This window comes from Lygodium microphyllum, chromosome 21 (genome assembly GCF_053477565.2).
Source record: "Lygodium microphyllum isolate KBCC chromosome 21, Lygodium_microphyllum_v1.1.10, whole genome shotgun sequence".
NCBI lineage: Eukaryota > Viridiplantae > Streptophyta > Polypodiopsida > Schizaeales > Lygodiaceae > Lygodium > Lygodium microphyllum.
In genome coordinates this window covers 121,873,530-121,945,618 of record NC_141155.1, presented here as the reverse complement: position 1 = coordinate 121,945,618, position 72,089 = coordinate 121,873,530, and the positions used below count along the sequence as shown (strand labels likewise).

The 72,089-nt window shown below is 39.2% G+C and overlaps 1 protein-coding gene across 1 annotated transcript; it reads left to right on the top strand.

Annotated features, from left to right (window-relative positions):
- The first annotated feature begins 11,993 nt into the window (after positions 1–11,993).
- LOC148018498 (peroxisomal acyl-coenzyme A oxidase 1-like) lies at positions 11,994–45,051 on the top strand. Its single transcript, XM_087661472.1, has 14 exons — positions 11,994–12,324; positions 12,906–13,014; positions 13,367–13,428; positions 13,613–13,822; positions 13,919–14,006; positions 14,116–14,278; positions 14,421–14,619; positions 14,743–14,940; positions 15,214–15,345; positions 43,342–43,462; positions 43,755–43,865; positions 43,970–44,039; positions 44,245–44,428; positions 44,564–45,051. Exons 1-14 carry the CDS (start codon positions 12,184–12,186, stop codon positions 44,768–44,770), a joined length of 1,995 nt encoding a protein of 664 aa, XP_087517598.1. The 5' UTR covers positions 11,994–12,183; the 3' UTR covers positions 44,771–45,051.
- Positions 45,052–72,089: the final 27,038 nt, after the last annotated feature.

The window sequence follows — 72,089 nt, the reverse complement described above, 5'->3', positions numbered from 1 at the left end:
GCAAAGCAGCAATGCCAGATGATGTCGTTGCTAATGCTATATGACGATCACTGCGCAACCTAGCAAGCAAACACTTAAAAAGAAATGTCTTTCCAAACCCACTGGGACCATCCAAAAAAAAAAAACATCCCTAGAGTTTCCACCAATGGAACCTATAATTGCATTATATGCAACCCTCTATCCATCATTCAACATTGCCTCCATACAAACACAAACTCTACATTGCTCCATTATATTATATGCATATTCATCTTCTAAAAGAGGGTTAGCACACAACTGAGAATCTCGATGAGGTTCTAGCAATCCATCAAAGTCAAACAATCTTCGCCCATGTTGTCACAAAAGATCTTGAAGATGCAATAAAGCCCTCTTTGATGCCTCTTGTTGTAGAACTGCAGAAGATATATGCACATGCTCTAGCTATAACTTATACAAAATATCCTCCACCATCGGTGACATAAATCTATCCTAGAGCTGACTAGGCTGCGCAGGCTCACAGAAGACCAAAAGTGCAGCAAACAAAGCACGCAACTGGGCACCAATTTGTACAGATGCAGCCTCTTCCAAGCACACAACACACTCATCATCACCCTCTAACATGCCCTTTGCAATGCAGGCTTCCTTAAAGGTGTTGTACACCACGTTGCCAACAGTACGCAAATCATCAAAAGACATACATCCTCGAGACACTGTCAAGAGCATTTGCAAGTAATAACGCTCACCAAATGTGGGTAGCACAAAGTATATTCGACCACACGTATTTCCACGCTTTCTCTTCGTCCATACCTTTTGTTGTGCATTCCAATACCAATACACTGGGAAGTCTTGATACCGAATAGCTCAAGCCTCTGGATGAATACGATTGCACACAAACCATTCCGTAAGAGTAGTTTTCCTGATATCTTCATTCTGCATAACATCTGATATATTGTCTGTATCTTGAAACACCACATAATTCTCATCAGGCAAGTGCACCTGCAACCGCTATATATCAGGCTTCTCATTGTGCAATGCATAGTCATATATTCGCCAATACGCTTCCGACGCAGAAACATACCGTACATCTAAATAACTCTCGATCTCATCCACTTCACGAAAGGTCGTACCATTTAACCTTGAGTTTCCAACAAAAAATTTAATCGTTGCACGATCATATCCCTTGTATATATACTTATACAAATACTTAACAACTACCACCATTGAGCATACCTCAACATTTATATGTGCATTGTATTTTTTACTCAAGTACGGATTGTATGGAACAATCCATCGATTATCAATAGTATTACCCTTTATTGTGATTGTCTTTCCATCATCTCGTCTTCTATAAACAGGATAGCCAGATCTATCAACAGTTGTTACATTCACAAACCTCCGAGGGAATTTTTTAGTGCATCGACCATTGTGCATGCAAGGGCTCTTGGGATTCATTACACCGCAAGGACCATGGACATTGCATTTTGAGATTGTTTCAAACAAAGCTGAAAACTTTGCTCTATCAGGAAACTCAACACAAACAAATCTATCATAATGGCATGCCTCAGAGCGTTTAAAAGGGTGCTCCAAAAATTGCAAAGTATGAGAATGTGGTAGCCCCGGCTTTTGAAACTCATCACACTAACATAGCCTGCAACATTTCCAAACAGATTCCTTTTCAACAATGTATGCATCATATCAGCATGTTTTTTATGGAATACCCGAGCAATCAAATCAGGATGATCATAAGTAGTCTGTCCAGGCAACAAAGCATTAGTTATCTCTAACCACTTTGGATTACATGTCATCATTATAAACAGATCAGGTTTTCCCTTACTTCGCACTATAGCCATGGCATCCTGATAGAACTGATACATGTGTCTTGGCCCACCAGTAAAAGAAGACGGCAAAACCACCCTTTTACCAATAGAGGCACCAATAATCCCCATCGGCCCATCATCCATCACTCCCACCATATCTGCTAAGCCCTTATAAACTTTTGAGCGTAAAACTGATTGATTTTGATGACACCAAGCTAACCTACATTGCTCTATACTACAATAAGCATCAACAATAAATTGTTGCAACAATCGGCCACCCAGCAACATGCACACCTCAGTGTCCTCACGCACTTGTAGTCGAAATGCATAAAATTACATCTGAGTAACACAGTCCTTATTAGACAATCCATGTATATTAATTGGAACATTAACACCACTATAAGGTACCTTTATATGCCAACCATCATCACCCATAGGAAAAAGAAGAACGTATAGCATTGGCATATATACCCTATGCAAGTTTGAAATAGCAATACATCGTCCATCCCGACTATAAACATGTATGTCTCGACGATCAAGAGTATTCTCATCGCCTTGTCCTGGCATGATAGCTGCAACGTCAGTTGCCACTAGAGCTGTGTATTGTCTATTAGCATGTTGAACCCCAAAAATAGTCATTCTCAAATCATGCAAGGGATTGTTTTGCAATTGCATACCCACGGATCTAAAAGCTTGTGCATATGCATTGTGTTGATGTATCATAGACTGAAGCTCCCCAAGCAAGTTTGGCAATAAATTAGGCATAACATCCAACCGATTAGATAACTCATGCTCAATATCATAAACATAAAGTTGTGCAAATCTTGGTCTTTCTCGTCGTTGCACATTAGGAATCAAAGAGCCTATACGATGATAAATGGAGCCATGCACTCTAAAGGTATAAGAATTTCCCACAACAGACAAAAGCTAATCAACATTGGCACCAAGTGACACAAATGCAAGAGCACTATTATATGCTCATTCATTATTTTTAAATACTCTACTTTGAGGATGGATACCATGCAACAAATCATGTAATAGTTGTGGTGGATATTGCAACCGTGGCAACATTACTTTTCCATTTCGACAACAATATTTACCAAACAAAACTGACCCCTGCACTTGAGCCTCACATCTCCACAATTTAGCCGAACATCGCTCACACATCTTAGAAAGACTCCCCATGGAATGCACAATCGGGTCTTGAAATAGTAATATTGTAGTTGCATGATGAATATCCATTGCAGGCAAAGCGTGTAAAATGGAGCAAAAACCTCCATTTCGAGCACTAAAGGTTGGAGCATTATTGACACGTGACTCATTAATCACAGCATTTCCTAGGTTTTGGTGATTTTCAGCATCACAATTATAATCACTAGCAAATTGTTGCTCAATCAAACTGTGAAGTCCCTCATGAATCAAGCTATCATGATTTAGAGCCCCTCCTTGCAAAATGTTCCGGCACTCAACTATAGTAGAACACATCTCTTTATACTCCCTCCAGTCATGTCTTGCCATTTGAGCCCTAAGCCTAGCAATCTGTCGTCGTCTATATCGTGTAGAGTTGAGTCTATGCCTATGAATACACAACACATAATCCATGCTAGTTCTCTGATTATTTAATCCCATATTGTTTGGAAAAAGACTTAAAAGTAGAATCAATCTAGAATCACATAATCCAAAATACTACCACAATTTAAATCAGCACAATCCTCCTACGTGCAAGAAACAATAGTAGTCAAAATTAGAATCATCATATATTTTTATATATTCTATACAATTATATATATCTAATCCAAAGACAAAAAAAAAACTATATCCAACCGGCGTGCAATCCCCCAACCTATAACTCAAACCCAAACATCACTCTTCAACATGAATGCGCAATAAACTATAAAACGTTAGGATTCTTAAATCAATGAACTCTTCTCTGTAGATTGCAAGACATAATAAGTATTTCTATAGATCAAACCTCAAGAAAGAGGCAATATACTTAAAAATAAAAATGTATTTAATATTTACAAACTCTTGAAAAGAGAAAGAATACACAATCTTATTCCAATCCATAGCAAGTTCCTAGACATTGAAACATATTTTACAAAGAATATTACTCTTTGATACATGCTACATTGCAAAAATCAATGAAGTTTTCTCTCTATATTGCAAGACATAATAATTATATCTATAAATAAACTATAGATCAATGTTTACAAACTCTTTAAAAGAGAGAAGAATGCATCACCCCCAATAAATTGAACCAAACACTGGAGAAAGAGAGAGAGAGAGGGAGAGAGAGAGGGAGAGAGAGAGGGAGAGAGAGAGAGAGAGAGAGGGAGGGAGAGAGAGAATATTACAATTAGACCATAGAATTAGAAAATATTACTCACATGCATTACACCATAAAAATGAATAAAGTTATATATCCACATTGTTTGACATGATATCAAGTGTCAAGAAAGAGACATCACACCACATTGTAGATACCCAATACAGTTTACTCAATCCAGTCTCGTTACAAAAAAAGATGGCACATATTATCACAAAAAAAGTAGTTGCCCAAGCATTTCAATATCTTCATAAGAGAGACAATAATAGATCATAACCTTTATCCAAATGTTGAAGAGAGAGACTGAGAGAGAGAGAGTGAGTGAGTGAGTGAGAGAGAGGTGAATATTACTCTCGCGTGTGCTACACTACAAAAATAAAAAAAGTTGTATCCACATTGCAAGACATGATAATTCTTTATACAGATCAAACCTCAAGAAAGAGGTATCACATCGTTACATTAAAACCAATATAAGCTTCACAAAAAGGAAGCACACATCATCACAAAAAAAACATTGGTCCAAGCACTTTCAAGTAAGATATAAGCGAGACGATAATAGATCATAAGCCTCAGCCAAGCAAATCCTCCTCAATTGGGACCATTCATTTTACGAGTCAATTGTTGTAGCAAGGCATTGAACCTATTAACATTCATTTGGAACTACAAAAACGGTAGTCGACAACCCCTCTGGCAAATCATAGGCTCGCAATCATCTCCAAGCCCCCAAAATGATGCCCACATATCATTCAACAACAAATTCATCAACCTACTTGTCTTAGAGACAATTGCTGAAAGTTCCCTCACTTCACCACCCAAACCACTCGAGACTTGTTGAAGAACACTCTGGGTATGCTTTGTCTCGCACACAATACCATACAAACCCTTAGCTTGTTCATGCAACTCTGCAGAGTAAATAGCAAGTGCATGATCGACACGTGTGGATAAACTCGTCTACAATTCCATCAACTCATTCATCTTGGTCTCGAGGCGTTTAAACTCCAAAGAACTTGAAGCAACCTTTGTGTTTCTTCGGATCGTTGACGTCCTTGTGGATTTACTAACATGCCCTCCATGTTGCCTCGCCACTTCTTTCATCTTTCACACATTAACTTTATTCACTCTATTAAACTCCACAGTTTGGCTGCAACAAAATACACTAATGACTATCTCCCCAAAAAGAACACAATACCTTGGTGAAAATACAATTATTAGAATAACTATCTCCCATACCCATGCGAACGGCTCCAAGCAGGCATCGAAGAGATGATGTTGTCGCTGTTTTCTTTGATTCAACCAAATCAATTGCATTCAATGGAGTCGAATGCATTATGTCCGAAACATCGTCCATAGCTTTGTTTTGTTCCATGATGACTACATGAAACTTTCAATAGAGTATAAGAGTCCCAATAGAGGAATCTCAAAGCCATTGAAGACAAACACATTTCCAACTGAAAACCCTAAATCGAAAGTGTCTTGGACTCAAAGACAAAATAATAGTCATGCACGAATACGTGTAAATAATCATGCATAAGCACACACATACACGGTGCTCACCAAAATCCAATTAATGATTCCCCTCTTCAATGGATGTCCATTCATCCACATATGCACATGACACTCACTAAATATATAGCCATGCCTTACCTCCTCTCCTCTGACGCTTGCTCTCTCTCTCTCTCTCTCTCTCTCTCTCTCTCTCTCTCTCTCTCTCTCTCTCTCTCTCTCTCTCTCTCTCTCTCTCTCTCTCTCTCTCTCTCTCTCTCTCTCTTTGTGTGCAAGCCCTACTAATGGATGTTCATTCATCTAGATCCATACATAGGTCTTGCCAAAGGCTCGAATGTGTTAAAGATCCAAAGATGTTCGACACTCAAAGATGAATGAATACCAAGGTGAAAATATGGAAATATAAACTATTAAAATGAGATTAAAAAATCTTAATAATCTGGAAGAGATAGACAATGTGGCGATTAACAACTCATTTAAAAAGTCTTGCAAAGATTATATATATCAAGTATGTGGCAATTTTCAATTTGGAAGAGATAGACAATGTTTTTCAAAATGGAGATTTTCAAGGATATGCTTATGCAGCGGCGACTCATCTAAGTTAACATTGCCAAAAACCTATCTAGATAAACTTTGAAAGAAGCAAATTGCACATCAAGGGCAATGCTCTTGAGTAAAAGGGAATGAACCCACACGGTGATTCATCTGGGTTAACATTGCTAAAAACCTATTAAGAGAAACTTTCCAAGAAGTAAGTTGCACATCAAGGCAAACATTTTCATTCTTGTGAGCAAATAACTCACATACGCCATCCTCTATACGACCAGCACTATCAATAAGATATTTCATCTTCTCATCATGATTATCCAAGGATCCAATACGTAGCCAATACTTTCAGCATGGTCATATATCTCGCCTATGTAACCCTTGATTTCTTCCAACTCATCCTGTATCCTCACCCCATCACGAAGGTTTCCTTCATATTTCTCCTCCAAAATTCTCCCAATCCTCTGTAGATGGCTATCAATGCTCTCATCAAGAGAAATCGAAGCCCTTTGACATCGAAATAGTGCCTTTACTTGCTTCTCAAGCCCATCCAAGTGATAAATGAATCTCAAAAAACTAACAGAACTTTCATATCCTCCAACATGCCTGAGTGCACGACGAACTGGCTTCTTCTTTACAACCTCTTTCCCTTTGCACACATTCCTTTGCACACTGGGAGCGCACTGCACAACATTTGCTACAGATGCATTTTTTCCCTCCATGTTGCGCAAAACACATGCGTCAACATCAAGGTGCATATCAACTATTCTTATCTTATCTTAAAAATTAGAAACAGTGGAAAATCCTAGATGACATTAGATTAACTTCCAATGTATTAAATTTAAACATACGTGCATTAGACCATATGATTGACTACAATAGAATTTGCTATAGTAAGTAGCATCTAGAGTGAGGTTTCAATTTGTTTATCCCACACATAGGACTCAAGTGGATCTTCAAGATGCATTTGGATTATTTCAAGCAAATTCTCATGGCTCCCTAGTTGAGAGATTAGGCTTTTTGTCACAATGGATGTATCCATTATTATGATGCAAAACCCCCCTTGCATAATGAGAAAAGTCAAGGATCAAAGCCAACGCCACAATGACCAGTGAGTTGGTATTTTAGGTGGTGTACCTAACATTGCATGGTGCACACCACACAATATCCTTTCTTAGAAAATCATGCCCTAGGACAATGCAACATTCCCCATCCCTGCTAATAAAACAATAATTCACACACTAAACAATCTCCTAAGTTTAAAAACGTCAATAACGGATTTTTAATGCCATGAAGAGTTACTACATCCATGCCAACCCCACAAATCACAATGAGTTCTAAAGGATAGTTGTACCTCTCAATAATGAAAGTCACGACCACCAATAAGTAAATAGTAATATAATATAATTCAATACGTATATATATCTTATAAAGTTACTACAAAACCTTCAACTCCATAAAATACACGTGTATTAGACCTAAGTTTGTATGATGCCAATAAAAATATAGCTCACACACTAAATAACTTTCTAAGTTTAATAATGCCCCACGAATTGCAATCAATGAGGCAAAGGATAGTTCTATCCACATATCCTAAAACGTTTATCAGTAAGATAATAACAATAATAAAATAAGATAACAAAAACAATAAACTAATATCTATATCTATCTAATCTAATCTTCTATATCTATATCTATTTATCTATATATTATTATAATATAATTTAGCTCCACATGTCTTAAAGTTACCTTCCACTCCATGTCTTAAAACACATATCCTAAAACGTTTATTAGCAAGATAATAACAATAATAAAATAAGATAACAATAACAATAAACTAATATTTATATCTATTTATCCATATATCTATATACTAACAATAAAATAATAATAATAACAATAACAACTAAAGAAACTAATTAAAATAACAAAATAATAACACTAAGTAACTATTAACTAAGTAATTGTCAACTATTAATTACTATTTACTACAACTATAACTATTAACTATTAATTAACTATAACTATAACTATTATTTTTATTTTTATATTATTATTATTAGTTTTCTATATATATATTTATACTAATAAAATAATAATAAACTAAACCAATAATTAAAATAACAATAACAATACTATAATAAACTAATAATAAATATAATAGAATAACTAACAATAACAAAGTTAAAATAATAATAATAACAACCATTAACAAAACTGTATAGCTATATAAGAATACTAATAATAAAATAACACAATAAGAATGTAATAACAACAACAACAACAATATAAAACAATATCTAAATCTTAATCTAATCTAAATAAAACAATACCACAATAAATTATAAATAAACTAACAATAAACTAATAAACAATATGACAGCAATAATAATAATAATCATCATCATTCATCATCATCATCATTATCTTATATTATATTATATTATATATAAACTAATTAGATGTTATTATTTAAGTATTATTATTATTATTTATTAATTAACTATAACATTAATTATCTAAATCTTATCTTAATCTAATCTAAATAAAATAATACCACAATAAACTATAAACTAACAATAAACTAATAAAACAATATATAAACTAATAATATCTATCTAAATAATAATAATAATAAACTAATAATAATATCTAAATAAAAACAACAACAACAATAATATAGTCATAATCATAATTACTAATAAATAAACTTAAACTATAACTATTAACTATTAATTAATTAACTTTAACTATAACATTAATTATCTAAATCTTATCTTAATCTAGATAAAATAATACCACAACAAACTATTAAAACCCAATAAATATTATTATTTAGATATATATAAACTAATAATATCTATCTAAACAATAATAAATTAATGATATCTAAAAAAAAACAATAATAACAATAAACAACAATAATAATAAAATAATGATAATGATAATCATAATTACTAATAAATAAACTTAAACTCTAACTATAACAAATATTATTAATTAATTAATTAACTATAACATTAATGATCTAAATCTAAATTCTAAATCTTATCTTAATCACAATAAAATAATACCACAATAAACTATAAACTAACAATAAACTAATAAACAATCAACAGGAATCATCATCATCATCATCATTTTAGACAACAATAAACTAATTATAAACTAACAACAAACTAATAAACAATACAACAGCAATCATCATCATCATTTTAAATAACAATAAACTAATAAACTAATTAGATAACAATAAACTAATAAAACAATATCTGAATCTTATCTTAATCTAATCTAAATAAAATAATACCACAATAAATTATAAATTATAAACTAACAATAAATAAACTAATAAACAATACAACAACAATCATCATCATCATTATCATTATCATTATCATTATCATTATTATTATTATTATATTATATAAACTAATTAGTTAGATATATATAAACTAATAATATCTATCTAAACAATAATAAACTAATAATATCTAAATAAAAAACAACAATAATAACAATAAACAACAACAATAATAAAATAATCATCATAATTAAACTATAACTATAAACTATTAATTAATTAATTAACTATAACATTAAACTAATAAACAATACAACAGCAATCATCATTATCATTATTATTATTATTATTATTATTATTATTATATCTTAATCACAATAAAATAATACCACAACAATCAATTATAAACTAACAATAAACTAATAAACAACACAACAACAATCATCATCATCATCATCATTTTAGATAACAATAAACTAATAAACTAATTAGATAGATAACAATAAACTAATAAAACTAATTAGTTAGTTAGATAACAATAAACTAATAAACTAATAAACTAATAAAGCAATTTCATCATTATCATTAACATTAACAATAAACAAAAACAACAACAATAATAATAAAATCTAACAACAGCAATCATATTCATCATCATCATTATCATTTTAGAAACAATAAACTAAAACTAATAAGATAACAATAAACTAATAAACTAATAAACTAATTAGTAAACTAATAAACTAATTAAATAACAATAAATAAACTAATTAGATAGATAACAATAAACTAATAAAACTAATTAGTTAGTTAGATAACAATAAACTAATTAGATTAGATAACAATAAACAAACTAATTAGATAGATACCAATAAACTAATAAACTAATTAGTAATTAGTAAACTAATAAATTAATTAGATAGATAACAATAAACTAATAAAATAATTTCATCATTATCATTATCATTAACATTAACAATAATAACAATAAACAAAAACAACAACAATAATAATAAAATAGTCATAATCATAATTACTAATAAATAAACTTAAACTTAATTAATTAACTTTAACTATAACATTAACATTAACTATTTCATTAACATTAACATTAACTATTAACTCTTTTAACTAATTAACTAATTAGATAACAATAATAATAAAATAATCATCATAATTAGATAAATATTAACTAATAATTAGCGACTTGGCGGGCAGCGCCGCGAGCCAGGGGGGACAGGACTTGGCGGGCAGGATTTAGGCGCCGCGGCGGGGGGGGGGGGGGCAGTGACTTGGCAGGTAGGATTTCGAAGGCGCCGCAGGGGGGGGGGCAGTGACTCGGTGGGGGGGGGGGGTGTGCATTTCGAAGGCGTCGCAGGGGGGCAACGACCACGCCACATCACACACACACACACACACACACACATACACAGAGTTGCACCTTCTCAACCTCCTGAACCTCCAAGCGATGCACGCATGAAGTCTTAACCTCCTGAACCCCCAAGCGATGCATCTGGATCATCTAGATCAATATATCTATGAAGTAATCATCATGAGAGAGGGAGGGCGTGCAGACGTGGGGTATTAAAGCCACCTCAACCCCTCAACCATGCATGCATGTAGTTTGAATTCAAATGGAGGTCTGGGAAAAAGATGGAGGCCTGGGAGAAAAATGGAGGTTCGGGAAATACCAAACCTCCAGCCAAAATGATCATCATTTTAGATAACAATAAACTATAAACTAATAAGATAACAATAAACTAATAAACTAATTAGATAACAATAAAATCTAACAACAGCAATCATCATCATCATCATTTTAGATAACAATAAACTAATAAACTAATAAGATAACAATAAGCTAATAAACTAATTAGATAGATAACAATAAACTAATAAAACTAATTAGTTAGTTAGATAATAATAAACTAATTAGATAACAATAAACTAATAAACTAATTAGTAAACTAATAAACTAATTAGATTAGATAACAATAAACAAACTAATTAGATAGATAATAACAATAAACTAATTAGATAACAATAAACTAATAAAACAGTTTCATCATTATCATTAACATTAACAATAATAACAATAAACAAAAACAACAACAATAATAATAAAATAGTCACAATCATAATTACTAATAAATAAACTTAAACTTAATTAATTAACTTTAATTATAACATTAACTATTAACTATTTTAACTAATTAACTAATTAGATAATAATAATAAAAAAATAATCATCATAATTAGATAACTATTAACTAATAATTAGCGACTTGGCGGGCAGTGCCGCGAGCCGGGGGGGCAGCGCCGAGGGCGGGCGGGCGGGCAGGATACCGAACTTTGAGCCAAAATGATAAATAGATATAGATGGATTGTTGAACTCCCAACTAGAATGTGTACTGGTTGGGGAAGACTTGCCAATCAGGAACATACGTGGATGAATGATGGAGTGAGGTTGCAACACTTAAGAATTGACGTCGCCAAAAGCAAAAGCACCCCCTCGTCAGCTCCCCCCCCCCAATAACTATGCGCCCGCTGATGATGACGAAGCTCCAGCTGGGAGTTTGACAGGGCTTGATAGCGAGTGCACAATTCTGCTGCCGTCGCTGCTTCTCTCTCTAGACTGTGTCTGCTGTGTACAAGGCACAACCCCCCTCTCTCTTTCTTTCTCCGCCTCTTTCTTGTCCGCCATTGCCATGGCCTCCGAGAAGGAGCTCCTCGCTCGGGAGCGCGCCTCGGCACAGTTCGATGTGCAGGCGATGAAGATCGTCTGGGCCGGCGGCCCCCAGCAGCTCGAGTTGAACCAGCGAATGGCCAAGATGGTGGCGGATGATCCCGTAGGTTTTCTTCACTCCGAAACTTGCTCACGATCTTTAAAAAAACATTATTCATTTTTGGGCGTTGAGGCAGCTGGCCACGACAAGCTGGCATCACTACATCTCCAATTCTTTGCTATTCTGTCTAGTGCCAATGATTTTGTTATTCCGGGATTGCAAAATGTGTTTTTTTAAAAGCTGAGGCCTTCCACAAGAAGGGAGGGTTGGCCAAGCAACTCCCTGCCCCCAACCGCACCTAGCTGGGTTTGCAGTGCTTCCTGAGCATAAGCTCTAAATGTTGTTATAGTTCACAAATGTGGTAATCATGGTGGGAATTGGTGTAAAACTTCTTTCTTGTGTGCGTTTTACATGAAAAGAATCCAGTGTTAAGTATAATAGGATTGGCCTAGCTATGCTTGATTGATAATAGACAAACACCTTCTGATCTCCATCTATCAGCTTTCAATTTTAGTGCACCCAAGGATCATCCTCGAATCGAAAAGGAGACATTTTGTTAGTGTTTTCTGATTGTGGGTGGTGGTTTTTTCATTGAAATTGTTCTGCGGAGTAACATAAATTCAATGGCCATTGTTCCTGTTTAGGTTTTCTGCAAAACTGAAAGGGTAAGCCAAAGTCGACCAGAGCTTTTCAAAAATACTCTAAGAAAAGCAGCCCATGCTTGGAACCTGATACAAACTTTGCATCTCACAGGTTTGTAGATCATGTAATACGCATCACCATAAAAGAATTTTAAGATAGTAGTACTGGTGTTTCAACATTTTAGATAGTGGTTCTTGACAGCTAGCAGTTCTAGAAAGTTTGGGACCTAATACTGGGTTGGTGGGTTGCTCTTTTAGTTAACGAGGATGCTTTAGTCCAGTTCGTACATCTGTGGTCATAATTGCCGGTCTAGATGGCGATTGCTAGAGAACATCACATCTGTACATGATGTTCAATCCATTTCCTTTGTTGGTAATTTTAGATGTATAATGCTATAGTCTAATGTGGTCCATTGTCCACATGATTTTTGTATATTTTTTGAAGAGACCATTCGTTTTTGCAGAAGAAGAGGCAAAAAAACTTAGATATTTTATCGATGAACCAGCATACACAGACTTGCAATGGGTATGTTCACTAAGTTTCTGAACCAATATATACAGGCTTGCATTGGGTATGCTCATCGAGTTTCTGGTTGTTGGGTGAAAAGTTAATTTTGGTGGCTTCTATAGAAGCTATAGAGTCGGTTTGAGGTTTTGTATGAAATGTTAAGTCGATTTGTCCTGTAATGAAGCCTACTATCATGCTACAGGGTATGTTTATTCCTGCAATAAAGGGGCAGGCAACAGATGAGCAGCAAAAAAAGTGGTTGCCACTTGCATATACACAATCTATCATAGGATGCTATGCACAGACAGAACTTGGGCATGGATCAAATGTTCAAGGGTTGGAAACTACCGCAACATTTGACCCTTCAACAGATGAGTTTGTCATACATAGTCCAACTTTAACAGCTACCAAAGTAAGAACGGCTAGGACTAGGCTGCAGTTTTTGCTTGATGTGAACATCTTTCTGTTGAGTGGTTAATGGCCTCCCTTAATTTCTTACTGTTGGCAGTGGTGGCCAGGAGGCCTAGGGAAAGTCTCAACACATGCAATTGTTTATGCACGTCTGCTGACAGATGGCCGTGATTATGGTATTCATGGTCAGTACTGCATGTAGTTCACTGCCGTATTTTTGGTTCTTCCAGCATTTCTTAGTGATCTTGTGTCAATAAGAAGAAGCTGATTTTTGTACGGTCTCTCTATCAACAGCTTTTATTGTGCAAATTCGTAGCCTTGATGATCATCAGGCATTACCTGGAGTTACTGTTGGTGATATTGGAGTAAAGTTTGGAAATGGAGCATATAACACAATGGACAATGGTCTCCTTCGTTTTGATCATTGCCGAATACCTCGCGAAAACATGCTAATGAGGTTTCAAACTTTCTTTGTTCATAAGTCAAATTATATGAGCAGTTGGCACCATTTGGAGTTGATTTTGCTGCTCATGCTTTGTGAAATTTCAGGAATAAGGTAACATTTTTGTTGTCAATTGTTCTAAAGTCATGTCTTGTAGGTTGGCAGCAGTAACAAAAGAAGGGAAGTATGTACCGTCCAATGTACCAAGGCAACTGGGTTATGGGGCAATGGTTACTGTGCGTAAATCCATTGTTTTAGATGCATCCAGTTATCTATCAAGAGCAGTCACTGTAGCAGTGAGATATAGTGCAGTAAGACGACAGTTTGGAGCTCAGAAAGGGAAACCTGAAACGCAGGTAATATCAGCAGTTTTGCAATCTCAGTCAGCCTCTTCTGTGCCAACAAACTTTATAAAATGATGTGTTTTCTTCTTTCACTACAGAGAAACAACTAATTTGAAAAGTAATCTGTGCTTTCAGATCATTGACTACATGACACAACAGAGTAGGCTCTTCCCACTTCTTGCAACTACTTATGCATATCGGTTTTTGGGGGAGTGGATGTCATTGCTGTACTCTGATGTAATGGCTCGACTAGAAAATAAGGACTTCTCAACCTTACCTGAGGTGCATGCTTGCACGGCTGGATTGAAGTCAATCACCACATCTGCAACTGCTGTAAGTCGCCAGCCATTAGAAATTGCTAGTGAATGATTTGGGTGTGGAAAATGGGAAATTGGAAAAAGGATATAGGAGCGGCCATTACATTTTGAACTCTTCTTGTGAAATGAGAATAAGTCTTGCATTTGAGGTGTCCATAGCATCTGAGTAAGCAAAGGTTATGCATAAAATATGTGGCATGGTAAGTTGGAAGATTAAGAAAAGTTGATGACTAGTCAGTCAGGATGGTCATTTTAACTTTTGGCTTTACTTGAAAATCTGGTGATTTAGGATGGAATCGAGGAGTGCCGGAAGCTATGTGGGGGTCATGGCTATTTATGTGCAAGTGGACTTCCTGAGTTGTATGCTGGTTACGTGCCTGCTTGTACTTATGAAGGCGACAATAACATTTTGTTGCTACAAGTATGTGCTAAACTACTTTTTGATTGCATATTCACCATTGAAATCAAATGTATGTAGAGATTAAGTGTATTATTTGAGTTGGCAGGAACTTAATGGTTTGATAGATACTTATGCAACTATGAAAGTGTCAAGTGACTTGTCCTGGAGAATCTATTATAGTTGCTGAAACATTCATCTGTGTGTCTGAACTGGAGTAAGCTCAGGCTGAACACTGAGGTTCTGAGGTCAGCCTGACATAATGGCCATTTCAGGAGAAGTAATGGCCAAAAAGCAGGCCAACTGCTAAAAAAGTTCAAAAAAAAAAAAATGCACAATGCTTGTTTCACCCTCCACTGAAACTACAGTAGTCTCTGACTGTATTAAAGCTGAATTTGGAGTCTTCCAGTGGGAAGGAAATGGAATCTGCTGAAGTTAAAGGGAGCAGTTGAAGTGGAAGTTAATTACTCCTGCCTGATCTGTCAAGCTTAGCCTTAGCTTCTTCGATACTTCGTAAGTGTTTTCAAATATTTTTCTTTCAAGGTGCCCACTTAGCCACTTTGGCATAATCACTTTTCTAAGCTACGACGCTCAAAGAGATCCCAATGGCACTTTCTCATCAAGTGGTACAAAGTCGTCATTTGCCATCCATGAAAAGCCTTCACCATGACTCTTGATGGAACTGTTTCGGAAATTTTGGGCAAATCCTTTTACCAGATTCAAGAGAAATCTAGATTGAGTTGTATAGGACAAGTTACCTCTAGATCATGCCAGCAAGATTTTGTACTCAAAAAAATACGTGATATCCTTTCCATACAAGAATATAACAAGTATTCAAGTTTAACAAGTATTAGCTGATGAACATGAACAAAGGCACATTTTTTAATGCACAAGATAGTTACAATGTTTGGACAAGTTAAGATAAAAGCTTTATTGGCTGCCTCTGGTGAGCAGTCTGATTTTCTGGCCTCCTCTTCTTGTATCACTCAATTGTTACTGCTTGGGCTCAAGATAGAGTGCTACGCAAAGAACTGATAGGGTTTGCAGTGGAGGCAACAAAGTGTGTATGACAAACACTAAGAATGGGTGAACATAGAAAACAGTCTTAACAATGATGATACAATGACCTCAGGGTTTAGGCCTCCATGTTTTAGCATCGGGGCAGAGGAGAGCCAAGTCGGTAACATCAGAGTGGCTTAAGGTGATTGCACTGTCCCAGTTCATGAGGGGTGGCAATACCTATGAAAGGAGTGAAACACAGCCGACCAGGCAGTAGGATGTCAAAGAAAACTCCGCATAGATTTGGACAGCAATGAAGGGAGCAAAACACAATTCTCTATAGCTGATGGTGATGAAAAGTAACCTCCAAGGGCAGCAGCAAAATGCAAATGACAGCCTCTAGGATGAGGTGGGGACAGCACCAAGGATGGGCAACAGCCTCAAGGAGGGGGATAATTTGAAAAATGCAGTGGGCACTGGGCAGCAGCTCCTATGTGCTGGGCGGTAGTGTTCCAATGTGGGCAGGAGCCAACAAAAATATGCAGTAACTTGGGCAGTGTGGGTGGCAGCTCCAATATGAGTGGCAGCTACTCTAGGGCAGGCGTCAGCTCCAACAAATGGCAGCAATCACTAGGCTCTAGAGGGAAGAAGAGAATTAATCTAAGAGTGATTATTTAGAGATTTGAGCGGGGATTGAACACGCTAGTAGTCTAGGCAGCTCATGTGTGAGTTTGGGCTATGCCTGATATTAGTGGGTAATTTAGGCATTTTGTGGTGGTCATTTTAGTGATTATTTAGGCATTTATTGCTGGCTGACCAGCTGCCATATTTTGCATATTTTGGTCCTATTTATTCAGTGGCTCCTCCTTCTCTCATTTAGTCATCATCATACTTCAGATGGTCTTCTTGTTGGAGAGAGGAGCTAGTGCTGATGCCCACAGTGCTAGTGACTCACGGTTGTATGTGTCATGACTCGTTCTCGTGTTTGGTATATGGATTCCATTTCCCGTGCACATCTCAGAGTTCTCTTCCTTTGCAGTGTTCTTTTGTTCTTTTGTTTGCTTTCTCTTCTGTCTTGTGTTCAATAGTTTATTTCAGCACTTGTTTATGCTTCCATTGCTGTACCACTTTTGACATGGTATCAGAGCGCAGGATCTTGGTTCCTGAAGTGATTTTTCTGTTGATTACATGTCACAACTCTATAGAAACAGAATTTGTATCCTTTTTCATTAATTTGTCTATATAATGATTTATTAATTTTATTTCCTTTGTACTAATTAGATATAAAGAAAAGTGCATTGGAGCTGGCTACTGATGAGTGGTCACAGGTTATGGTGGACCCACGCGGTGGGTTAGAGAAAAGATAGTTCACACTTCCACCTATATGGCCCGATTGGGCGCCTGTGACCAGAACTCACGCATATCAGGGTTAGACTCGCATAAGAAAGGATTGATGCCTTGAAGTGTGGGCTAGATCCACCAGAACAGACAGTTACAATCAACAAGATGGCATGATCATGAAATGCTTGTATAATGTGTATGTGTGGGCTGAAAGCTTGAAATGCACATTTCTTTGCATAGGAAAGTCACATGAAGATTCTGATACCGTTTTTGCGATGTACACGGAAAAAGCTTTCATATGACACCCATATTGGGGGGGTCCCTAAATTTTAGGAGATCCCTAAAATTTAGGAGGTCCTAAATTTTAGGAGCCTCGAATTAGCCTAAAAATGCTAGTCTTAAAAAATAGGGATGTCATTCTAAAAATAGTAAGTTCTGTACTCTGACTGTGCTTACTAAATTTGGTTGTTTCTATTCTTGACAGTATTCAACCCAAAAAGGAAGGCCATAGAGAAGAGACAAGTGTCAAGACACTTGTCACACAAGTTTCCAAGTGTCCCACCACTTGTCACATCTCATGACATGTGGCTGGACACTTTTCTTGTGCTACTCCACTTTCCCCTTTTGTACTAGCTCTTCCCTCTCCTATAAATAAGAGCTCGTTTTTCTTCATTCAACATCATTTTTCTTTGCTGTAAACTCATGTACAGTACCTACAGATAGCCAGAAACTGGCCCATCCATCCCCATCATCATCCTCCACTTCTCCATTATCAAATTCTTCCATATTCCCTCTTCTATCACTGCTGTTTTACAGGACAACAAGCTTGTAAATTCATTACAGCACCTCCTTTTCAAGCTCTTTCTTCCATTTTAGCAACAAGAAACAAGCCCTATCCATGTACTACTATTCAATGATGGAGAAGGCCGATTTCCCTTTTTTTCTTCTCTCATACTGTAAAGAAATCAGTTCTTATCATTGCATAATAGATAATGCATGCGTGTTTGTACATCTTTGCATGATCTTGTGAGAGTGAGAATTAATTCTTCTCACTCTCAGGTTGATTGTAACTGAGCTCTTCCCTAAGGGACTTGGGTTGAGCAGAAATACATTCCTTCGGGGGGGGGGGGGGGGGAGTTGCCCATCTTCAACCCTCAATCTTGTCTCCATTACTTTTACATTTTCATGGCTGTAATTTTGTGAGTAATTTTCATTTTCAGCTTTAAGTGTTCATTCTCTTTTATATTAAATCTCGAAAACAAGCGAATATCATAATTGTTAAGCATACTACGTTGTTCGGGGCGTTTACAGTGGTATCAGAGCTTTGGCTCGGTCCTCACCCCAACACTGGTAGTGCTTACAATTATAAGTTTGTTTGTTTTCAGCCCTTGCATTGAGTGCTTGAGCATATTTTTTTCTTAAGAGTCTCAATGGATCAATCGAGTGCTATCCTTCAAGCCATTCAAAGTCTTAGAGAGGAGAATCAACAAATTCGTGAGCAACTTCTCAAACTAGAAAAAGTTGAGAATCCCAAAGAATTCAAGGTAAGAAGCCCATCTACTTCAAGGAGACAAAGCCATACCAATGAAAGGAGCCGATCAAGAAGTCCAACTACTTCTAAGGAGCCGATCAAGAAGTCCAACTACTTCTAAGGGGCAGTCCCATTCTACTTCAAGACAAAGAAAGAGATCGTGTCGAAGCTCATCCTCTTCTTCAAAGTCATTTGGCGCCTATTCTGATGGATCTTCTTCTAGTAACGAAGAGTCACACTCTTCTCGTGAAAGACCTCATCATCATCAAAGGCGTCGACATTCTTCACCCTCGTCTCCATCTTCATCCCCATCAAGCACTTCATCATCTTCAACCTCAAGATCCGAGCATGGACGAAGGCATAATAAGAAGAAGAAGACTAAGTCACTATCTCAACTTGAAAAGAAGATCAAGTTCAGTATGTATGATGGTTCCCGAAATCCTGATCTTCTTTTGAAGTTTATTCGTCAATTTCAAATTTTGTATGGTCGTGATAAGTATAAAGAAAAAGAAAAGATTAAGTTTGCAGCTTTACATTTAACCGACTTAGCTCATACTTGGTGGACGGGGTTGGAATATGATCATGCTGCCCCAAAATCATGGCGGTCCTTTGTTCACATGATACAAAGCCAATTTCTTCCTGTTCATTTCAAAAGAGATGTAAAAATGGAATGGGATCGGCTTTGGCAAAGGAAAAATGAGTCACTTGGTGACTATACCAAGAGATTTTGGGAGCTACTTTTCAAGGTCCAACATTTCAAGAAGATCAGCAGTTCGGAAAAGCTTAGGAAGTTTTAAGGAGGTTTGCATTTTAAACTTCGTACAGCTCTTAATCATTATCATTGTCCAGGGAACTCATTGACCATGCTGAGACATGGGAAATGGAGCACAATGGCAACAAATCATTCCAAAAGAATGATAAGAAGAGAGTAGCTGATGATGAGGAGTATTGTTAACCCTCAAACGAATGAAGGTGGAAAATCCGGAAAAGATAAATAAGAAGACAAAGACAGAGGCCAAGGCAAAGAGAAATGGAAGACAAAGACGCACAAGGAGAAGAGCCCTAAATAAGGGAGAAAGGCGCACAAGGAAAAGCGCAAGTCAAAACTTTTGTAAAAGAGCGCAAGCGCATCATGGTTTAATTCAAGGAGCGCCGGGCTCTCACCCGTGTAATTTGTAAATGTAGACGGGCGGTGGAAAGGAAGATAGAAGGACAATGGGAAAAAGGGCTTAGGCTACGGCCGGCCATGTAAAAAGGGGATGACCGCCCAAAAAGGGATTTAGGGTTTTGTATATAAAGTTGAAAAGTGAATGAGAAGCTGATTCTTGTGTGTGGCCAAAAGTAGCTCTCCTCTTCTTCTTCTTCTTCTTGTTCTTGCTTGCTTGAGCTTGTGCTTGGGAGAGGGAGTGTGAGAGTGTGAGGGAGTGAGTGTGTGAGGGTGAGAGACTGAGGAGGAGAAGCTCTCCATCTTCTCCTTTCTTCTTCTCTTCTCTTCTCTTCTCTTGTCTTGCTCGCGGCAATGGAGCTTGGAGCGTGGAGCTTGAGGATGGAGTTTGCTTGAAGCTTGCACTTGGGTCGTGGAGCTACCGAAGTGCGCGGGAGAGGAGGTAACTCGAACGGCATCAAGGTAAGCTCACTATACCCGTAGAAATGGATGGCGCGTCGGCTATGTGAGAGGTAGCCATTAGTGCTCGGCTTGGAACGCTTGAAACAATAAGCGGTCCGTGGGTCTTGGCGGTTGAGTGAAAGCTCCCACATTTTGGTTTTGTTGCCGGGACCAACGGATTCAAGCCTTGAGCGCTTGCGTGCTTCGAATCGAGCATTGGAGTAGGGTTTTTCCCGAACCGGTGCTTGAGGTAGATAGGTAGGAAGAGAGGTGGTTGAAGAGGATATTCGATCTCCTTGGCAAGTAGGTTTTTTGCTTTCTTGAGATTTATGTTGTGGAATGGAGTAGTATAGGTATTTATTTTGTGATTTGGATGCATTTAGGATAGGGAAAAAAAAACAAAGAAAAAAACAAGCAAACAGTAGGGTTTTCTGTTGCTGTATAACAAGCTAAAACAGGGAAACAGGGGACCAAATTTAAGCTTCTGGGTGAGACATGGACAGGGAACTAGCTGTAAGGTTCTGCAGCGCTGGGAAAGGACCTTAAGAGGCCTGGGAGGCCAGGATAGACCTCATTTCCTTGGTTGGCCTTGTGTGTGAGAGAGAGAGCTTCTGGTTCACAGGACGAGGAAGTGCTACCCCGATTTCTAGGCGACAGCGATTCGTGCTGCTCCAGGTGAGTTTGGTGCTTTCCAATAAGTGCTCTAATCAGATCTAGGAAGTCTGTGGTGATTGTGTGCAGCAGACAGTAAGGAGGGGTCAAACGCGTAGGAATCGTGCCCGCCACCGACGCAGTCGGACCAACTCGCAGTGGTCCGATTCCCAGAATCGGACCGTCCGACTGAGAGTGAGTCGAACCAGTCTGGTTCGATTCCCAGAATCGGACTAGCCCGATCGGACGTGCCACGTGGCACTCGGACCACTCAGATTCGAACCAACCCGTCCGATTTTGAGAATCGGACGCTCGGACCAACCTGTCCGACTCGGACCACTCGGACCAATCCATAATCGGACCACTCAGAATCGGACCTCCCAGAATCGGACCACCCTGTCCGATCCGATTCCCAGAATCGGACCACTTTGAAAATCAGACCACTTTTTGATCCGACTCCCAGAATTGGATGTGACCAAAATCGGACCACTAGACCGATCGGACCAACCCAAAATCGAACGTCCGATTCTGATAATCGGACTCCTGAAAATCAAACATCTTAGAATCGGACCAAAAACTGTCAAAATCGGACAGGTATCTTGAATACAAATTCTGACGCATCTAAACCCCAAAGTTGACCCAGGACCACGTAGAGCTAAAGGCACATCACAGATCCATCACTAGGCTGAAACTTAGAGCAAGTAGTTCAAAATTTGGCTATAAACGGTTCTCTAAATTGTGTATGGCTTTTACCATAACGGCCCTGCGGGCCGGGGGGGACTGTTCCCCCCCGGACCCCCGCAGAGGGGGCTCTGCCCCCCTCCGCACCTCCCCCAAGTAGGTTGGAGAGAAAACACGCGCTGTGACAGGTCCTCCAAATTAGACCCTAGTATAGCAATGGCTCTGTACCAGCATGGAGTCTCACTTGCAATAGAGCAACCAAAAGCCCATACCCGAACAGAGAGAAACAGAGACCCTAGAACATCAATTGGCCAATCTAGCCATCAAGGGCAAAAAGGCCACACCACGAGAACACAAAGACATTGTGTTCAAACTGCGTCTAGTCGAAATAGAGTGCGACATCAGCAAGCTACAAATGCCAAGATGACTAGACATGACACTCTTGACGAGAGATGTACCTTGAATAGCACTGCACTGACGATCCAAGACATCAGTGGGGAATCCACATCTGGTCGTGTAGTTGAGAACTCAAGGGCATTGGTCAGAAGGCTTAAATTTACAAGCCAAGACCCGGAAGATGAAGACATAGTACCACTTGCTTATCTTAGGGTCAAACTCACCGCGAAAAGAGAGCATACTATCGATGCTCTGATTGATGTAGAAGCAGATTTTAACATCTTGACCTATGAATCATGGACTCTAATAGGCCAACCAGAGCTCACACCGACTAGTGCAACTCTTAGCCCTTATGGGGGACACCCACAAGCCCTCATAGGGAAGTGCAAAATCCTTGCGACAATTGAAACGGAAAGCTTGCCTATCCTATTTTATGTTCCTCCAAAAAGTGCTAGCTGCAGGAAAGAAACCCTCCTAGGAAGACCCTTCAAAAGGGCGACCAAATGTGAGGCTGACTATGTAGCACAGAGGATACACCTGACACTACCGGGTGTGAGGATAGTCACAACCTTTAGCAAAGGTGACCTCATCGAACTTCGAGGGAAAGGCAAGGAAGGTGTTGACATAGCAGCCAAGCCTGCTGACGAGAGCAAGGACTTGTTGGAAGAGTTAATACAAGCACAGGTCGAACAACGAGAACCAGTGAGTGAGGCCATGCCCAAAACAAGAAGGTCAAGAGATAATGCCAAGGACGGGCTTTGGACTTACAAATATCGTAGAAGATCCCAAAAGAAGCCCAAGCCTTATAGACGCAGGCATCGATGGAGGGTCAGCACAACGCCGCGATGGATATCCAAAGCGTTGCTACGTGCTCAAGGGTACTACGCAGGTAACCAATGGATTTGGGTACCTGCTAAACCGTCTCCATCAGCTGAAGGCCAGAGTGCATCAAAAGCAGTGAAGCACAGGAGGAAATCTAAGAGAAACTCTAGGTCTCGAGGTAAGAAACCAGATATGAGTGTTCAAAAGAAAGAGCCTCAGCCTAGCATGCTTGACAAGCAGAAATTAGGTGTAATCGTTGAGGATATGCAAAAGTCACTAGTGCCCAAGGAGCCTTTGATTCCCCAAGAGAATATCAAGCATCATAGGCACAACATTGCTCATGGCAAGGGTAAATGCTCAACAGGGCAAATGGCAAAATCATCTAATAGCCACGAACAAATCATTCAGCCAGTGCCAAGTCCACCCAAGAGTCCTAGATCTTCTACATCCTCTTTTTCCAAACGGACACAGGAAGTACAACAGTAGTCGTCAATGACGGCTGCTCACTCCCAATCTCTATCTCCATCAAAGCTTCCAAATATCTAAGAGAGGGGACATGACACTAGCCGTAGCTCTCTGCCCAAGGATATGCATGTGCAACCCAAAGTGACCAGATCAACTCATGCTCGATCCACACAGATGAATGCTCAAAGGGCAACAAAAGACATGACCACTTCCAATCGACCTAAGGACTTAACACCGCAATCCACCAAGGGTAGCCAGCCCACTAAACTAGCTGCTACTACTTCCAATCAGGGATCACAGCAGGCACAGCCCTTGGCTGTGACAATGCCCCATGTGGAACGTGTCCTTAGTAGTTCACCTGTGGAGGAGGTGTTGCAACCAAATCCCTCGACAACTCCAGCACTTTCAAAGTGCCTAAAGCCTAGGCTAGAGGAGTTAAACACAAGGGAGTTGGTTGAAGGGCTAGACTCTCTGAAAAGGGAGGTAGTTGTGCTCTCACAACCTAGCGAGGCTATTCAGCAGGCCACGGCCATGTCCCGTAAGGACACACTAGAGAAAGAGAATGCTGAGGCCCAACCAAGCACATCAACGGTTGACCTAGTCCAGGGTCCGGAGTCGTTGAGAGATGCACCTTCATTGACCAAGAAAAAGAGGAGAAAACATCGAAAACAACAGTAGCTACAGGTGGTTGTGGACCCCAAGAGCATTGAGACCAAGAGCGAGGGAGAGCTGGGGAGTAAAGCATCAAATCCATCCACCAATGAACCCATTGATGTCTCTCCTAATAGCGGTGAAACCTCAGTCACATCTACGTGCTCTGAAAAATCAAAGCAGCCGTTGCCATCAACAGTTGCTTTCAACACTCAATCCATCGACAATAGAACTCACATCGACCAATCAAGAGTGGATACAACGTCGTCACAACAGGGTGACAAATCTATACCAGTCACATCCGAGAAGAACCACGACAAAATAGCAGCAAAACCTCAGGAAAAACGCACAATCCTTGAGAGCATAAGCAATCCTAGCGTTGACTAATCTTGCTCATCTAGACCTGAGCCCCCAGCTATGCTAAAGCCTAAGGAAACTCTTAGAACTTTGCATGAGATAGCAACTGAGCAAGCCCTCGTTGAACATAGAAGTGTCACAGAATGCTACTCGATGTGGCAAAATATCTATCGGTATTGAGTAAGCTGCCACGAATACTAGATGCATGTACCCGCTCCAGTACAATCCCGAGTTCTACAATTGGTTTCTATCCTCGTGAGGTGACACGGATTCATATATGTATATATATATATGTATATATAAACAATGATTTTTGTGTTACCCTGTATAGATACTATCAACACACACAAGCAATGATAGTCAAGCGCAGGGAGAAGAGTTGGGTTTGACAGGCTAAGCTCCTCAGGTCCTTCTCTCATCACACTTAAAAGTCGTGTGACCATTCCCACCTCCAAGTGAAGAGCATGCAACCCTCATTACCACCATAGGAAGCCTTGACCAATGACTCTGATGGTGTAGATGGGGTACCGTCCCTTTCTATACACCTTTCCCTCTTTCTGGTCTATCCTTCCGAGGAGGAGGCCTGCCTAAATCCATGACCGCCAGCCGATGTAACTCGGCGTGAACCAAGATCTGCTAATGGCAGGAGGCTAAATATACATCACGGGGGCCATCCCTCTACAACAAGCATTGCATGCCCTACCCCTCCCCTTCTCGTCCTATGCGCTTGATAACCTGCACTATAATCCCTTACATATGAATGGTCTTATCATGTAACAAATCCTAATCCTTGATTCGCATCTTACAGGCCCCCCGTGAGGAAAACATGGAGAACCAAGGGCAGCTAGCATGCAAAGACGCTCTTCACAGACGACGGGAGCACGTGGCACGCGCCCCTCCAGCGGAGCGCTATGCGCCCACGCTCAAGAGGTATGCCAAGAAGCGAGGCCCTAAGCGCCATTGTCCAGGGCGAAGGCCGAAGAATCCTGGAGTCAAGAAAGCCAAGACTCAAAACGCGGAACAGGTGGCAGCACTAGTGGCACGAACCCCTAGCTCACTCCCGGGCCCCAGATGCTCAAGGGCAGAAAGGGCAGCTCGGGAAAGGGAAGAATTCAATGAATTGTTTAAAGACATTCTGGAAACGGTAGCGGCCCGGGACTACACCATTCATGCCCCGGCCGACATGTTCCCTGCCCAGCCTCATGGGAGCCCCACACTAGCACCGTCCCGGTCGCCTAGCCAACCGGACTCACCTCGCCTCGTACCTATAGACTAAATCCCTATGATGTACAAGTACCTCGACAAGTCAGCATGCCAGAACATTTTGTTTTTTGATGAGTAAAGGGGCAAGATCCCCACTTGTACACATTCGCGTACCTCTCGTTAATGTATGTGACCTTAACATGCAATGAAATAGGCATCCCAATAGACATCATAGCATTCTGAAAAATTATGTCTTAACATAATTGCATTGGTCCGATGTACTTAACGCAAGCGAGCATGTACTCTCACGAAGTGACAAGTTGATGCAGAATGACACAGTCAATGTCTAGAAGCGTTTAACATCCAAGTCACCATAAGACCACCAACCCCACAAAGAACCATTATGGAGGAAGTGACAAGAATACCAAGAAACAAAAGCCATGACGAAAATGCCACTAGATGAGAACCCAAGGACACCTCTGCAGAAAAAGCACATATTGCGCGACTGAGCATGGCCAAAGCATAATCATCGATTACCTCCTCCTTCTTGGCCAAACTCTATGTTCGGGCAAGAGCCATGCTCTCAATAAGGGCGAACGTCTCTTCATCATTCAGGATTCAATTCGCAAGGTGCTCTGCCTTTGTTCATGCACAGCTCACTCCAAGTGCTACCTCAATTGTTCGATAGCTCACATGTTACAAAGAGGTTTGCAAAATCTCAAGTGTTTCTCTTCACCTCAACAATAGTTCCTCTAGCATCAAGGCTGGTGACACAATCATCTCTGTAATATCAATTCTTCATAGCCTTTGAATCCCAACATTTCTCAATCCAAATGGAAGGCTAACAGCCTCAATGAATGGCATTGATTGTATTCACTTTTTCCACAAAAAAAAAAAGGAAAAAAAAAAGCACACACGATCACAGCATCGCACCTAGGGGTCCTCAAATTAGGTACGTCTAGTGACCTTGGTCGGCTGGCTCCGTCCCTAATCCCCTAGCCCTTTGTACATCCCCCACGATTGTTCAGGGCACATTAAGGGCAGGACATACCTAGGGAGCTCGCCTCGCCTATGGTTAAACCTGTCACCCGGAACCACTTGCACAATTCTTTTGCACTCATCTCAATGCCATTACAATCCACATTGGTAAGCAAGGCATGAAAGACAATGGGAAAGTACACCATACCTTTCAAGCACTATAGGTAGTCAATAGCTACCAAGAGTTAGACATCAAGGAGCTCAATTATGCTACATGGCCTTGACGAGACCATAATGATGTCTCAAGCAATCTTCAAGTGTACTTTTCCCGTCTTCATCAACAAAATTTTCCATCAACTTAGCTCCTTGCTACACTAACCCGTTGCTATACAAGGAACCAAGTCGACAGTCTTGTAACTACGTAATATCTAAGTATGCACGACCACTCACATAATATCTGCACCGCAGTATATACACAGTTTGGGTCCTCAAGTGCATGACAATACTCTCAGCTTGCTTAGAGTTTGACCTGTCTCCCAAACTAATTGCACTCTATCTTGTGCACAATAGAGAAGACTAACACTACCCTTAGGAAGAGACCACAGGAGAGGTTTTCAATTGCAGGTGTTGGAGACTCCAACGAAAGTGTCGTTCACTCTTCATCAACACCCAACTCTGAATGCTTATCCCTTACCATCCGACAAGCCGGCAAAGGATCATCGTGTGCAGAATCCCCAACAAACCAACACTTGTGCTGGCCGTCAATGCAATCCCCAACACAAAATAGCCCTACCGCTAACTCCAACAATCTTCCACCAGCCACCTTGGCCACCAACAGGCCCCCAGGACCTTCTACCACACCACCACCAACACTCCTCCAGAGAAACCACAGGCGTCCTTGTCACCCACGTCTTCGGTGCATGCTACAGCCTGCTACCTATGACGGTGAGTGCCATGGGACTGGCACTCGTCTAGGAGGGGGGTAATGTTAACCCTCAAACGAATGAAGGTGGAAAATCCGGAAACGATAAATAAGAAGACAAAGACAGAGGCCAAGGCAAAGAGAAATGGAAGACAAAGACGCACAAGGAGAAGAGTCCTAAATAAGGGAGAAAGGCGCACAAGGAAAAGCGCAAGTCAAAACTTTTGTAAAAGAGCGCAAGCGCATCATGGTTTAATTCAAGGAGCGCTGGGCTCTCACCCGTGCAATTTATAAATGTAGACGGGCGGTGGAAAGGAAGATAGAAGGACAATGGGAAAAAGGGCCTAGGCTACGGCCGGCCATGTAAAAAGGGGAAAAGGGGATGACCGCCCAAAAAGGGATTTAGGGTTTTGTATATAAAGTTGAAAAGTGAATGAGAAGCTGATTCTTGTGTGTGGCCAAAAGTAGCTCTCCTCTTCTTCTTCTTCTTCTTCTTGTTCTTGCTTGCTTGAGCTTGTGCTTGAGAGAGGGAGTATGAGAGTGTGAGGGAGTGAGTGTGTGAGGGTGAGGGACCGAGGAGGAGAAGCTCTCCATCTTCTCCTCTCTTCTTCTCTTCTCTTCTCTTCTCTTGTTTTGCTCGCGGCAATGGAGCTTGGAGTGTGGAGCTTGAGGATGGAGTTTGCTTGAAGCTTGCACTTGGATCGTGGAGCTACCGGAGTGCGCGGGAGAGGAGGTAACTCGAACGGCATCAAGGTAAGCTCACTACACCCGTAGAAATGGATGGCGCGTCGGCTATGTGAGAGGTAGCCATTAGTGCTCGGCTTGGAACGCTTGAAACAATAAGCGGTCCGTGGGTCTTGGCGGTTGAGTGAAAGCTCCCACAAGTATTCAGCCCCAAATGAAGGACAAAAACAGCGGCAAAAGCAGCCATCAAATCAAAAGAAGATGAAGCCCTATGCACCTCCTAATGCTCCTCAATTTCGCTCCAATCTATACCCACAAGCAAAGCAACTTTCCGAAGAAGAAAAGCAACGCTTCATGAAAGAAGAGAAGTGCTTTAAATGTGGACAAACAGGCCACATAGCGAAGCAATGTCCAAACAAGGGACAAAGCAAGGTTTTTGACAACAAGCCTAAGTCGCCAGTGAAAATCAATGCTATCAGTGATGTAGTTGCAAACACAACTCACACTCCAGAGACGCGCAAATTATTAAAAGCTTGGGGACAGTTGCAAGGTAAGCAAACACTATTCTTGATAGATCTTGGGGCGAATGAAAATATCATTTCCTTGCAATTAGCTAAAGAGCTTGGATTAAAGAATGAAGAGATGGACACTCCGGCAGAAGTTCGCCAAGCTTTAAATGCTGATGAAGGTGACACAGTGAAGACTGTGATACCCTACATTGGCAAGCTTAAGTTTCAAATTCAAGGCTACAGTGACGAAGATACCTTCTGTATCGGAGACCTTGATGGTTGCGATGTGATTCTTGGCATGCCCTGGAATCATAGAGTAGATTCAACCATCTTCTCTCAGAAAAAGAAGAAGAAGGTAGAACTCACCAACAAAGGCAAGAAATACGAGATCCAAGCTGGAGTTTCTGGAGACACCATACCTATGGTAAGCCATATGCAAGTCTCTAGAGCAATTAAGGATTGTGTTCAATGTTGTCTGCTTTATGTCACTGATGTAAAAGATAATATGAATGCTGAAAACCAAGAGCAACTTCAGCTCTTGGAAAAGTATAAAGATTGTTTTTCGGAAGATCTTCCTTATCAGCTTCCCCCAGAAAGGCCAGAAGACCATCATATTGATATTATCCCGGGCAGTTCTCCTCCTAATATAGCACCATACCGTGTGAGCCGTCCTCAACAAGAAGAAATCAGAAAGTAAGTCGAAGATCTACTCAACCCTGGGCTAATTAGGCCAAGTAGCTCACCATTTTGTTCACCGGTTCTTCTTGTTCAAAAGAAAGATGGCACATTCAGGATGTGCATTGATTATCGAGCCCTCAACAAAATCACTGTGAAGAATCGGTTTCCTATTCCCAGAATTGACGACATTTTGGATTATCTAGGAGGCTCAAAGGTTTTCAGCCGCATTGATCTAAAGAGTGGTTATCATCAAATTAGGGTAATACCACAAGATGTACACAAAACTACTTTCCGCACTTCATACGGTCTTTATGAATTCTTGGTGGTTCCTTTCGGATTAACCAATGCACCAGCCACCTTTAATCGAATGATGGAGCGCATCTTTAGAGAGCATCGACAATATGTCGGTCCTTTCTTTGATGATATTCTTGTCTTTAGCAAGAATGAAGAGGAGCATCATCAACACTTGGAAATTGTTCTACAATTACTTCAACAAAATCAACTCTTGGTAAATGGTAAAAAGAGTGAATTTTTCATGCATAAAATAAATTACCTTGGGCATGTCATCTCTTCTGAAGGGATTCAGATGGATCCTGAAAAGATCAGGATAATCCAAGAATGGCCTCATCTTCATGATGTACATAAGGTGCGATCGTTTCTTGGCTTATGTTCTTATTACCGCCGCTTCATCAAGCATTTTGCACATATGGCTTCTCCACTTCATGACCTTACAAAGAAGAAGATCTCTTTCCAATGGAAGGAAAAAGAGAAGGCAACCTTTACAAGGCTGAAAACAGCTCTTACTTCTGGACCTGTTCTTATCATTCCAGATCTGGTAAAACCATTTGTGGTGGAAGCAGATGCTTGCGGTGATTGTATTGGTGCAGTGCTAAATCAAGAAGGCCATGCCGTAGCCTTTGAAAGCTGCCGTCTAAATGATGTGGAGAAAAGGTATGACATTTATGAAAAGGAGCTCTTAGCAGTGGTTCATGCTTTAAAGATATGGAAACATTATCTTTTAGGCAATGAATTCCTTATTAAAACCGATCATCAAAGCTTGAAGTATTTCAAGACTCAAAAGCATTTGCAGGAGAAACATGCAAGATGGAAAAATTTCTTGTCTATGTTTCATTTTCAAATTATGTACACTCCAGGGAAACAAAATGTAGTTGCTGATGCACTTTCTAGAGTGCCTCGCATTGCAACTATTACAGTGGCTCATCATGAAGATTTGCAAACGATGAAGAATACTTATGATGAAGATACTGATTTTGCAGCAATTTGGTCAAATTTACAGCAAGGAGGTTCTCATCCAGATTATTCCATCAAAGATGGTTACCTTCTCATGAACAATCGCCTTTGTGTCACTCTTCCTGTTCGACAAAAGGTGCTTAAAGAAAGTCATGAACCCCCTTATGCAGGGCATAGAGGGAGGGCAGCCTCTCTAAGTGCAATTGAGCGCTACTTTTATTGGCCAACATTACGAAGAGATACACATAACTTCATTGAGGCTTGTCTGGTATGCAAAAATCCAAATATGATAGGCAGAAGATTCCAGGATTGTTGCAACCTCTTCCAGTGCCCAAAGATCCATGGGAATCTATCACAATGGATTTCATCTCAGGTATTCCAAGAACACCTCAAGGTCATGATATGATTTGGGTCATAATTGATAGATTCAGCAAACAATCACATTTTATTCCATGTCATAAAACATTGAAATCCGCACAAGTTGCAAGACTTTTCATTCAACATATCTTCAGATTACATGGTATGCCTTCTGAGATCATTTCAAATAGAGACTCCAAATTCACAAGTAACTTTTGGCGTGCTTTATTTGAGAATTTGGGAACCACTTTAAAGTTCTCCTCAGCTTTTCATCCTCAAACTGACGGCCAAACAGAGGTGATAAATCTCACTCTTTTGGATATGTTGAAAGCTTATGTTAGTGAACATAAGTCACAATGGGAGAAATATCTTCCATTATTGGAGTTTGCTTATAACAATACAGTGCACTCATCCACAGGGAAAGCTCCAAATGAAATAGTATAGGGTAAAGTGATTCCTCCTCCAATTATTCGCACTAAAGATAAGATTTTTGCTGCTGATGAGTTTGCTTCAGATTTAAAAATAACAATGGATCAAGTTCGAGCCACTATCAAAGTTGCCCAAGAGCGACAAAAGAAGCAAGCAGATAAACGAAGAAGACCTTTGACTTTTGAAAAAGGTCAATATGTCTTGCTAAAGTTTGATAAAAGCAGGCTCAAACAAGGTTCTGGTCAAAATTCATCTTTTCCAAAGCTCTCCAGTAGATACTTTGGACCCTTCAAAGTGATTGAGAAAATAAATGAAGTTTCTTATCGACTTGAGCTTCCTACTCATTGGAAAATACACAATGCTTTTCATGTAAGTTTGCTAAAACCTTACATAGGACCAGAACCAAAGGAACCCATTACTGAAGACCCCCCAAAAGTTGAAGAAACAGAGCAACTCTTGGAACCTGAAAAGATTTTGTTTCTCAAGGATCGAACCACGAGAAGTGGCCTTGTGACACGAAAATTCTTGCTAAAATTCAAGAATCTACCCACAACAGATGCACAGTGGGTAGATGAAAAATTCATGAAGGATTACCCAAATATTCTACAGCAATATCACGAAGCTTTTCAGTTGAGGACAGCTAAATAAAAGCCAGAGGGCTGTCACAACTCTATAGAAACAGAATTTGTATCCTTTTTCATTAATTTGTCTATATAATGATTTATTAAATTTATTTCCTTTGCGCTAATTAGATATAAAGAAAAATGCATTGGAGCTGGCCACTGATGAGTGGTCACAGGTTATGGTGGACCCACGCGGTGGGTTAGAGAAAAGATAGTTCACACTTCCACCTATATGGCCCGATTAGGCGCCTGTGACCAGAACTCACGCATATCAGGGTTAGACTCACACACAGAAAGGATTGATGCCTTGAAGTGTGGGCTAGATCCACCAGAACAGACAGTTACTATCAACAAGATGGCATGATCATGAAATGCTTGTATAATGTGCATGTGTGGGCTGAAAGCTTGAAATGCACATTTCTTTGCATAGGAAAGTCACATGAAGATTCTGATACCGTTTTTGCGATGTACACGGAAAAAGCTTTCATATGACACCCATATTGGGGGGGTCCCTAAATTTTAGGAGATCCCTAAAATTTAGGAGGTCCCTAAATTTTAGGAGCCTCGAATTAGCCTAAAAATGCTAGTCCTAAAAAATAGGGATGTCATTCTAAAAATAGTAAGTTCTGTACTCTGACTGTGCTTACTAAATTTGGTTGTTTCTATTCTTGACAGTATTCAACCCAAAAAGGAAGGCCATAGAGAAGAGACAAGTGTCAAGACACTTGTCACACAAGTTTCCAAGTGTCCCACCACTTGTCACATCTCATGACATGTGGCTGGACACTTGTCTTGTGCTACTCCACTTTCCCCTTTTGTACTAGCTCTTCCCTCTCCTATAAATAAGAGCTCGTTTTTCTTCATTCAACATCATTTTTCTTTGCTGTAAACTCATGTACAGTACCCACAGATAGCCAGAAACTGGCCCATCCATCCCCATCATCATCCCCCACTTCTCCATTATCAAATTCCTCCATATTCCCTCTTCTATCACTGCTGTTTTACAGGACAACAAGCTTGTAAATTCATTACAGCACCTCCTTTTCAAGCTCTTTCTTCCATTTTAGCAACAAGAAGCAAGCCCTATCCATGTACTACTGTTCAATGATGGAGAAGGCTGATTTCTCTTTTTTTCTTCTCTCATACTGTAAAGAAATCAGTTCTTATCATTGCATAATAGATAATGCATGCGTGTTTGTACATCTTTGCATGATCTTGTGAGAGTGAGAATTACTTCTTCTCACTCTCAGGTTGATTGTAACTGAGCTCTTCCCTAAGGGACTTGGGTTGAGCAGAAATACATTCCTTCGGGGGGCCGGGGGGGGGGGAGAGGGGGGGTTTGCCCATCTTCAACCCTCAATCTTGTCTCCATTACTTTTACTTTTTCATGGCTGTAATTTTGTGAGTAATTTTCATTTTCAGCTTTAAGTGTTCATTCTCTTTTATATTAAATCTCGAAAACAAGCGAATATCATAATTGTTAAGCATACTACGTTGTTCGGGGCGTTTACATTACAGGTCTTTCTTCTCCCTGCTAATCAGGCTTGTGTTTTTCAGACCAACAAACCTGTGTTTTCAGCTTGCACTTGGATTTCAGCTTGCAATTGCCAGTTTGCTGCATTCAATGCTCCACCAGCCTGCGTTTTTGGTTTTCCACCCCTAACTGTGGCTGGGCAATTGTTTATACAAGACGTTTTTTGCTGTTGTTGACAATTTTTGACTGCCTTTTCTTCATTTTGCAGCAGCTGGCTTTTGTTTTTAATTAGATTTTTGGTTACACTGCATGTGAACTCTCATTTTGTGAAGTCTTTGTTGTTGGTTTGGTTATATTCCCTCTTTGTATACCCTCTATCCTCTGTCTTTTTTTTTCCTTCCAAATGGCTCCTCCGTGCACTTCTACAGATGATAAGTTACATGGACTTGACTATCTTACATGGAGTGTTATGATAAAAGCTTGGTTTGTGCAGAAGCGGATTTGGTACAGTGTATGTGGAGCTATTACTTGGCCTCAATGTCCTTTTCCTCTTCGCGAATATTTTGATGAGGATAACCATGAGGAAGTTGTGCTTACATGGGATTCGGGCGATGCCCGTGCATATTCAACACTGCTTCGGTGTATTTTCATAGAAGTTCTACCGGCAGTTACCTCTTGTAGAATATCCCTAGAGATATGGTTGAAGCTTTAGATGTATGAGGCACCTTTTCCTATGTGTGCTGTGACTCTTTATGGATAGCTTCAACGAATAAAGTTTGAGTCCAAGGACACCATTTAGTCATTTTTGCTCTATATTACATAGGTACACGACCAACTTCGACGCATGCAATCTGCCTTTCAAGAGGCACATCTAGTGGGCACGGTACTCTACAAGCTCCCCCTAGAGTATGATGGAGTGGCGAATGCTTTGAGAGTGCATACATACTCTACACCTGTGCTTTGGATGTTGTATGAGGCACCCTTTCCTATGTGTGCTGTAACTCTTTATGGATAGCTTCAATGAATGAAGTTTGAGTCCAAGGACACCATTTAGTCATTTTTGCTCTATATTACACAGGTACACGACTAACTTTGACGCATGCAATCTGCCTTTCGAGAGGCACATCTAGTGGGCATAGTACTCTACAAGCTCCCCCTGGAGTATAATGGAGTGGCGTATGCTTTGAGAGCACATACATTCTCTACACTTGTGAGCTTTACATATGTCCTCAATGCTGCTTGAGCATGAGACATCTCTGCATTTACAGGGGAGACTCATCTCATTATGGCGGTTCTAGTGAGACCTTTACAGCTTCACAGAGGGGTGAGAGGAAGAAGAAGTTGAAGGCCTAGTGTTGTCATTGTGTTAAGAAGGGTCACTTGTTGTGGAAGGACTGCAAGGAGTTAGCAGTCTCACGGAAGAAGGAAAAGTAGAAGAAGCGGGATGTGGACTACTCCGTGTCAAAAGATGACGTACCAGTGAGACAGTAGGATTAGCGGGGAGGAACACGGAGTGAACTCGGTAAACATGGAGAATTTGCTCTTTGCTCTCCAAACCAAGTGGAGCTAACTCCTCCCATAGAATAGTCTCAAACTCTAGAGGTGAGTAAACTAAGAAGAAATCATACTTCGGAGATGGGAGATGAGAATCATGATGATGTCTTCAAATGATATCGTCCTACCAAGGGATGCAAACTCAACTTGTAACTCCTCTATCCTGTTGATATGATCCTTCATGGAAGAAGAATCATCAACCAATAACATTTAGAGCTTTTTTTCAATGGTAATTCAGTTGGCAAAGGTCTTCTATTGATAGAGAGAAGAGAGCTCAATCCAAACCTTTGTTGTGCTTTGAGTATGTATACATGCACAGGGACAAAGTCTTGCAGACTTATAAAGAGAAAAAAATCAGGCTCTAGTGAAACGAGCCTTTCTTCTTGGAGAGGGTGGTAATAACTTGATTAATCAATAATTACAACATGCGATTAAAGCGCATAAATTGAAATGCACAATTCACCACTTAATCTTGGATAATGGATAGCATGTTGGTCCCAAAACTGGCACCTCTCGCACTATTTCTTTATCTTAAAATTGCAAATGGATTTAGTGCACTGTGATTCTTTAATCTCCTCCACTTATCCAAGTGCCTCTTGTTGTAATAAATGACCACTAAGCTTCAAATTGATTTGCCCCTTTGTTTGCTCAGGGATTGGCTTTCAATTGTGTTTCTTGGGTGGAAAATTCAGCCCTAGATGTTTGCTGGTTGAATGATCACTTGAATCTGCTGAAATTGCCCCTATTTCAGTGATCGAAATTCAAGTCTATAGGCCATTGATTTTTAAGCATGCTTATTGAGATGGTTGTCAAGTCCTAAATTTTGCTGTAGATTAGGGTTTACAATAGAGATTTATCAAAATCTCCACCTCCTGTGGTAGGAATTGCTGGAATTCATTGAGAAAGGATGAGAAGTGTCTGGAGCATGAGAGGGAAAGCTGTAGACAAAGAACATTCAGAATTTCATTGCCAAAAACTGGTTATGTTAGTTGCTGGCCTGTCTTGGAGTGCATTCCCGCCAGTTGAACATTGTTTGGAGGCCTAAAACGGTTGTCGCCAGCCCCAACTTGTAGTTTCATGCTGTCTGGCAGCCTCTCCAATTGTTGCTTGCTGTCCTAAGGTCTCATAGGGCTGTTTCTTGCTACTCCAGGGCTTGCTAATGATTGCCAAAGCATGTAACCACATGTACAACCTCTCTTTTAGAGTTCCCACAAACGAGAATGAGTTTCTTCTAGCCTTCCACCAGTCTTCTCTCCACTTGCATAGGTGAATTTTGCTAAGTGATAGCCTTTCTAATCCATTTTCTAGCATTTCTTGCATTATTAAATTAAAATTTAGAATACTATTTCTTGCTTAGAAAAATTAATTTAATAATTATTTCTTGCTTAGAAAAATAATTTGATAAGCTAATAATTAAATTGGGTAGGCTAAGTTATCACTCAAGTAATCCAGAGCACTCATTAGTCTCGAAATTGACATTGTCAGGAATAACTTATTCCAACTTTTGCCTTTGGCACCAATTGATATCTCGGGGTCTTAGGTCCCACATTGTGAAATAACTAACTTGCACCTCACATGTGCAAGCCACATTTGCACATTTGAATATCTCTTAATCAAATGCTAAGCAAAGCTTCAAAATTTCATATCCTTGTGACAAACCTTTCCCTTGAAATCCTTGTAATCGCCCTTGATTGCAATGCAATGTCTCAAAGCAAATTATACTACAACCATGCTTATGCCAAACGCTTGCTGAAAAATTCCAGCCAGTAAAACCATAATATGCAACTTATAAATAATTCAAATCTTTTGCGAGAAGCATCTCTCATTAGCATGCCTCAATTGTTCTGGCCAAGCAACCATAGAAAAGCATAAATTGAGCATAAGCCATGGCTAAACTTTCAAGGGCATTCAGAAAACACATTGTTGTCCAAAAATCAACTGAATACCATCATCAACTAATGATCATCTACTGAAAACTAGCAACAATTGATTATCAATCTTTGATGATCATACACTGATGTAAACTATTGCATACTAGTATCCTCTAATGCAAATATATAATTTTAGAGCTATGAGTGAAAAACCATACCATATGTATACAGAATTGTAGTGACTAGTGTGTTGAATATAGAATTGTATTTTGTAGTGACTAGTATATTGCATATAGAATTGTAGTGAAAAACCATAACATATGCACACATAACTATAGTGACTAGTATATTGAATAGTGACTTCATGGTAGACATAATGCTCATAGTACCTTGGATGCATGCTGAGTACATCCGAGACTCGCTATACACGAGAGCTATCCATGATTGGAGGCGTGGAAGTGCTATCTCCTGCTTGAGCATCAGGCAACGCTTCGGACCCCTATTTTGTTGCACTTGATTGACCCCGATCGAAAGTTGGCTCTAATTGAAAAGCCTCGAGGTAAAGTTGCAATAATTGAGGATAGTCTACTAGGTCATTCTTTTCTATCCACTTAGGATCCATTGGTGAATAGTTCTGAAGCTTTACCAAATATCTGTTGGAAACTTTACCTTAGATCTTTCTCCCTTTATGTGTCAAAATTTGCTCAAGTACCAATATCTCATCCAGCTCCTCGACCTCTGGCCGAATTTCAACACATATATCCTTTTGCATATCACCATGAAAAGGCCTTAACAAGCTCATGTAAGGCATTGTGTACCACTAGTGTGGAGACAGTTTCATCCTTTAGGCAACATTGTTGATCCCCTCTAACACCTGGAAGGGTCCATAGTATCTCCTAGTTAGCTTTGGATACAACCTCTTTCTACCTTTCATCTTTTCTAGCCTTGCCTTTTCAAATGCAGCAATACATTATTGCCCTTTGCAAATTGCAAAGTATCTTTATCGCAATTGGCTACCTTCTTTTGTTTCTCTTGAGACCTTTGAAGAGTATACTTAATCTTTCTATAGGTTGCATCCATGTTTTTCACATACAGTAGGTTTTAAAGATCTTGTTCTTTGTGTATAAAATAGAGGGACACTTTCTTGTCACTTTCTACAACCTCAAATGGAGCTTTGCCAAAGAAGTAGAATTTTTCTCTTTTGTCTGACCATCTATTTGTAGATGGAAGGATGAAGAAAATTTCAAGCGTGTTACCCACGTTTTCAACCAGACCCTTTCAAAACAAAGTGGTTATTTGAGAATCTCAGTCATCACTGATGATTGACTTTGGCATGCCATGATAACTTAAACACATTTTGTAAAAAATAAGCATGTCATATGATCAACCTTTATCTTTTTTCTCACCAGAATGAAATGGACTTATTGAATTTGCAAATGACGGTATATCCCATTGTTCCTTGTAGGTGTCCTAAGAAGCTCAAAGATAAAGTTCATAGCAATGCTCTGCTACTAACGCCTATTAGGAATAGGCAAGGGCTGTAGAAAAATGCATCATCGTTTGCCTCTTGCACTTCATGACATATGATGCGTATCCTAACAAAATGTTTTACATCGTGTCTCAAAGAAGGCCAATAAAAGAAGTGATCCACTGCTTTTAACTGTAGCATCAATATCTCTATGCCTTGCATAAAGAGGAGCATGACTCTTAGTGACTGATCATCTTAGGTCTCAACTACTTTGTGACACAAGTAGTTGAGACACATAGTCCTCCATGCATAATCAAAAAGCCATTTCTAAGTACAAAGTGCTTATGTCTTTGGCCATTGTTAAGCCGATCATATACATTTGCAAAATCCAAATCAATAGCATATTGATCTTTCATAGCATCTGATTTAGTGTGATATACCATAGTGATAGTTGAAATGTATCAACCACCATATTATTTTTTCCATCTATGTGCACAATATGAAAGTGAAACATAGATAAGAAGTTGGCCCATGTCATGTGCTTTTTAGACAACTTAGTTTGAGAAAAAAAATAGTGCAATGTTTGATGATTTGTTTGCACTGTGAAATCAACCCCTAAGAGATAGTGTTTCCATGTTGAAAGTGCATGAATTACAACAAGCAACTCTTTCTCATAAACCTACAAATTTCTTTTTACACTGTGGAGAATATGACTCTTATGTATCACAACTTCACTATCCTGCATTAAAATAGCCCCTATACTGTTTCAATATGCATCACACTAAACAACAAATGACTTCCTTAGATCAGACAACAGAAGCATAGGATTTGAAGTTATATTTTCTTTTAATTTTTCAAATATTGAAATTGTCACTGCTGGCCATTTAAAAGGCACCCTTCTTTGCAAAGCATGTAGTGGAGATATAATTTTAGCAAAGTTTCATATATACTTGTAATAGAAATGTAGACCCAAGAAACGAATCTGGTGCACATTCTTCAAAGGTAGCCATCAGTGTGTTATCCCAATCTTTGTAGGATCCCTAAGAATTCTATCAGTTGACATAACGTGTCCCAAAAAGCGAATCTCATGTAAGAAAACTCACTCTTCTTATCATTTATAATCAGCTTGTGCTTAACGTAACTTATTGAATACAATGGTGATATGCTGCCTATGCTTTGTCTTTCTTTGAATAGACAAGCATGTCATCAAAGAAAGTGTCCACAAATTCCCTATGTGGCCTAAAGATGTGATCCATCATCCAATTAATTAAGTCCTATAGGCATGACAAGAGACTCCTGTAATCCAAAAAATGACTTGAAAGTTGTCTTAGGTATATCCTTTAGTCTGATGTAAATATGATGATCCCCACTTTTCAAATCAATATGGTTGCCCCTTGCAATCTAACCATAACATAATTAATTCAAGGGATCAAAAGCAGATTCTTTATCACGCCACGATCCATCATTTTTCTGAACCAAAAGCATTGAGAATAAAAGGGAGATGAGCTTGGTTGAATGAACCCTTTTTCTAACAGCTCATTCACTTGATTCATCATCTTCTCTTGTTGAGCTACATTTACCTTGTAGGGTGGGTTATTAGGAGGGCTACTTCTGGAGATAAGATCTGTGCCATGATCTTTTGGCCTTTCAGGTAGTGGTTGCTCCGGAAGTGATTGAGAAAAGCAATTAGTATACATTTTCAGAAATGATAGGTAATCCTTTTCTAACTTAGACATGTTTCTAACATTTTCATTATCAACCTTATCCTTAGTGAAAACCAAGCACGTTGAAAGGTAAGTTTCCATTACTTTAGAAATAGCAACAATTGATACAACAAGGATAGATTCTTCTTTTAATTTTACATCAAAGTATGGGCCTTGCCCTTATGCTAAATAATGATCACTTTAGTACGTGAATCAATCACTACATGTGCACAGTGGCACCAAAGTGAAACACAATCCTCTTGGTAGTAGGATATTGAAGTAAACTCTAAATAGATGTGGATTGTAGTGAAGTGAGCAAAAGACAATCCTCTTTGTAGCTGATGGTGATGAAAAGTTATCTCCAAGGTCAGTGAGGACAAATGATAAATTGCAAATGACAGCCTCTCGAATGAGGTAGTGATAGCACCAAGGATGAGCAATGGCCTCTAGGAGGTGTGAAATTTGAAGAACTTAGGTGCATAGCAAGTCTTGTGTGCTGGATTGTAGCGTGCTAGTATATGTAGAAGCCAATTAGGATGGGTGGCAACTCAAGTGATGTGGGGAACAGCTTGATTGTGAAAGGTGGCTACTCCAAGACAGGAGACAGTTCCGGGAAAGGGAAGCAACCACCAAGTGCTAGGGGAGAGTACAAAGAACGAATTTGAGAGTGTGATCATTTGGAGATTTGAGTGGAGAAGTGCTAGAGGGGAGAAAAGAGAGAGAATCTGAAAGTGATCATTTGGATATTTGAATGCACATATCTCCTTCCATAGAGGTTTTTTGGGTATTTATCCTACTGATTGAAATAAAAGCCTTTCACACAAATGACTCTTTTTGGGGCTGTTTTTAATGGAACAAAATTAGGCATTAATGGATGATAACTTAGTATGAGTGCATGGCGTAGTTATGGTGGCTCAACACCCTAGTGTGTGTATCTCAAGCTGGAGGGATTTAGCTTAGCCGTCATCATCTATTGTGAGATTCTTTGATATGATAGGCCTTCTATCATAACTATGTGTGTTTGGATTTTCCTTGCAGTGATGTCTTTTGGGCTTAGAAGTTGATCCCTATGATGGGGCTTCTAAAGTCCATTTAGAAATTAGAGCCCTTCCATTGGAACGGGTATAACTGTGAATATGATTTTATGGAAACCAGGGTTTCTATTTGGATAAAGATTCACTGGGAGCTAATCTTAATACAATGGGTCTTGTATCATGATGAAAAATATGATTTGTGAATTTCAATCACATTTCAACGTTCTAGCTAGGTGGCAGATAGTTATCAGGAAGGTAGGTATATGATTTCATCTCACATTTATGACAATGAGATTGAGAGTGTATTTAGAAAATTCTAGCAAGTGGTAGACACTTATCACATTTCAGCATTCTAGCTATTTGGTAGTTAGTTATCAGGAAGGTAGGTACCCCACCCTCTTTTATTGCTGCTCACTCTCCTTGGTTGCTGTTGCTGTTTGCATCCCTCCTTGCAGATCTACTGTTGTCTACAGCCCTAAACCCTAAATCCCTCATCCTTACACTGCCTAATCCTTCTCCTTTCCCCATCCACACTGTTCAAAGCTGTTTTCTCTCAGATTTGCAGTCGTTTTCCCCCAAATTTGGATGATGTGGAGTGACTCTTTAGAACATAGATGATCCTTACACTGCCTAATCCTTCTCCTTTCATATCCACACTGTTCAAAGCTTTTCTCTCAGATTTGTAGTGGTTTTCCCCCAAATTTGGATGATGTGGAGTGACTCTTTAGAACATAGATGATAGTGGATACATCATGTTTCATACTAGATAGATTTGAGAATCAAGATCATGATCATTTTGGTAATACATTCTACACTACACTTTGTAGACTTATTGATCATGTTTGTGGATCATTTGGCATTTGAATGATGTTGCATGCATTTATTTTTTGTGTCACTTGTTTAATTAGTACTCTCCTTTTTGAGTCTATATGACATAAATGAAAATACGAGTCTACAACTGTTCACTGTTGACATCATCACTCATGGCATATTGCAGTCTTTTATACTGAGTTCTAAATCCTAATCTTCAAAGTTTTCGAAACTCATGGATTGTGATTTTACAGACTTTGGTAGAATCATGTGTACTCCTCAAATCTCTTCTGATGTTACTTGTATACTCTATATTGTTGAGGAATTTAAGTATTTTTGTGTAAAGATTCAAGTTACAAATGGTATAACCCCCCCCATATATGTCTGATATTAAAATATTCCTAGAAATAGACATAAAATCTATTTCCCTGTTTTGCTCTATTTCGCAATTGCGAAACTTGTTTCTGTTTTGCCATTTCTGAAACTCCAGGCAACTATGGTTGCAAAAGGGAAGAAACATCCCTGCTCTAGACAGGAAGAAAACATCTTTGCTCTAGATAGGGGGAAAAGAAGAAAGAAAGAGATGTCCCTTTTTTCTCCCAAACAAGGGGATGGGATAGGGCATGGGGGAATGAGAGTGAGGAATGGGGCATGGTATGCAGCCCTTCCAGACTTAATTATGGAAATGGTGTTCCTTTCTCCTTAAGCCCTCCTGCCAGTTACTTGTGACTGTGGTCTACCTCATTGCTAGATTCTTGATACAGAATCCAATTCAAATGTTTGTCCAGGTTACTTTTCATGTGCTGTGGCAATACCACCGGATTTGGCCCTCTTCACTATCACCATCTTCACCATTTATGTGCTTTTCCCAGAATCTGCACAAATGTTCCATCACTATATCACCATTCACCTAGAAGCTGCACAGTTTTTCATAGTTTTATCAGTCGAACAGCTATTCGTGCATTTTGACAGGTAGCAAGGTTTTTAATGAAGTGCGTCTCACAGTTAGGCTCTGGGAAAATGCCATCTGGAACTGCAGCATATTTGGGAAATGTAGAAGGCCTTATGCAAGAGAATTGTCAGGTTGAAAAAGGTAATATTTTTAAAGACCCTTTAAGAAGTTGGTGGGATCACGCTTAGCGATTGGCTGGGGTGGGATGCATGAATGATGTGTCACTAGCAATCAGTATACATGATATGGCCTGAATATTTTGTGTTTTTTCTTAGACTGACATTACACATTAATGTTCCTATGCCTGGCATAGTATCACTTTCAGATTCCAGATTGTAATTGTACACAAGCTTATTGCATAGCATCTAGAAATGTTTGGTTGGTCTTTGTATGACATGGAATGTTTTGGCTTTGCTGTGATTTTGTGAGGTAGGAATCGATTGGTTGGATCCTAGAGTCTTGCAGCATGCTTTTGAAGCCAGGTCTTTGCGACTTTCTGTCGTTTGTGGGACTCAGATTGCTAGAGCAGGCAACCAGGAAACAGGTAGCAATATCACTTCCTTCGTCTCATTCTTTCATCCGCAAGTTTTGATAATAGAAGACTGTTCTTCATCAATTGAAGAGTTTCTTGTATGTTGTGGATCCTAGGATTTGCTGAGATGTCTCAGGAGTTGGTTGAAGCTGCACGTGCCCATTGTGAGCTTATTGTTGTCACAAAGTATGTCTTGCTCTTCTCAGGGGTTGCCATATATTCTTAGCTCCATATGTTCCGTTTTTGCAATCCAATGTGAAGTGTTATTGTTATCTCCTCTTTTTTCATTTGTTTTGTTTTATTTTTTATTTTTATTTTTTTGGGGGGTCTGGTGGTGTGTTCCTGGAGTGCTCTAACATTGTTGTTTGCTTTTTTTTTTCTTTTGAAAAAGATTCATTGAGGCATTGAAGAAAGAGTTCCCAGGGAGAGGGGTAAAGAAACAGCTTCAGAATTTGTGCAATATCTATGCTTTGTCATTGATTACCTTGCGCACTGGGGAGTTCTTATCCACTGGATATCTAAAAGCTGAGCAGGTTGCTCTTGCAAGAGAACAGCTCCGCATCTTGTTCGGTCAGGTGTGTGTGTAGCATAATACTGCAATTTAAAATAAGATGCGATTTCCATCTTTTGCTTTCTTTCTAAGGCTTTGGTATATCAAAGCTGGTTCTCTCTAAGAAAAAGACTGAAGCTGGCTGGCTTCATTTTTTCAGGTTAGACCAAATGCAGTTGCTTTGGTTGATGCCTTTGACCATACTGATCATTATCTAGGGTCTACATTAGGGCGCTATGATGGTGATGTGTACACTAACCTTTATAATGATGCCTGGAAGGACCCTTTGAATGCGTCACCTGTGACTGAGGGCTATGAGGAGTTCATTCGCCCTGTTTTAAAAGGATTATCTGGAGCCAAATTGTAACTTAGTTACTTGTGCATATTAAAGGCTGGCAGACATCTCTCCATCAAGAGTTCATCTCCCCTCAGCTTTGTTCTGATTATATAGAAATTAAGAGACGCTATGGGGCGCTGTGAGGGTATCAAATAAACTGCCAGAAATGGCATTGCATTGGAAAAAAAAACAAACCATTTGAACCTGTACATCTGGGTTGTAAATCTACAGGGACATGCATCTAAGTGCCTTGCCTCCAGGTTTTCATGTATGTAAGTGAATTTGGGAAGATTGTGCCTTCTCTTCGTAAAGACGCCATAGTTAGTCTCATGTGCTTTATGCAGTGCTTTGGACTTACGTGCTTTATGTAGTGTTTGGGTTTATGTGCGAGTTTGCAAAGTATGTTGAATTTCCACTTATGAGTGATGGAATAGTACATGAAGAGGCCATCGCGGAGAAGCTCACTAGAGGGTTTTGCCTTTGAGCTTGACTGGGCACCCGGCTCAATAAACAAAAATCAAAGTGCGGATAAGTTAAGTGCAAGCAAGGCTTGTAAAAAGTCACTATATAAGGCACCCAACAAGGATAAGGGGGAGTGGGGATTGCTTAGTCCTGCACTACCCATGCTGGCCCCAGGCAAATACTGTCTAATGATTGATTAGTAGCGCTAATGATTGAGAGCGCTTTCTGTATGTCAGCTAACTTCGTGGAGTAGATCACTGGCCATTGACATTAAAGGCTCTATGTAGCTCTCTCGTTAGCTGTGGTGCAATGGGGCTCTTACTGTGTAGTGTGCAAGGTTAGGGTCCAGGTTCACTTAAACAGAAACCAAATGCCCATGTGGGAGCTGCGGGCTAATAAGGTTGCTAGCAGCCCAGATACCAGCAATAGTTATGAAATCAAAGGCGTATGTGGCAATGCCGCTTTGAACTGAGTCATGGGAGAATGTGTAGATGAACAGCAGCACAGACGAGAAGGCACGAACACTGTTTGTGCAGTACACAATACTAGCAAGGTACCAATACCACGATGACGAGTAGCAGTGCCTCCAGTTTCCCTCTTTCCAAGGTCACGAGACGATGCGATGCAATTACCGGGAGTGGAGGGGAGTGTGTGGAGAAGCCCCGAGATGAGATTGGCGACAATTGAAGAGACCTCCGATTTTGCCGCTGCCTTTGTCAAGCGTCCAAATTCTGTGCCTGAAACCTATGATGTGCGCCAAACTAATAACCTTTCTTAACATAATAATAAGAACGTGCTCTCCTATGAAGCAGGGTGCAAGGGAAGTGAGCTTATCGCACGGCAGCTTCACTTTCCTATCGCACAATGGGTAATGCTATCACAAAAACATCACATGCTTTACTCTTCTCTATTCACAACCCTTTTATCTCTCACCCTTTTTACACCTCCCTTTGTATCCACACTTACTCAATCACACACACACACACACACACACACTCTCTCTCTCTCTTACACATGTATAGAAGGCCAAATATGTATTTGTATCAAGGAGTACATAGACTCATATATACATGCAATGACCATGCATCAAACTTGTAAACTTGTGTTCATACTTGCTTTGCACAACAATTAGAAGTAGCTCTAGATGATCCTTGGATGTTTCAATGAGAAATAACATTGCTACGGTGAAACGAACCACAAATGAAAGATGTATGAACCATACCACAAAAGTTTGTCTAAGTATTACATGTAAACTCTCAGTATTAATAACCTACATAGGTGAAGCAAAGCTTGAAACCAAAGTTTCTTCTAGAGACTGCGTCAATAACCTTGCATCACAAATTCAAGTATCAACAAATCACAAAGTGTCACTTCTTGATTGTGCCTATGCATCTACATTCAAATGTTACAAAGTTTTTAAAACTTCCCATAGGATCTAACCAAAATAAAGTTTTTTTTTTTTGAGAAATAATTGGAAAAAATTTCACTTTTCAATATAGCATGGCTAGGTGAAGCAAGCCCGATTGCCACTCTTCGTCTTGTTGATGGTACAGGGGACATGATAGTATTTTCTCTCTTTCTTGTACCTAAAATTTTAGAAGTCCATAACGTAAATATAAGCACATCTAACAATCAACAAAGACTACTTATTATTAAAACAACAATACCTGGCCTAACATTCGCAAACCACTTGGTAGGCTTTGTCATAGCTTGATGCAACGTCACAAAACAATCGAGGTCTTTAGATTTATACATTGCTCACTCTCTTGGTACTCTTAGTGTGAGATCGTCAAAAGCTCTTAACCTGTTTAGCTTTATCCATATGCACTTGAAAACGTAGAGTATATCCACAATGTATTCCTTCCTCCCCTAGTCTATATCTCTCCTTTGTTTGTGATCCATCTCTCACACAATTTTTACATCTCTCCCTATCTTTTCACACACACACACACACACACACACACTCTCTCTCTCTCTCTCTCTCTCTCTCTCTCTCTCTCTCTCTCTCTCTCTCTCTCTCTCTCTCGTGTACACTGCGTAAAAGGATAGATATGCATTTGCATCTAGATGTATAGAGACTCAGATATGTATATAATGCATTTTATGCACCAAACCCATAAACTTTACCCAACGGACTTTGTATGATATCTAGAAGTAGCTCTATACGATCCTTGGATGTTGCAATTGGAAATAACATTGCATCAAACCATAAACAAGAGATATACAAAATGATATTTTGTATCCTTGAGTACAAGAAACCATATGCTTGCTTACCATATTCTCTCTATCCCGAATCTCTCTCACTATTTTTTGTCTCTTCCTTCCTCTCCCTACCTGTCTTCACCCCCCCTCCATTTGTGACTCTTCTCTCGTATATTTGTTACCCATCTCTCTTTCTCACATCTATCATCCTCATTCTCTCCCTCCTTGTTATCTTTCTTCTCTCTTCACAACCTCTATCTCTTCCTCCCTCCCCCCTTGTCACCTCTCCCTTCCTTCTCTCTTTTATCTCTCTCCTCTACTCTATCTCTCACCCCTTTTACACCTCTCCCCTCCTCAATTCACACTCACTCACGCTCTCCCTCCCTCTCTTCCTCTCTCTCTCTCTTACACGCATGTACAAAAGACCAAACATGCATCTAGGAGTACAGACTTATATATACATACAATGACCATGTACCAGTATTGCAGTTGCATCCATATTTACTCTGCGCAATAGCTAGAAGTAGCTATACATGATCATTCGATGTTACAATCAGAAATAACATTGCTATGCTGAAATGAACCACAAAGTTTAAGCATATCGAAGCATCAAATACAGACTCTCAGCAGTATTAACAATCCACACAGGTGAAGCAAATCCCAAAACCAAAGTTTGCTCCAGAGCCGATAACTTTGTACCCTAAATCTAAGTATCAACAAACCACAAAGTGTCACTTCTTGATTATACCTATGCATCTACATCCAAACGCTACAAAAATATTGAAACTTCCCATGGTGCCTAACCAAAATGAAGCTTTCTTTTCTTTGAGGAATCATTGGGAAAAATTATATTCTCTAACACAGCATGCCCATGTGAAGCAAGTCCCATTGCCACTCTTCATCCCGGTGATGGTACAGGGGACATGATAGTCTTTCCTCTCTTTTTTGTACCTAAAATTTTAAAAGCCCACAACGTAAACGTGAACACATCTAACAATTGACAAAGATTACTTAACATTGGAATAATAATACTTGGCGGCTTAACATTTGCAAACCACTCGGCAGGCATTGTCACAGCTTGATGTAGCGTCACAAAACAATCGAGGTTCTTAAATTCATATGTCGGCTAACCCCTCGATATTCTATCAGTGTGAGATCGTCGAAACCTCTTTTCCTACTCAACTTCACCCATATGCACTTGAAAACATTGAGTATACCCACAATGCACCACCTCAATAAAAACTGGAAGTAAAATCTCTATATTGACATCATCATATAAACGCTCAATGACCCTTGCAAGCATTCTTCTTATAATATCATGCGTTGTCACTGCACGCAAGATACACTGTAGTTCCTTCTGATACTCAGAAGCTGGATAATAACCCCAACTTGGAGTAGACATCTACAAAAGTCAAGCAAACAATTATATACAGTGTATAAAATATATACTCAATTACTACCGAGTATATACCAATCGAATATTGCACAAAGGCCATTTCACATATACGTAAAGCAGAGACTACAAAGCCATCAAAATTCAGTAGATACGTCTCTGTAAAAATGCAAGCATATAATTCCACCCTCCAAAAAATTCATATCTGTATGTATTTTTGCAAAAAAGCAATGCACTTTATTGCATCTTCTAAAGTACATCCTTGTACACAATGTTTGTCGTGACATTCATAATGCTTCCATCCTCATCCAATAAGACCCTCACACCGCATGAGGATTTCGCCCTTGAAAATGCAACATACAACTGTCCATATGTAAATACAGGTGTCTTTAAGTAAAGACCAATAACAGACAACCTCTGGCCTTGCAACTTATTGATCGTCATAGCAAACGCCAATCGAACAGGAAATTGTCTCCACCTCATAGTAAATGGAAATTGCAAGGTGCTAGGAATAAAAGCGATCTTGGGAATAAAAACTCGTTTCCCTACATTTGTCCCTGTTATTATCTTAGTATCTATCACCTTTTTATTGAATGCCTTACATATCAAATGTGTACCAATACACAAAAATTTTCCTGGATTTAAGTTCCTAAGTAGAATAATAGGCGCATTCATCTTTAGCAGCAATAGATGGGGAGGAAATCCACCTCCAAGATCTAGTGTATTTAAATACTCTACAGAGTATAAAAATGAGCTATCACCCATCTCTGTAATTGAATCCATACTATAGTACTGTATAACTTCTCTTGGCATCAATTGCAATGCATAATGATTCAAAGAAGCCACCTCTGTATCTCCTACTGCAAGTATAGCACGCTTGCTGAAATATGCTCCAAAGTCTCTCATCGTGGACACTTCACCATACACAATATTAACCAAGGTTTCAATAGAGAGCCCTTTCAATACCATGCTAGATGAAATATGTAACTTATCATAATTCTCTGTAATACCCACTCCATCCCCTATCCCTTGAATTCAACTAATAAATCCATTATCCATTATACCACCAGCGGTTGACATCCTCATATTCCTAGACAACCTTAGCACCTTAACATACTGCCACAAATGAGAGTAACATAGTGCCGCATTAACAATATCTTTACGGGAGCCCTTCATCATGACGGACAGGATTTGCCTAAAATCACCTCCAAGCAAAGTGACCTTTCCACCGAATAGTTTATCACAACTCATAACATCTCTTAAAGCTCTATCAACAGCTTTAAATGCAAACTTGTGTATCATGGAAGCCTCATCCCATAAAATAAGACTCGACTGTCTGAAGAGTTGAGCAAGATCGCTCTGAATAGGAATATTACAGATGGATCGATTACATAGATTCAATGGAATTTTAAACCTCGAGTGAGTAGTACGACCGCCCTGTAGAAGCAAAGTAGCAATGCTAGATGATGTTTTTGCTAATGCCATATGATGAACAATGCGCAACCTAGCAAGCAAACACTTGTAAAGAAATGTCTTTCAGACCCACTTGGACCATCCAAAAAAAAAACATCCTCAGAGTTTCCACCAATAGCACCTATAATTGCATTATATGCAACTCTTTGTCCGTCATTCAACATTGCCTCCATAGAAACACAAACTCTATGTTGCTCTAGTATATCATATGCATATTCATATTCTAAAAGAGGATTAGCACACAACTAAAAATTTGTTCGTCGAGGTTTTGGCAATCCATCAAAGTCAAACAATCTTCGCCCATGCTGTCGACGTAGAAGATCTTGAAGATGCAATAAAGCCCTCTTTGATGCCTCTTGTTGTAGAATTGTAGAAGATATATGCACATGCTCTAGCTGTAACTTATACAAAATATCCTCCACCATTGGTGACATAAACCTATCCCAAAGCTGATCAGGCTTTGTACAGGCTCACAAAAGACAAAAATTGTAGCAAACAAAGTACGCAACTGGGCACCAATTTGTACAGATGCAGCTTCTTCCAAGCACACATCACACTCATCATCACCCTCTACCATGCCCTTTGCAATGCAGGCTTCCTTAAAGGTGTTGTATACCACGGTGCCAATAGTACACAAATCATCAAAAGACATACATCCTCGAGACACTGTCAAGAGCATTTACAAGTAATAACGCTCACCAGATGTGGACGACACAAAGTATATTTGACCACACGTATTTCCACACTTTCTCTTCGTCCATACCTTTCGTTGTGCATTCCACACCCAATACACCAGAAAGTCTTGATAGCGAATAGCTCGAGCCTCTGGATGAATACGATTGCACACAAACCATTCCGTAAGAGTAGTTTTCTTGATATCTTCATTCTGCATAACATCTAATATATTGTTTGTATCTCGAAACACCACATAATTCTCATAAGGAAAGTGCACCTACAATGCTATATATCAGGCTTCTCAATGTGCAATGCATAGTCATATATTCACCAACATGCTTCTGAAGCAGAAACATACCATGCATCTAAATAACTCTCGATCTCATCCACTTTACAAAAGGTCGTACCATTTAACCTTGAGTTTCCAACAGAAAATTTAATGGTTGCACGATCATGTCCCTTGTATATATACTTATACAAATACTTAATAGCTACCACTATTGAGCATACCTCAACATTTATATGTGTATTGCATTTTTTACTCAAGTAAGGATTGTATGGAATAATCCATCAATTATCAATAGTATTACCCTTTATTGTGACTGTCTTTTCATCATCTCGTCTTCTATAAACAGGATTGCTAGAGCTATCAATAGTTGTTACATTCACAAATCTCCGAGGGAATTTTTTAGTGCATCGACCATTGCGCATGCAAGGGCTCTTGGGATTCATTGCACTGCAAGGACCATGGACATTGCATTTTGAGATAGGTCCAAACAAAGCTGAAAACTTTGCTTTATCAAGAAACTCATCACAAACAAATCTATCATAATGGCATGCTTCAGAGGGTTTAAAAGGGTGCTCCAAAATTAGCAAAGTATGAGAATGCGGTAGCCCCCGCTTTTGAAACTCAATCACACTAACATAGCTTGCAACATTCCCAAACAGATTCCTTTTCAACAATGTATGCATCATATTAGCATGTTTTTTTATGGAAGACTTGATCAATCAAATCAGGACGATCATAAGCAGTCTGTCTAGGCAACAAAGTATTAGTTATCTCTAACCACTTTGAATTACATGTCATCGTTATAAACAGATTAGGTTTTCCCTTACTCCGCACTATAGGTGGTCCATCACTCCCACCATATTTGCTAAGCCCTTATAAACTTCTGAGCGTAAAACTGATTGATTTTGATGACACCAAGCTAACCTACATTGCTCTATACTACAATAAGCATCAACAATAAATTGTTGCAACAATCAGCCACCCGGCAACATGCACACCTCAGTGTCCTCACGCACTTGTAGTCGAAATGCATAAAATTGCATCTGAGTAACACAGTCCTTATTAGACAATCCATGTATATTAATTAGAACATTAACACCACTATAAGGTACCTTTACATGCAAACCATCATCACCCATAGGAAAAAGAAGAACGTATAGTATTGGCATATATACCCTATGCAAGTTGAAATAGCAATACATCGTCCATCCCGACTATAAACATGTATGTCTCAACGATTAAGAGTATTCTCATCGCCTTGTCCTGGCATGATAGCCGCAACCTCAGTTGGAGCTGAGTATTGTCTATTTGCATGTTGAACCCCAAAAATAGTCATTCTCAAATCATGCAAGGGATTGTTTTGCAATTGCATATCCACAGATCTAAAAGCTTGTGCATATGCATTGTTTGATGTATCATAGACTGAAGCTTCCCAAGCAAATTTGGCAATAAATTACGCATAACATCCAACTGATTAGATAACTCATGCTTAGTATCATAAACATAAAGTTGTGCAAATCTTGGCCTTTCCTGTCGTTGCACATTAGGAATCAAAGGGCCTATATGATGATAAATGGAGCCATGCACTCTAAAGGTATAAGAATTTCCCACAACATAAAAAAGCTCATCAACATTGGCATCAAGTGACACAAATGCAAGAGCACTATTATATGCTCGTATAGTATTTTTAAACACTCTACTTTGAGGATGCATACCATGCAACAAATCATGCAATAGCTGTGGTGGATATTGCAACTGTGACAACATTACTTTTCCATTTTGACAACAATGTTTACCAAACAAAACTGACCCTTGCACTTGAGCCTCACATCTCCGCAATTTAGCCGAACATCGCTCACACATCTTAGAAAGACTCCCCATGGAATGCACAATCGGGTCTTGAAATAGTAATATTGTAGTTGCAGGATGAATATCCATTGCAGGCAAAGCATGTAAAATGGAGCAAAAACCTCAATTTCGAGGACTAAAGGTTAGAGCAGTATTGACATGTGACTCATTAATCACAGGATTTCCTAGGTTTTGGCGATTTTCAACATCACAATTATAATAATTAGCAAATTACTACTCAATCAAATTGTGAAGTCCCTCACGAATCAAGCTACCATGATTTAGAGCCCCTCCTTGCAAAATGTTGTGACACTCAACTATAGTAGAACACATCTCTTTGTGCCCCCTCCGGTCATGTTTTGCCATTTGAGCCCTAAGCCTAGTAGGCCCCGTCGTCATCTATGCCATGTAGAGTTGAGTCTATGCCTATGAATACGTAACACATAATCCATGCTAGCTCAATATGCGAAAATCCCATATTGTTTGGGTTCTCACAAAGCCTGCACATAAAGAGAAACCATGCATTCTTTCAAGGAGAGACTTGATTGGGATTATTATTTTCAAAAAGACTTAAAAGTAAAATCAATCTAGAATCACATAATCCAAAATACCATAGCAATTTAAATCAGCACAATCCTCCTACGTGCAAGGAACAATAGTAGTCAAAATCAGAATCATCATATATTTTTATATGTTCTATACAATTAGATATCTAATCCATAGACAGACGAAAAAAAAAATATCTAATCGACAAGCAATCCCCCAAAGCCTATAACTCAAACCCAAAAATCACTCTTTAACATAAATACAATATACCTAAAACGTTAGGATTCTTAAATCAATGAAATCTTCTCTATAGATTGCAAGACATAATAAGTGTTTATATAGATCAAACCTCAAGAAAGAGGCAGTATACTTAAAAATAAAAATGTATTTAATATTTACAAACTCTTCAAAAGAGAAAGAATACACAATATTCCAATCCATAGCAAGTTCCTAGACATTGAAACTAATATTGGAGAGAGAGAGAGAGAGAGAGAGAGAGAGAGAGAGAGAGAGAGAGAGAGAGAGAGAGAGAGAGAGAGAGAGAGAGAGAGAGAGAGAGAGAGAGAGAGAGAGAGAGAGAGAGAGAGAGAGAGAGAGAGAGAGAGATGTCCATATCCAAGTATTTTACAAAGAATATTACTCTTTGATACCTACTACATTTAAAAATCAATGAAGTTTTCTCTCTAGATTGCAAGACATAATAATTCTATCTATAGACTATAGATCAACCTTCAACAAAGAGACAATGGACACATACACAAAATTATAAATGTGATCAATGTTTACAAACTCTTTAAAAGAGAGAAAAATGCATCATAGACTAAAGCTTCCCAATAAATTGAACCAAATGTTATATAAATAAATAAATAAATAAATAAATATATATATATTCAAACATTGCAATTAGTCCATACAATTAGAGAATATTACTCACATACATTACATCGCAAAAATGAATAGTTATATCCACATTGTTTGACATGATAATGATAATTCTTTGTACAAATCAAACGTCAAGAAAGAGACATCACACCACATTGTAGATACCCAATACATTTTACTCAATTTAGTCTCGTTACAAAAAAAGAAAGTACACATTATCACAAAAAAAGAAGTGTCCCAAGCACTTCAAAATAACATAAGTGAGACAACAATAGATCATAATTTTCATCCAAATGTTGAAAAGAGAGAGAGAGAGAGAGAGAGAGAGAGAGAGAGAGAGAGGTGAATATTCAGACATTACAATTACAATTAGACCATACAATTAGAGAATATTACTCTCGCATGCATTACACTACAAAAATAAAAAAAGTTGTATCCACATTGCAAGACATGATAATTCTTTATATAGACCAAACCTCAAGAAAGAGGTATCACATCATTACATCAAAACCAATATAAGCTTCACAAAAAGGAAGCACACATCATCACAAAAAAATCATTGGCCCAAGCACTTTAAAATAAGATATAAGCGAGACAATAATCATAAGCATCATCCAAGAAACTCCTCCTCAATTGGGGCCGTTCATTTGACGACTCAAATGTTGTAGCAAGGCATTAAACCTATTAACATTCATTTGAAACTGCAAGAACGATAGTCGACAATCCCTCTGGCAAATCACAAGCTCGTGGTCATCTCCAAGCCCCCAAAACGATGCCCACATATCATTCAACAACAAATTCATCAACCTGCTTGTCTTAGAGACAATTGATGAAAGTTCCCTCACTTGACCACCCAAACCACTCGAGACTTGTTGAAGAACACTTTGGGTGTGCTTTGTCCCACACACAACACCGTACAAATCTTTAGCTTGTTCACGCAGCTCTGTAGAGTAAATGGCAAACACATGATCGACACATGTGGATAAACTCATATGCAATTCCATCAACTCATTCATCTTGGTCTTGAGGCGTTTAAACTCCAAAGAAATTGAAGCAGCCTTTGTGTTTCTTCGAATCGTTGATGTCCTTGTGGATTTAGTAACATGCCATCCCTGTTGCCTTGCCACTTCTTTCATTTTTCACACATTAACTTTATTCACTCTATTAAACTTCACATTTTGGCTGCAACAAAATACACAAATGATTATCTCCACAAAAAGAACACAATACCTTGACGAAAATACAATTAGAATAACTATCTCCCATACCCATGTGAACGGCTTCAAGTAGGCAAGCGTCGAAGAGATGATGTTGTGGCTGTTTTTTTTTTAATTCAACCGAATCAATTGCATTCAATGGATTCGAATGCACTATGTCTGGAACATCATCCATAGCTTTGCTTTGTTCCATGATGATTACACGAAACTTTCAATAGAGTATAAGAGTCCCAATAGAGAAATCTCAAAGCCATTGAAGACAAACACATTTCCAACTGAAAACCCTAAATCGAAAGTGTCTTGGACTCAAAGACAAAAGAATAGTCATGTATGAACACATGCGTAAATAATCATGCATGAGCACATACATACACAGTGCTCACCAAAAGCCAATTAATGATTCCCCTTACCAATGGATGTCCATTTATCCACATGTGCACATGACATTCGCTAAAGGCCCATTAAGCATCACTCAAACTTGAAGATATGCTAGTCTCAAGGATATCCTAGACTTGAAAGTGAAAGAATGCACATGTATTAGGCCCAACATGTTGAAATATCAAGCTCCACTCGTGATATGCTAGGGTGACCATTGTGCATTTATGTCATCGACTTGTTAGCTGCAGCAGATGCAGTTGGTACACTGCCCATGAATAATAGCTAGATGACAGCTATCCTTATCTACTCTAGTTCGTGGCTCAATTTTAGTATGCCACCTTAGTTAGTTGAGTTTGGTTTGAGACCCATATATAGGGTTCTTCTATTTCTATGTACGAGAGTTCTTTTTGGCTTACACAACTAAGAAGAGGAAAACTGTTTTCAGCCTCCACCTTTGTGTGTATTCCCCCATTGTGCAAGTGAGAGAGCTACAAGTGAGACTCCTTCCTTCTCTCCCACAATCTTGACATGGTATCAGAGCCTTGTTCGTGGTAAGGAGCTCAAGAAAGCAAACCAAGTTCGCAGTGTTCTGGTAAGAGGACCAGTGTTGCTTTCATTTTTCTGTTTTGGGAGCAAGTCTCTGCAAGTAGCACAGCCGGAAAGAGCAAGAGTGCATTGTCTCAGATTGAGACGCCCTTCGCGGTGTAGCAAGAGGGCAGTATATGCTGTGAAAAGGGCTTTAGCCCTTTGGTTGCTTTGTTTTTTTGATTTGAGGCCATATCGGGGCCTGTTTTGGAGGCGAAAGTTTTCTGCACGCACTTAGGAAAAGGCCCTGTTTTATGCTATGCGACCACTGTTCTACAGGTCGGTGAAAAGTTACTGTAGAAATTGCATCGTATGCCTGTGCGCAGAGATATTGGGAGTTACAGAATCATCCTTATTGCCTGTTGATGCAAAATCGTCACTAGGAAGTGACTGTGTGGTCAAATACCACTTTCGTTAGTTTTGCAGATTTGCCCTTGTGAGGTTGAAGCTGTGTTTTTTACAGTGACAGAATTTTTTGCAGTGTTCTGTAATGGCGTCTGATTCTCTTTCACAGATTGTCACTGAAAAGCTTGACAAGAACAACTTTCAAGCATGGAAGTTTAGAATGATGAATTTCCTTATGGGAAAAGGATATTGTAAATTTGTTGCAGGAAATGAAGAAGAACCAGTTCTTCCTGATGTTCCCAATCAACAGCAAATGCAAGCATTTAAAGGATGGTATGAGAGAGCCAGAAAAGTTATGTACTCTGGCTGTCTATTAGTATTTCAGACTCTATGATTGTGCATATTCAGGATGCAAGTACGCCAAAGGAGGCATGAGATACTTTGTCAAAAATGTATAGCACAAATACGCAAGCTAGGAAAATGCAGCTCAAGCAAGAGTTGCACAATGTGCAAAGAGAAAGTATGAGCATCAATGACTACCACATGAAGGTGAAGAAGATTGCAGATGCACTTGCGTCCATTGGGTCACCAGTGGAAGATGATGATTTAGTTTCCGTGACCTTGAATGGTCTAGGAAAGGATTATGCACAGTTTCAAACATCCATTTCCATCCGTGAAAGATTTCTTGATTTTGAGGAGTTGATTGCTCTTTTAATTTCTGAGAAGCAGAGAAATGGTGGTACATCTTCTTCAGGAGGAACTTCAAAAGAAGCTGTCTTCTACTCAAATGCTGGAAGAGGTAGAGGCAGAGGTAGAGGAGGCCAATCTGGAGGCCGTGGTAGAAATCAGAATATGCAGGAAACTCAAGAAAACCAGTCCTATGGAGGAGGATGTGGTAACTCTAGAGGCAGGGGGAGCCAAAGAGGACGTGGTGGATGGCAAAGAGGCCAAAATGCAAACAGCAATGTTGAATGCTACTACTGTGGTAAAATGGGTCATATGGCTAAAGACTGCTATAAAAAGCAGAACGACATCATGAATGGAAAATTGCAATAAGGGAATTATGCATCTACGGGAAAATGTCACAAATGTCACATATGGATCCTACCTGTATGCTTTCTTGACATACTCAGGCTTAAAGAAGGGTATGCTACCACCTCCTCTATCTGATCCAGTACCTCCTCCACCACCTTCAGAAGAGTCAGAACCTATTGATATAGAGGATCTGGATTCTCCTCCTCCCCTGGTCATTCAACGAAAACGCTTGAAGCGTATAGCAGATAAAGTTCCTTCAGTTCTTCCTTCAGTTATACAATTCCTGCTACATCTGGCAGTGACCTCCCTGCTTATCTCACCTGTAACAACCTGTTCAAGGCACATAGAGAGGATTCCTTGCACATATCAGTCCCTTCACTGAATAGTTTAGTATCGGAAGATGCCATTCCATTCCTCTGTAAAGACATCTAGAGTTCACTTGAACTTTCAGTGATAGCCTGTGTTCAACAGCTGTATGTTTCCTTTTATGAAAAACTGATGCAGTCCAAAGACCAGTTGCATAAGGCAACATCAGAGTTAGCCTCCGCTAAAGACACACTAGCAGATCTGTTTAAGCAGATGGAGCAACAAACCCACATGATTGAGACCCAAAGAGAAGAGATGTCTTCCTTGCAGATTCAGTTAACAAAAGCTCAATCAGAGGTCACTAAAATCTCAGAGGAGAAAGAGAGGATGTCCAAAGAAGCTCAAGAGTTTTAGACTCTTTTAGATGCAAAGCTCTTAGCCTTACAGACTGCTCATAACACAGTGGAATCACAAGCCTCCCAAATCAAGCAGTTGTAAGACCAACTCGCCCAATCACGGTCTGTTCCTCCAAGCCCCAATGTTCCTCTGATCCCTTCTCTCTCAACGCAGGACTTGGCAGTTCTCCAGAGATAGGCTACCTTGTGTCCTTTATTCCAAGATAAAGTGGAAAGATTGCAATCTAGGATGGATATGCTATGGTCTATATTTGAGCATTTCCAGGAATATGTTCCTCCGGACCATTCTTTCTTTGTCCACTATCAATTGTAGAAGTTGGCCTTTTACATGAAGCTTTCAACGATGGATCTTCCTCTTCTAGAGGATGGTTGGAGTGGGGCTTGGTCTTCTAAGTTACTGATAGAAGTGGTCCGTATGGTATTTGAAGATTCTGTGCCGACGAATACCATGTTACTATCATATATGTATCTACGGGGAGATTTGTTGATTCTAGATGAAGTAGATATGGCCTGGTATGTGGGAGATGTGGTTTTACAAGCTGTTTTGTATGTCCACTATTTGGAGTTGCGAATAGATGACATGTTTCAGAGTTACTCCTCAAAAGTGGCTACTTGCCTTGATAATTCCTGGCACTCAATGATTGATTCTGTGGTCTTGAATCAATGTTAGAACACAACTTCTACCTATGTACAGAGCACTAACCAACTGAGGGTGGATCTCTTAGCTCACCTTTCCAAACATCATCCATTTGATTCAACCTTTTTTTATGCCTATCAAAGAATATCTGTCTTAGGTCCCTCTGTTCTTAGCCTACTGTACTACCAACAAATGGCTCACTGTTATGATACCTATCTTTCCCTTTATCAAACCAATTCAACAGCAATCTTACCCCTTCTTTTCCAACCTCAATCTTTTCCTCAAATTCCCATCTTTACATATTGCTCTTTTATCGAAGATAGAGTATTTTTCCCTTCTCCACCATGCCCTTCTCCATCTATCCATGTACCTTCTATCTTGTCTATTTATCAGTTAACACCTTTCCTAAAATTTTTAGCCACTCCTTTAACTTATTCCTCTTTTATGATTTTGCCTACCCATCTCTTCATCCTCTTTTACTTCTTCCACTTCCATCTCTTGCCACTTCTATCTCTCAACCCCCTCAGTTGGTTAGTGAATATGAAGGGTTTGATCAGCAGATTTCCAAAAGAAGAGGATGGAGCTCGACTGATTCTCTTACAGGACCTCAAATTAACTGGCCACTAATTCCAGGAGATTGGACAACTGCTAGTCAAGCATACTAGAACTACCTTCATTTTGCTCACCAATATTCACTATCTCTAGATCCTTCGGTGAGATTGACAGCTCATTTTGCTTGGTATCTCGCATACCTGCATAGGCATTTCCATAATGATCAAAAGGCCATTCCAAAACTTTGTATGAATGTCAATGTGAACATTGACTCCCACCAGTTGGATGTCCTGTACTTTCATGCCCTATGTCTACCTAGCAGATACCTTGTTTTGCTAGAAAGGATGTGCTGCTTACAGTTCTTTCAAAATCCTCCCAAGACATTTGTAGATGAATCCTTCTCCATGGATCGTTTTTGAAACCACCAAGCCTTCAAAAGGGATCATCTTCATTGATGCCTTTGCAATGTATCTTGGATGATTCTTAATGATATATATCTCTTTTTGGAGGTGTCATTCAGATGGTAGACAGGGTGATGACAGAAATGAGTATTTGTTTATGGTGCAGCACATGACCAATTCTGTGACAAGTGTAGAAGAAAGCAACGATGTGTGGTATGTTGACTCAGGTGCATCAAACCACATGACAGGTCATGCAGAATGGATGCAGGATGCAAGGAAAATGGAAAAACCAGGATTTGTGGAGACTGGTGATGATACTGCATATCCTATTGTGCAGATTGGAAAAATTCCTTTGTCTATGCAGGATGGGAAAAAGAAATATCTGTCGGATGTATTTCATGTCCTGAATATCGCCAAGAACCTAGTTTCTATTGGACAAATGGTTGAGCAGGGCTTGTAGGTCAGATTTAATCCTCATGGATGCTTTGTTGAGGATATGAAAAATAAATATCTCTTGATAGCAAAAGAAAAGAAGAAAGGCAGAATGTTTACGTTGGATGCAGACATGCTTGAATTGAGTGCAGCATGCTCCTGCAGGAATCTTGCAAACTCATTTGAGAGGTACTCTCCCCCTCCATCTGACCTTAGGCATTTTAATTGCAGGCCTGTTTCTTTTTCAACCATAGCTTTAAGAGTTTTGAAATGCCCAAACACTGCACTTTTCTTTTTCATAAAATATACCCAAACTTTTCTGCTATAGTCATCAATAAAAGTGACAAAATAATGACAGCCTCCAATAGATGCAGCTTTAGTAGTCCACACATCAGAGTGGATTAATTCCAATGGCTTCTTACTCTCTTGAACATGTCTAGGAAATGGTTTCCTTGCATGTTTTCCAAATTGATAGGCTTCACATACCTTATGCATTTCTGTAACCTTGAATTTAGACAATCCTGCAACAATATTTTGGGCCTGCATTGATTTAAGTCATTGTACATTAATATGACCAATGTGTTTATGCCAGATATCAATATCTGCAACTACACTGGTCCCATGTGCAAAGTATCTCGTGCCATGCTCAACGAAAAAGACTTGCTAGATTTTTACTAGGCTGAAGCAGTTGCAACAACAGTCTACATAATGAACATGACTCCCACTACAGCAATACATGGGATGACTCCAGAGGAGAGGTATACTGGTAGGAAACCAGATATTTCTCATTTGAAAATTTTTGGTTGCATTGCCTATGTTCATGTGTCAGATGAGTTGAGATCCAAGTTGGATCCAAAAGCTGAGAAGTGCATCTTTATTGGCTACTCTCTGCTGCTGCAGAGCAGAAAGGGTATAGATGCTATAACCCTTCTACTCGTAAGTTTACAGTGAGCAGAGATGTTATTTTTGATGAGATGAGTAGCTGGTATAAACCAGTAAATGTGATTGATGATGTAGATGCACAAAATGGTAATGCTGCACGGATTTCACAGTAGCAGTCACAAAATATTAGTGAACCTGGAGTGTCCTCTAGCCGTGGTTCACATTCTTCGCCATGGACAATGAGATTGAGATCAGGAGAATCTCCTCAAAATAATGCAGATAGTGGTATGCAGGTTTCATGAAAAGGAAAAGAGAAGATAGATCAATCCATATTTGATGTGAATGCAGGTCACTCTTATGTGGATGGTGAATCCGGTGGCTCAGAACAGAGCATTGATGATGAGTTGGGTATTCCTTCTATTGTTACACCTGGAGTAAAAAAGACCAGGGATGTTTTGAGAGCACCTGGAAGTGAGCCTACTTTGCGCAAGTCTACTAGAGCTAGGTGTCCTGTGGATAGACTGAAATATGATGGATTTACAGCCATTCACTATGCCTATATAGTCAAAGTGATAGAGGAACCAGAACCCACTTCTTTTGAGCAAGCCATGGGAAAAGAAAAATGGGAGAAAGCCATGGATGAAGAAATGGATGCTTTGGAAGCAAATGCTACATGGGAATCGGTACCTTTGCCTAAAGATAAGAATGCAATTGGTTGTAAGTAGGTTTATAAGGTGAAGCACAATGCAGATGGTTCTGTGAACAGATACAAGGTGAGATTAGTAGTCAAGGGGTATGCACAAACATATGGCATTGATTATGAAGAAACATTCAGTCCGGTTGCAAGGATAGCAACCATAAGAGCAGTCATTGCTATGGCTGCATCAAAGGGATGGCCTTTACATCAGATGGATGTAAAGAATGCCTTCTTGCATGGTGATTTGTAAGAAGAGGTCTATATGGAGCAGTCACCAGGTTATGTGCATGTTGTTCTTTGTCCTGAGTTTGTTTGCAGGTTGAAGAAAGCCTTGTATGGCTTAAAGCAAGCACCTAGAGCATGGTCTGATAAGATAGGACAATATCTTGTCACTATTGGCTTTCAGATTTCCAAGGCAGATTTCTCACTTTATGTGAAAAAAAACAGAGAAAGGTATTATGCTGCTTGTCATTTATGTTGATGATTTGGTTATCACAGGTGATAGTGATGAAGATATCCTTCATGTAAAAATGCTACTAAAGCAGAAGTTTGAGATGAAGGATTTGGGAGAGCTGTGTTATTTCTTGGGCATTGAGGTGATTAGTTCACCAAGTGGGATATGGCTCTTTGCAAAGGCAGTATGGATTGGACATGCTGTCCAAATATGGGATGATAGGCTGTAAGCCTATTTCAGTTCCTTTGGAGAAGAATGTGAAGTTGAGCGCAGATACAGGTGAGCTTCTGGAAGACCCTACTATGTACAGGCGCATAGTAGGAAGTTTGATTTATATGACTATTACCAGGCCAGATTTAAGCTATGCTGTTGGATTGGTAAGTCAGTTTATGCAGGCTCCAAGGAAACCACATTTGGATGCAGCTAGACGCATACTCAGGTATGTGAAGTCCACATTGCAGTATGGACTATTTTATGAGACTGGGGTTTAGATACAGTTACATGGATACACTGATGCTGATTGGGCTGGTAGTATTTCTGATAGACGATCTATCAGTGGATATGTGTTCTCTTTTGGGAGTGCTGCAGTCACTTGGAGTAGCAAGAAACAACCTACAGTTGCCTTGTCGAGCACAGAGGCTGAGTACAGGGGTGCAGCAATGGCTGCATGTGAGGTAGCTTGGTTGCATAAGCTACTTTATGATATGCATCAGTCTACAGATGGGCCAGTTGTCATTTATTGTGACAACATGAGTAGTATACACTTGGAAAATAACCCAGACTATCATGCTAGAACAAAGCACATTGAGGTGCATTATCACTATGTGTGAGAGAGAGTTTTACTAGGTCTTATTGATCTAGTTTATGTCGGCACACAGGATCAGGTAGCTGACATATTTACGAAGGCATTGGGCGCAGAGAAGCTGCGCAAGTTCAGAGACCTTCTTGGTGTGCAGGAATTGGGATTGAGCTCGAGGGGGAGTGTTGAGATATCGAGCTCCACTCGTGATATGTCAGGGTGCCCGTTGTGCATTTATGTCACCGACTTGTTAGCTGCAGATGCGGTTGGTACACCACCCATGAATAATAGCTAGATGATAGCTATCCTTATCTACTCTAGTTCGTGGCTCAGTTAGTATGTCACCTTAGTTAGTTGAGTTTGGTTTGAGACCCATATATAGGGTTCTTCTATTTCTATGTACGAAAGTTCTTTTTGGCTTACACAACTAAGAAGAGGAAAACTGTTTTCAGCCTCCACCTTTGTGTGAATTTCCCCATTGTGCAAGTGAGAGAGCTACAAGTGAGACTCCTTCCTTCTCTCCCACAATCTTAACACAACACGCATAACCAAATGCATATATGGCCATGCCTTAGCACATGCACACATCGCTCAACAAAGGTCGGCTAAGTATTGTCTAACCTTCCTCCTCTCTCTCTCTCTCTCTCTCTCTCTCTCTCTCTCTCTCTCTCTCTCTCTCTCGGCCCTACTAATGGATGTTCATTCGTCTAGATCCATACATAGGTCTTGCCAAAGGCTCGAATGTGTTGAAGATCCAAAGGTGTTCGATGATCAAAGATGAATGAATACCAAGGTGAAAATATGAAAAAAAAAACTATTAAAATGAGTTCAAATTTTTTTAATAATTTAGAAGAGATAGACAATGTTTTTCAAAATGGATATTTTCATCAATCGAATAAAACACAACTCATTTAAAAAGTCTTGCAGAGGTTATATATATCAAGTATCTGGCGATTTTCAATTTAGAAGAGATAGACAATGTTTTTCAAAATGGAGATTTTCAAGGATGTGCTTATGAGGTGGTGACTCATCCAAGTTAACATTGCCAAAAACCTATCTAGATAAACTTTGAAAGAAGCAAGTTGCACATCAAGGGCAATTTCTCAAGTGTAAGGGGATGACCCCACATGGCGATTCATCTGGGTTAACATTGCCGAAAACCTATTAAGAGAAACTTTCAAAGAAGTAAGTTGCACATCAAGGGAAACATTGTCATTCTTGTGAGCAATTAACTCACATACACCATCCTCTATATGACCAGCACTGTCAATAAGATCTTTCATCTTATCATCATGATCATCCAAGGATCCAATACATGGCCAATATTTTTGGACATGGTCATATATCTCCCCTATGTAACCCTTGATTTCTTCTAACTCATCCTGTATCCTCACCCCATTACAAAGGCCCCCTTCATATTTCTCCTCCAAAATTCTCTCAACCCTTTGTAGACGACTATCGATGCTCTCACCAAGAGAAATCGAAGCCCTTTGATGTCGAAATAGTGCCTTCACTTGCTTCTCAAGCCCATCCAAGTGATGAATGACTCTCAAGAAACTAACATAACTTTTGTATCCTCCAACATGCTTGAGTGCACGACGAATTGCCCACCTTTGTTACATGGTTTCAAGAGCTATTGTGCACTTATGGTTGACTTGGAGAAGCAATCAAATATAGTCTTTTCCCATGAGGAGTCATCATCCTTTGAGTCCAGCTCAAATTTAGATCCTTCAACCAAGGTGAAAGTTGAGGTACGGAAGGGTTTATCTTTTGTCTACAAGGTATAGCTATCCCTTACTTTATTGCTTTTTACAGAGCTGGTGATGGGGTCATCCCTACGACTTTCTAGTAATAAAGTGTGAGAGTATGTTGAGGTGGAGTAGTTGAGTCTTATTTATAAAGATATATTGCTGCAAAGGACCATCAGAGGGGCTTTCCTTTTGCATCAAGTGAAGTTTGGTAAGTTTTGAAATCTTGGAGTTGGGATTGACATCCAGATTCATGATGAGCTATTTCTTGATAGAGAGTGGCCTTTGCTCCTAGTTCTCGAGCTCACATGAGGGGAGACTTTGGCAATCTAAGTGAAGGTAGGAAATCCATGGTCACGTATGCTCAAAGGCATTGCTAGCAGGATGGTCATGTATGCTATTAGCATTTGTTGATAGACATGGAGAGCTGCTATAACTACTTTCTATTTTCAAGTGCTAGTGTCATCAACATTGATATCTTCTATCAGAGGCAACTTAGTGGTGGCTTGATCACACTACTTAGATATCCATTGTTCATTTTGATGGACATTGTTGTATGTACTATGATGAGTGGTTATCATCGTATATAATATTGTCCCAAATTGCCCATGATCAGAGTATTAATTGATTAATGAGTTAATGTGTGTCTATAAATGTGAGAGTAGGTTGGGTACATTATTTTTTGGCATGATTTAATGGTGCATGTTTTTTGTGCATGAATTTTGACTACCTTGATTATTTTGTTTTCGTTTATTCAACTATAGGACTTTTTCATATGTATGATCTATTTATAGGTTAGGCTTCCTCTCACTTAGTCATTGTTATCTTTAGCATACTCTAAAATTTGCAAGTTCTATTAGAGAGACCTAGACTCCACAAAGTGGATTGGTGAGGACGCAAATCCTAATTCTTAGGGCGTAAACCCCAAAACCTAAACGGGATGCAAACCTTAAAATGCAACATGATGCTACCCTAGAGAGGGGACCTAACCCTAATCCTAATTTTGATTTATATAAGAGTGGGAGGTTTCATTTATATTTACCCTTTTGGTGCATCTAATCTATGGAAGATTTGTTAGTGCAAGTATTGAAGCTTTTCATTTATTATTCTATCATATTGACTTCACTATTGAGAGAGAGAGAGAGAGAGTATGTGTGTGAATGAGTGAGTGAGTTAGTGAGAGAGTTGTTTTGAGTGAGAAACTTGGGATAGAGAAGCTCTTTATGTTCTTGCTTTCCTTATTTTCCTTACTTTTTTTCTCTTCCCATTCATGGTAAGAGGGTTGAGTTTGTCATTGTGTTTAAGATTGCAAGATTTGGGAGAGAGAGAGGGATTTGGCGAGGTGAAGCTCTTCTCTATTTTCTTCTTGCATTGTTAGCATACTTAATGGTGGATGTGAAGGAGTGACAATATTGGATCATGTTGCGTAGATCTTGGAACAATCTTCGAGTCTTGATGGTTTCAGACTACAACATCAGAAGGTAAGGTTGATGAGTTCACTATACCTCTAAGCTAGTCTTTTGTTTTTGTTTTCTTGGGATAGAGAGAAGGAAGCATGGTTAGAGTGCAGTGTTGAGAAGACAAGGTGAGAGGTGTCGCCTAATTAAGTTGTAACTTCTCAAAGAATAGAAGTATATCAAATAGGCTGACTATTGTGTATTTAATTGAACATTTTGGTTCTATTGCTAGCATAATAGATAGTATAACCATTGAGATTCTCACATTCCTATCGTATGGCGCAACAGGAGGCTTATTTGCTTGAGTATGGATAGGATTGGAGTATTGATTGCTTGTGCTTGTGACTAGCATGCCCCAGAACACATGCAACTAGTTTAGGAAGGTTGAATATGAAGGAATTGGTTCATTGGATTGAGATTGAATATATTAGATTTATTAAAATAGGATAAAATACTAACGCAAACTCAAAAACACAATAAAACAAAGAAAAAATAAAAACACAAATATGCAAAAATGTAAAATGTAAAATATAAAACTCAAAACTCCAACTTTGTTGGTCAAACAAACCATGTTACATTATTGTGGATTGAAGATATATCATGCTTGTCATGCTTGTTTGGTTGTGTTCATTGAAACATAAACAACACTAAAACACAAAATTCAAAACTCAAAACACAAAACTTAAAACTCAACCCTTCTTGCTTGAGCGATTTTTGTGTCAATACTGAAGATTCGTATTACTTGTTATGGTAATTGATTGTGTAAACATTGAAGCAAGGAAATCGAGAAAAACTCAAGAAACACAAAACTCAAAATATAAAATGCAAAACTAAAAACTCAACTCTTCTTGCTTGAACAATTTGTGTGTCAATATTCAAGATGCATATTGCTTGTTATGGGTGATTGATTATATATGTATTGAAGGAAGGAAATTGAGAAATGCAAAAACACAAAACTCAAAATACAAATTGCAAAACAAACATTTATCTTACTTGAACAATGTGTGTGACACTATTGTGGATTGAAAGTATATCATGCTTAGTATAACTATTTGACTGTATATGTATTGAAGAAAGGGAATTTATTAAAACTTGAAAAATGTAAAACTCAATATGCAAGAGTTAAATGCATGGCTGCTACTTTCATTGTTTAGTTGGATATTGCTTGTCATATGTTGGTTGGGTCAGTTGATTGCTTTTGGCTCTCGTTACTTGCTTTGATATCAGTTTTGACACCTCTCTTATCTTACTCTTGCATGTAGCACTTCACTATCACCTAGTGCATCTCTTATCTCAGCCTCTTGTCAACTATCTATCCCCTCAACCTCTTATCCACTAGCTCTCATCTTAACCTCTCATCCAGTTTTAGCACATCTATCTTGATCTCACAAATCTCAATGGATTCTTGGATGAAGCAATCCAAATAGAGGATCTACACAAGGAGAGAACTTGAGAGAACAAAGGAAAAGGCCTAAAGCATGAATTTCGTTCTAGTAGAGGTAAAATTAAGATAGGAAACACCCAAACTCAACATCTCATGGCTAATGTGATAAAAAAATAACAAGAGCTTCTGAAGATGACCGGATCATTTGAGCAAAATCTGATTGTACAGATAAAATGTGTAGTGCATACATTACAATGGTGATTACTAGTTGTCTAAATAAATACTCATGAGATTGAGTAGAACTTGCACCAATTGTGGGAGGTTTCAGTATGAGACATTTACCTATAGAACCCCTAGGCACCCCCTATTTTGCACCATATCCAAATAGAGGCCTCACATATCCAATGTGACAAAGGATGGCTTTATCTGCTCCTCCGTATTAAAGATCTACAACTCCTAGAGCTGACATCAACCCACCTAGCATCCCATGGCCTCCACGTCCTAATCCTCTAGGCCTTGATCATCACCACCCACCTAGTGATATCCTAGTTCACTATGTTGAAGAAACCACCAAGGAAGAGGATTATATGAATCTGTTTGCCTCTTATAATGAGGAAGGAAACATGGTGCTCATGGACTACTAACCGGTACCAATCATGATGTTAGAAAGAGGCAGAGAGTGAGGCATGATGTGGACTTGGGAGACTCTTGTTGTTAGACTTGTTGCCAAACTGGGCACATCTCCACCTGATGCCCTTAGAAATAAGAACAATCAAAGGAAAATGAAGGTGACCAAATGTGTTTTGAATGCAGAATCACCCGTATTTATCTAGAATGCCCAAAGAGAAAAGATAGCACTAGCAAAGCCATAGTACCCAATGTACCCTTGAGTCTCTTTGTGGTAGAAATGATGAAACATGAATATGTGATTTCCATTTAGATCAGTGTCATTGACAAAGCACAAACTAAACAAGGTAGTGTTAGTGTCCCACAACCCTATCTAGCAACTGGCTTTATCATTGGAAAGACGAATGCAAACAAGTGAGCTAATCATGCTGCTTTCAAGAAATGTACGAGTATGAAAGAAAGAGATCCTTCTCCAAGAGCTCTTAGAGTCAACCCTTTTTGGGAGGGACTTGAGAGATAGTCCATCTTTCTTATGAAGGCTCAAGGTGACTCATTGAGAAGAGGGATCATAGACATAGCCATCAAAGTCAACATAATCAATTAGTTAGTAGTAGAGGCATGGAGAAACCCACCCATCGAAAACTTGCATTTTAATCTAATAGCGATTGACGGTTATAAGGTTTGACCACTCAAGGATTGGCTAGTCAAAAATTGTGGGAGTCAATTTCACAATGAACTTCATGGTGAAAAAGGGAGTAGACTATGACTTGCTTCTAGGTCACCCTTGGATGTGGAATGCCCAACTCATGGAGGATTGGGGTAATGGGTTGGTCTTCTTGGGGAATTGACAGGCTACAGTAAGGGTAGAAATGGAAAGTAGGAAATCCATGCTTGTTGATCTTGATGCCATAGAGGATGTGTTGAGAGGAGGCACAAATTGTCATGCCACAATGAACTCGAACAAATATATCCCCTACCTAGACAATGAGCAAGATTGGATGCACATCCTAACCATGCTTGACTACCATTTATCAAAGAAAAATAATATAGAAAAACAAACAAGGCACCAAGTCAAACTAGCAAAGATAAACTATCTGCACACGTAGTCTTGCCTAGTATCCAAGAATCAATGGTACCTCTTCTCATGATTTTGATGAATCCTAGACCTTCTCAACCTAAGGTAATAGGATTTAATGTCCTTGCCAACCACTGGGAGTTAAGAAATATTCTCACCTGAGTTGCTTTAGTAGTGTGAGTGGAAATGGATGAGATTGCACCAAACACTATTCAATTACCAACCAATTCAGTTGTGTCCTTGATGAAGGAAGAAGACTCAAGAGCTAGAAGATGAGTACATCAGCGAGTTTGAGGAAAGTTTCACAGATGATGGAAGCAATATAGAAGGATCTCACAAACACTAATGGTTAGTTTCTTGATAGCCAAGATTGCATGCATCATACCCCTAATCAACATAGACATTCTAATGGAAAATACTCATGAATAACTACATAATAAGGTCATGCTAACTAGAGAAACCACACTTTCCTAACATGATGAGGATGACGAGTCCAAAGAATATGATGCAGATGGCAAGATCATCAAGCAAATCTTGGCAAATGCAAAATCCAACAAGATGGATGAACTACTTGTGGATGTAGGAATTGTTAGATGAAATTGAAACTAAAATGGTTGGAATATTTGGAGGTACTTGATCATGAGCAAATAGGATTTTACCTTATAGATATCAACCCAGCTTGTGATGTTATTAAGATTATAGAAGTGCAAAATAAAAGCATGAATTCATTTGATGAATTAGATGAGGCCGATTCAGAGGCAAACAAGAGTACATACTCCCCCAGAGATTCTATAAGTGACTTTAACCAAGCAATCTAGTGTTGGGGGTAAAGGTGCATGTGCCTAGTTGCCTGTGTATTACTACACTCACAGTACTTGCACACCTATACACTACAGGTTATGGGCACCCATCACTATCACTCCATTCTTTATTCTTTCAATAACATTTGAATAAAGGGAAGGACGATCACACATTGTGATTGTTGAAGCTCCCACATCTTGTGTGTGTGTCTCTCTCTTGCTCTTGCTCCTTCCACCATAGCTCTTGCTTTCGCTTGTGTGCTTCCACTCCAAGCTCACTCCCTTCAACTAGTATTAGAGCCAACCATTCGAGGAGCTTCTTCATCCTCCTTTTCTTTAGCGTGAATTCAAAGCTTCAACTCAAGGTTTCATGGTAGTTGTTATTTATTTCTCTTGAGGTATGCATTGAATCTTTTCTTCTTCTGGCTTGTTCCAACTTGCTCGCACTTGTTGAGGAGCTTCCCAAGGCTTAGTTGAGCATTTTTGAGTGCTTATTAAGCTGAGGAACAGCCATTTTATCAATTTTTGAGTGGATACAGAGCATGCTATAGAAGTTGTGGACAACTATGGCAGCTTGATATAGCACTATTGTATTTAGAAACAAAGAGCACGACAAGATCTAGAAATTTGGGTACTCATAGAGTTGATTATGTGTAGTTTTTTTTCTCTATTTTACACAGAACGTAACAACTCTAGTTTGGACAACAAACAATAAATTCCATAATGTATATTTGATGATTTGGAGATACTATTTTGGTGCACGGATGGTATGATAATGCTTTTGGGCTGATTTGAGCACAATTTGGCTTAGTTTTCTCAGAGATTTCATTGTTGTAATGATAGACCTAAATATTATTTATTTGGAAAAAGCATATGCCTCTTATCACTTGATGCTTATACAAGGCTTGGTATTGATATCTAAATGTTTACTTGACACTTGGGGATGCTTGATGCATGTCTTAGAATGCTTTTGGGCTTTGATTGAGCTCGCATTCACTCAGTTTTGACTGTCATATCCTTGGTTTTCATAGTGGATAGCAAGTAGTTTTCTGATAAAGATTATGCTCATTATGCTTTGAAGCTATTCGGGTACCACACATTGGATGTATCAACACTTTGGTTGTCATGTATGCCTATGGATATGTTTATGACATGCTTCTAAGTTGAGATTGGAGCTTGGATGCTTTGACATTGGCTATCATTCCTATCCTTGGATGCTACAGTCAGAATCTTATAGACTACTTGGGTTCAATGCTTCCTGATGTATACTTTGTCGATCTTGAATACTTGGATGTCATTCACATGATGTTTTGAGCTTTGTTTGCTCATTTGGCATTCAACTTTTTCTTTGG

Excerpts from the sequence above, each read along its gene's own strand:
- LOC148018498 (XM_087661472.1), top strand. The coding sequence starts at position 12,184 with ATGGCCTCCGAGAAGGAGCTCCTCGCTCGGGAGCGCGCCTCGGCACAG. Across the intron at positions 12,325-12,905 it reads AGATGGTGGCGGATGATCCC|GTTTTCTGCAAAACTGAAAG; the intron begins GTAGGTTTTCTT and ends GTTCCTGTTTAG. Across the intron at positions 43,463-43,754 it reads GAATTGTCAGGTTGAAAAAG|GAATCGATTGGTTGGATCCT; the intron begins GTAATATTTTTA and ends TTTGTGAGGTAG.